Source organism: Quercus lobata, chromosome 10 (assembly GCF_001633185.2).
Source record: "Quercus lobata isolate SW786 chromosome 10, ValleyOak3.0 Primary Assembly, whole genome shotgun sequence".
NCBI classification, from domain to species: Eukaryota; Viridiplantae; Streptophyta; class Magnoliopsida; order Fagales; family Fagaceae; genus Quercus; species Quercus lobata.
In genome coordinates this window covers 6,088,621-6,160,709 of record NC_044913.1, presented here as the reverse complement: position 1 = coordinate 6,160,709, position 72,089 = coordinate 6,088,621, and the positions used below count along the sequence as shown (strand labels likewise).

The 72,089-nt window shown below is 34.9% G+C and overlaps 4 protein-coding genes, 1 long non-coding RNA gene and 1 pseudogene across 9 annotated transcripts in view; 5 read left to right on the top strand and 1 right to left on the bottom strand.

The window, feature by feature from the left end:
• The first annotated feature begins 1,169 nt into the window (after window positions 1-1,169).
• LOC115964158 (cytochrome P450 71A9-like) lies at window positions 1,170-3,699 on the top strand. Its single transcript, XM_031083506.1, is given in 3 exon segments — window positions 1,170-1,752; window positions 1,754-2,099; window positions 2,905-3,699. Coding segments are annotated over 3 exon segments (1,515 nt in total). The 5' UTR covers window positions 1,170-1,195; the 3' UTR covers window positions 3,517-3,699.
• A 15,332-nt stretch (window positions 3,700-19,031) lies between these two features.
• On the top strand, window positions 19,032-24,287 carry LOC115964157. 4 transcript variants are annotated; one of them, XR_004085995.1, is made up of 7 exons: window positions 19,032-19,289; window positions 19,884-20,221; window positions 21,039-21,194; window positions 21,639-21,692; window positions 21,814-22,490; window positions 23,209-23,278; window positions 23,913-24,287. It is a non-coding gene; the product is annotated as an uncharacterized LOC115964157 (long non-coding RNA). The 4 variants fall into 4 exon arrangements; XR_004085994.1 differs by having other exon boundaries at window positions 20,077-20,221; window positions 21,039-22,490; XR_004085992.1 differs by having other exon boundaries at window positions 21,039-22,490.
• Window positions 24,288-25,107: 820 nt separating this feature from the next.
• LOC115964261 lies at window positions 25,108-28,457 on the top strand (annotated as a pseudogene).
• Window positions 28,458-32,628: 4,171 nt separating this feature from the next.
• LOC115963978 lies at window positions 32,629-38,493 on the top strand. Of its 2 annotated transcripts, none has more exons than XM_031083252.1 (4): window positions 32,629-33,615; window positions 34,668-35,365; window positions 37,042-37,231; window positions 37,609-38,493. In XM_031083252.1, exons 2-4 carry the CDS (start codon window positions 34,683-34,685, stop codon window positions 37,825-37,827), a joined length of 1,092 nt encoding a protein of 363 aa, XP_030939112.1. In that variant the 5' UTR covers window positions 32,629-33,615; window positions 34,668-34,682; the 3' UTR covers window positions 37,828-38,493. The 2 variants fall into 2 exon arrangements, with proteins under 2 accessions (XP_030939112.1, XP_030939111.1); XM_031083251.1 differs by having other exon boundaries at window positions 34,610-35,365.
• An 8,198-nt stretch (window positions 38,494-46,691) lies between these two features.
• LOC115963984 (E3 ubiquitin-protein ligase RGLG2-like) lies at window positions 46,692-52,206 on the top strand. The gene is made up of 12 exons (XM_031083263.1): window positions 46,692-46,931; window positions 47,769-48,037; window positions 49,046-49,130; window positions 49,207-49,347; window positions 49,441-49,554; window positions 49,637-49,734; window positions 50,631-50,710; window positions 50,786-50,891; window positions 51,007-51,134; window positions 51,247-51,424; window positions 51,596-51,652; window positions 51,739-52,206. Exons 2-12 carry the CDS (start codon window positions 47,792-47,794, stop codon window positions 51,817-51,819), a joined length of 1,314 nt encoding a protein of 437 aa, XP_030939123.1. The 5' UTR covers window positions 46,692-46,931; window positions 47,769-47,791; the 3' UTR covers window positions 51,820-52,206.
• Window positions 52,207-62,772: 10,566 nt separating this feature from the next.
• LOC115964049 (proline transporter 2-like) overlaps window positions 62,773-72,089 on the bottom strand; it is a 15,824-nt gene continuing 6,507 nt past the window's right edge. Inside the window, exon 8 of the mRNA XM_031083340.1 lies at window positions 62,773-62,937. Coding sequence (XP_030939200.1) covers window positions 62,788-62,937 — 150 coding nt within the window. The 3' untranslated portion in view covers window positions 62,773-62,787. The remainder of the gene's footprint in view (window positions 62,938-72,089) is intronic.

The following is a 72,089-nucleotide window of genomic DNA, read 5'->3' as shown; positions in this document are numbered from 1 at the left end:
AACTCAATAACTTCTCCTCTCCTCATCTTCTTCTTTTTCCTCAGATGCACACAAACACACCCACACACAAACACATCCTCACAGACAAATCAACATAGAGATACATTTGCTCAAAAAAAAAAAAAAAAAAAAAAAAAAAACACATAGATACACAAACACACCCACACACAAACAAACCCAAACGAACAAATAACAAAGAGACAGATCGGTGCTTATCGGAACAATCAGTGTTTGACTGGAACGATCGGAGCTCGTGGGTCTTGCTTGATCGGAGCTCATGGGTCTTGCCTAATCGGAGCTCGTGGGTATGGGTCTTGCCTGATTGGAGCTAGGGAGATATACTAACTAATCAGTGCTTGTGGATCGGAGCTAAGGAGATCAGTGCTTGCCTAATCGGAGCTGTGGATCAGTGCTTGTGACTGAGATGGTGTGGATTAGACCGAGAGGGAGAGTTGATTCAAAAATGGGTATAGAGATGGGTAGAGAGATGAGTATAAAGAGAGAGCAATAAATCAGAAAAAATGGGTAGAGAGAGAGAGAGAGAGAGAGAGCGTGTATGTATAGGGGTTAGTTGAGGAAAATAATTAAAAAATTGAGAAAATTGATTATTCAAATAAAAAAGGTGATAAAATAAATAAATTGATGTTGATGTTTTGTAAAAATAGATGTGTAAAATAAAAAAAATAGGTTTTTAATGCAACCACACTAACTGATGTGGTTGCTTTATCAACCCATCCTGTTTTGTTAAAGTGATCAAGAGGGAGGCTGGGTGCCTTGTTGTTTTGTAAGTGCTTTCTTCTTGAATTAAATTATTCATTCATAAAAAATAAAAAAATCTCAACGACCTTTCAGTCACTCTCACTTTATTACAAAGAAACATCTCGAAGTGATTACCTTTCACTCCCATATTGTCAGAGTCACAAAAGAAAAGGAACTGGAGTTAGGATAAGATCTCTTTGAATCGAAAATACACATGGCTCCACATCCTTATAAAATACTAATGGACAAGATCTCTTTGAATTGGTTCCTAGGTAACTTGGTCAAACCGAACGGTTAGGTTTGTGACTAAAAAACTAGTCTTTGAATTGGTTCCTAGGTAACTTGGTCAAACCGAACGGTCAAGAAATTGCTATGTTGTTCTATATATGTAGTTTCAATGGGACTATGTAGTCTATATTGTTACATTCATGTGGACATGGGTGCCTCCTCTTCCTTGTTCCAAAGCTATTACATTTTCTTTGCTTTTTTTGCACCCATTTTGTTTTTGTTAATGAACAAACAGAGGAAGAAGCTTGTTCAATCGAAGAAGCTCCCTCCTGGTCCTAGTAAGTTGCCTCTAATTGGCAACCTCCACCAACTTCGTGGCTTACCACATCGATCACTTCAACACCTTTCTGATGAACATGGACCCCTCATGTTCATGAAACTAGGCTCAATCCCCACTTTAGTAGTCTCCTCAGCTGATATAGCAAGAGAGATTTTCAAAACCCACGATCTTGTTTTTTCAGGCAGGCCTGTACTATATGCTGCAAAGAAGCTCAGTTACAATCTCTCTGCTGTGTCATTTGCTCCCTATGGTGAGTACTGGAGGGAGGTCAGAAAAATTGTCATCTTGGAGCTACTTAGTGCAAAGAGGGTCCAAAGTTTCCAGGCTGTGAGGGATGAAGAGGTTGCACTTATGCTTGATTCCATAGCTGTTTCGTCGGGTCCGGTTAATTTAAGTGAATTAACACTTTTGCTAGCAAATAACATTGTGTCGAGTGGCTTTTGGTAAGAAGTATGATAACGGAGAAGATAAAAGCAAGAGTAGATTTCATGGGATTCTTAATGATACGCAGGACTTATTGGGAGGGCTTTGCATAGCAGACTTCTTTCCATGGATGGGATGGTGGCTCAGCAAGTTTAATGGCCTTGAAACTAGGCTGGAAAAGAATTTTAGAGAATTGGATGAGATTTATGACAAAGTCATTGAGGAGCACCTTGATCCCAGAAGGCCTGAACCTGAGCATGAAAATCTTGTTGATGTATTGCTTCGAGTTCAGAAAGATTCAAACCAAGCTATTGCCCTTAGTAGTGACCATATCAAGGGTGTTCTCACGGTATGCTCCTTTTACTTTGTTTATGCATCCTATTATTTTCCAAAAGTATGAAACATGCCAAGAGTTTGTCACTAAATTGACATCTTTTAATATTTTCAATCGAGATATCTAGAATTTAAATTCACCATCTTCATCTAAACCCTAAGGCTTGGAGAGGTATTATCCCAACTAATAGACGGGTGATATCTCATTTAATTATATTACTTTATAAACTTTTGCACCTTTGAAGCCATAAAGTGTAAATTTTGTTATTCATGGGCAGCAATACACATGTTATATTATAACATGCCTGTTACTTTATGAATTTTTGCCAGCCTTGGAACCCAAAAAGAAAGTTTGCAATTGTAGAGCAATATATGACATTTTATTGTACATGTTACTGTATAAACTATTGCCATCCTTAGTAGCCATAAAGAATATAAGAAATTTGTTCTCAAAAAAGAATATAAGAAATTTAGTATTTTTGGGCAACACGACATGTTACTTTATAAACTTCTATCCGCTTTTCTTCTCACAAAAAATAATAATAATAATAAAAAATAAAAAATAAAAAATAAAAAACCTTCTATTGGCTTTGGAAGTTATAAAGTAAGACCTTTCATACTCAAAAAAAAATCCAAAACACAATAAATTTTATAATCATTTTCACATATTAAAATGGTAGTTTGTGATTGATAATCTAGTAAAAAGATGTTAATGGTGGTAGTCTCAATAAAAGTAATATGGTACTTATCACAATTTATCACCTCAATAAATTATTGCACCTTTTAACAGTGTGGGTTTGTAATATTGTTAAACAATACAGGACATGTTCATTGCAGGCACTGACACATCTTCTACCATCCTTGTTTGGATAATGGCTGAGCTGATAAGGAATCCATCTGTAATGCAAAGAGCACAAACTGAGGTGAGAGAAGCTGTTAAGGGAAAAACAAAGGTTGAAGAAAACCACCTTTCTAAACTCATGTACCTAAAATCCATTGTAAAAGAGGGATTGAGACTCCATCCACCAGCCCCATTACTAGTTCCAAGGGAAACAACAGATGATTGCACCATTGAAGGTTACCATATTCCAGCCAAGACAAGGGTGTTTGTCAATGCAAAATCGATAGGAACAGACCCAAAGTATTGGAAGAATCAAAACGAATTCCTACCTGAGAGATTCTTGGATAGTTCAGTCGATTTTAGAGGACAACACTTTGAGTTGTTACCATTTGGAGCTGGTCGTAGAGGTTGTCCTGGAATGAACTTTGCAATCCTGATAATAGAGCTTGCACTAGCAAATCTCTTGCATCGTTTTGATTGGGAATTGCCTCATGGGATAAGAAGACAAGATTTGGATATGGAAGAAGCAATTGGTCTTTCAATGCACAAAAAAGTTCCTCTTTGCCTTGTAGCTAATCCTGTGGCTATATAGTACAAACAAAATGCAATCTTTTTGTAAAAAAATTAGGGCACAAAATAAAAGGCCACATGTTTTTTACTATTCAAAACCAGCAGAATTGTTTCTATTTGAGTTTAGGAAGACATTTAAAACCTCAAATCAATAATGGATTCAAATAACTTTGTCTTGGTTGGACTTTTATGATCCCTAGCAAAATTCAGCTCTTGAATTATTAGACTAGTCACATTTTGTATATCCAAGCCATGTTTTCATGCACCATTAGTAAAAGTTTACTTTTCCTAACGGATCACTTATATTTTCTTATCACTTCACGAATGAAAATCCTCTATCCTATATTTAGGGAACCATGTTAAACCGTGTGTGATTTTGTAAACCGGTTGATTCAATTGTGGTTCAAATGGTTCAAAGTAATATTGTGTAACAAGATCTGTGTGACTAAAAAACCAGCCTTTGAGTTGGTTCCTAAATTTACTTGGTCGAACAAGACCGTCAAGTCTATTTTAAACTATGGTAGTACCTCGAGTATGTTTTACAAGGTCTTCTCAATTTTCATTAGATAAAACTAAAATTATTTTTTTTTTTCTCAAAAAAAAAAAAAAAAAAAACTAAAATTATTTCAATATTAAATATTATACAATAAAACTTGTGACATACACATGGGAATGTGCTTTCTTTTTTTCTTTACATATCTTTTATTTTTCTCATTATATCATGCATATTATCTTTTTATCCTTTTATTTTACACACTTATAACTTTTTATCATGGACTAATTGAAAGAGTTATAGCCACAAACACTATATGAACATTAAAATTATTAACCCAATTTTACTCTAAATAAAAATTTATTACCAAAAAAACTCAGGGAATTTAAATTATTATTTTATTACTAAAAATTTAAAGGAAAATTCCATTAATTATTTCAAATTACTTTTATCATCTATCATAATTATTAGTTTTGGCTTCTACCATATAATTTAAGGTTTTTTTTTCCTCCAAAATTTTATGTTACGGTTGTGGCAAATTTTATGGTTGTGTGTATAGTTATTAAAACGTGAATCGTATCGTAAATCAATTTTTTATTTTTTTTGTATCGTTTATCGTATTGTATCATGTATCATAACATACATAAACACTTTATAAAATTTATAAAAAAATTATAAATATACATATATAAAAAGTATATTCAATATAAATTTTGAATATATTCAACTAAATTCATTCATCACTTATGTAATAATATTTAACAAGCTAACTAAGTAAATCAAACTAGCATGTGTTTATAACATACATATTCAAATTGATTAAACTCAAAAGCAATATACATTACAAATGACCCAAAATAATAATTATTTTTTCATTATATTCGTCATATTGCCTAATCAACTCAATCTAAGTTAATGTTATTGTAAGGGCGGGCTTTTAGTTCTTAGGTCCAAAGGATGAATGGATTAAGACCCAAAGAGCCTAACACAATAAATTTGTAGAGAGTGGGCTAAAAAGCTAGGCTTTAATGAAGTGGATAACGCCATCTAAGGGCTAAAGCTAATAAGAGAGCAAGTAAAAACGATGAATATACAAATGTGGTGCACAAAAATTCTTCCTTGGCAATGTCTGAGGAGGATAGTTCTTGAATATATTTTTCTTAGATTTGACTATAGTTGCTGTTCTTAATGCTACAATGTTTTCTCTACAGATTTTCTCCCTCCTCCTCTTCTTGGAGGGTCTCTCGCGTTATATAGCTCCCTTTAGACAATCTTAGCACTCCATTTGTTGATTGTCCAGTCCACCACTTAAGTGCTTGTCCCATCAGACACCTTCCCGAACTCTTTGTAAGTTGCAACGGCTAAGGCAGCATTGTTCAGAGGTCTTCTCCACATAAATGCAGCCAGGAGGTTAGGTGGGATGCATTAAATGTGGAGGCAGTCACCATCCCTTCAGTCATGTCAAGGCTAACCCCCCCTCTACAAAACTTTTTCTCAACAATAGGACTTCCTTTGGTAATGTGCCACTGACGTGGCCTTACTATCCGAGCGTGTGGCCTCCTTGGCATGACAATGGACTCCTCAGCCATTGATACAACATGTGGCACAGGTACCTTATTTGAAATCTCGTGCCCCACAATTATCATAATGTTCATCATTTTAAAAACTTATTTCTTTATTGAAATTTTCTTCATCACCGTCAACGTTATTACTATCTCTTCATGTTCTTTATTTTAATATTTTAAAAATATTTCATCTTGGCATTTTAGTTTCTTAGACTTATAACAATAATGAAAAAATATAAAAATAATTATATTATCAATTAATACCTTATTCATAGTATGAAAAAAAAAGTTGTAAATATGAAAATGAAGTGCAAGTGTGTAGTTCAAATTTTGTAGGAGAAAGAGAAAAAAAAATTATAGACATGTTATTTTGTTAGGCTAAATTAAGTAACTTAATAATTTTTATGTTAAAAACAAGCCTAACAACTTGTTTTTTGATACAAAATAGAAATTCTGCTCTAGCCTAATCTAAGTGTATATGTGTGTGAAGCTCCTTCCTGGAGACTTGAACCACGGCTCTTGCCCCCCACACCTCACAAGTATTTATACTTGTGGAGTGATCATCATACCAAGGGTGTGCGGTAGTAGTCTAACAACTTGTTAGATTCAAATAAAAGTACAAAATTTAATATATAAGAAAGAAAAAAAAAAAAACTTTAAAGTATTTGTCTATGTATCGTCCGATACGTACAATTTTACAATATAATACAATTTATATGATACGCACACTACATTGTTTGATTCATGAGCATTTACAATACGCTCTTACAATACGGAACTTTTTACACATGATACAATATGTATTGTACTCTACTAACAACTATGGTTGTGCATGTGTGTTTGTTTTCTCCTTATGCCACGTGAATCATGTAACTATGTGAGTACAAAACTCTTTTTTTTTCCTCCTTGTTTCAAGTGGTCTTTTGTCTCTTTATTTTTTACAAAATTTTTATCTCGACTCATAAAATAATCCTCTTCGCACTATAAGGGTTTGTTTGGATACCGCTTATTACTGAAAGCTGAAAACAGAAAACACTGTAATAAAATAATTTTTAAATGTGTGAATAATGTCGTAGGACCCTGTTTTAAAGTTGTTTTTGCTGAAAAAATTACTTGCAGGTCTCATAAATAGTGCACGGGACCCATTAAAAAAAACGCACCTGCTGGGAAACGCACAAAACGCGCTTCTCAAACTCACACTAAGTATATCATAATTATTGAGTTATTTTCGCTCATGATGAAATTTTAATATCAAATTTCAAAGAAATTCAAATTGCTATTTCAATTTAAACTCTGTTACAAAAATTTTGAAAAATTATATAATGAATTTTGTAAGGACGCGATTCGTGGCGGACCGTAACAGTGTCGGGTTCGCACGTAAAAAGGCCCCTAACAATATTATTTGTAGAGCGTGGGTTTGGAAGGCTAGGCCCTGGTTGACAGGCGGTGGGTTTTCGCGGTGTTCGTGCAAGTTTAAGTTTCCCTACACCCCTGAAGTCTTTCTCCTGGAGGTGGGCTGGGAGGCTCTGGTTTCTGGCCATTTTTCCCAACCCCCCTATTGGGGCACCTTCCTTTTTATTATATAGTCCGTCTTGGTTGATCCTGACCCTCCACTTGTAGGTCAGGCAGGAGCTTATTTCTGTATCCATCCCATCAACCATCCCGTCTAACTTTCTATTAGTTGCACGGATCGAAGTTTACACCGTCCAAACGTCTTTTCTCATTAATCAGCTCTGGGTATTGGCAGGTGCATTTACTGAAGAGGGGACGCATTTTCCTTGGTCCAATTTCACACCCTGCTTCCCTATGGGCCCCATTCCGTTCACATCCCCTTGAGGGGGTTGTTTGGGGATTACCTACACCATGGTGTTGGTCTTCCCATTGAAGCTCTGGAATGCCGAGGACAGGGTAAGTTCTCAGCCGTTCCCCTTGCTACCTCGGCCACTGATCATTCGTCTTCGGCAAGATGCCTCCTCGGCACGGGCCCTGGGCCCAGATAGAGTTTGGGCCGGATTGCAGAACTCTCGGACCCACAAATTTCATTAATTATTTTAATCATCTATAGACAAAAAAATTAGTACTACTAGATAATCTCCCAACTTATAACTTAAGGTAATTTCTTTCTTTTTTTTCAATAATTATTTTATTGTAATTTCGATGATTTTTTTTTTTTAAATAACTTCTTTACTTGATATTTTAATTTTAATTAATCTGTATGTAGCATAGACATGCCACATAGAAGAACTAGGATGCAAATGACAAAATGTTGTGTATAAAGGCTTCAAAACATCTAGGGCTGTTTTAGTTTGGTTTGTGTTTTTTAAAATTATTTTTAAAGGCGAAAATCACATTTTCGTTCCTATATTTTCAAGCAATTCACATTTTGATCCCTAGTTTTTTACTGATTTTAGTCCCTATCCTGAAAAAACACTTCCTATTTTCGTCACTGTTGTTACATCAGAGACAAAAAATACACATGTGACAAACGACAGAATTAAAAAATATTAAAAATATTTTATTTTATTTTATTTTAAAATAGAATAAAATTTTAATTATCATTTAATTATATAAACCATAATTGTTCTTCATGTTCTTCCCCAAGGACATGGTTGCCCAGAAAATAAGAAATTCAAGATTTTAATTATTTAATTTTTGTTTTCTTTGTTTGTCACAGCTGAGATCTCGGCCACAACCATAACCCTTTACAACAAGTGCACACATCCAGTTTGGCCAGGCATCCAACCAAACAGAAACACAGGGAGTTTACAATACAAATATTAGTCCTAAACCATATGAAAAGAAGAAAGAGACACGACTGAAGCAGAACCACCAGAGATCGCCGCATTCCTCCTTCGACGACGGGTTTATTTGTCCTGCTATTGATCTCTCCCCCACATTCAACCACATATTATTTGGATCTGCAATTTATACTTTATATATTGATTTTCATTTTGGATTGAGAAATAAAACACTTTATTATTTTGTCTCCCCCAGCTCACCCAACAAACACAGATCTTTCAAAACCACTACAAACAAAACCAAAAAATCCAATTAAAAAAAAAAAATATATATATATATATATATACATATATATATAAAACCAAACCCAAAAGCAAAGCAAGGTAAGCTCATGAAATTGCATAATCCTGATCGTCATCGGCTACGCAAACAAAAAGGTACAAAAATTATTCATAGTGGTTTGCTTTTGGTCATAGGTGCTAGAATATGAGTCTAATCTGGATGGTTGAACAACGTGGTGGGACCAACTTGGTAACCAAGGATAGCAAGATTGACAATGGGACAAAGAGCTCCAACGCCGAAGAGAACAATTATTAAATAAAACAAAAATTAAATAATTAAAATCTTGAATTTCTTATTTTCTAAACGACCATGTTCTTGAAGAAGAACACGAAGAATAATTATTATTTAAATAATTAAATGATAACTAAAATTTTATTTTATTTTAAAATAAAATAAAATAAAATATTTTTAATTATGTCATTTGTCATGTATGTATTTTTTGTCTCTGATGTAACGGCAGGAACCAAAACAGGAAGCGTTTTTCAAGATAGGGATTAAAATCAGTAAAAATATAGGGACTAAAGTGAAAATCGCCTGACAATGTAGGGATAAAAATGTGATTTCTGTCTTTTTAAAAACAACAAAAACCTGTGTTTTGAGAATTACAATTGTTTTTTATTGCTCTCTAGTCTCTTCCCCTAAACAAACTCATTTGGCATTTATGTTTCTATTCCTGATTTTCCCCCTCCCCCAACCCACGAATCAAAACTCAGCAAGTACATTGTGTGTTGTCTACATTGATTGAACCCATCAACCCAAACTTCACTTTCAACAAATTAACCCATCAAGACTCCAAATTGGGCATGAACCTACAAGTTAAGTGTGTGTGCACGCATGCGCGCACTGCTGACACTGAAGAGAAGGGAGAGAATCGACAATGGCAAATGAAGGAAGACAGTGTTGGCTAAAAATGAAGAAGGAAAGAAGGAAAGAAAAGAAAAAGAAATGGTATTAATGGGTTCCGGAGCAAAGATCCAATAATTACAAAGTTGTCATAGCATAAAGTTGAAGCTAAAAACACCAAAAAGGTGTTGTTAGAATTTGCATTTGCACGATAAATTTGAGATGTGTTTTTTATGATTCGTTTTTACAAAACAATTAGCCAAATGAGTTTTCTATCTAGGCCTCACCTCATTTGGTTTTTAAGTGAGAAATAGTTTTTAAAATTCAAACCAAATAATCTCTATTCTCTTATGTTTAGACATTTTAAAAGTCAATGACTAGATGAGATGGAGAACCCATAAATTGGTAAAAATTATATCAACTTAATTAATAGAAACTCACTAAGAGGTTAAATTGACAAAATAAATTAAATTAAATAGTTGACATTAATCTATATAGTATATAAAAGTTAAAGAATAGCATTTAATGTTGTCACGCTTTTATAGAGTCACATCATTGGTCATGTCACCATTTTTTTTACTAATTGTTCCTCTAATTATTTGATAATATTAAAAAGATTAAGAGTAATAAAGAAAAAGAAAAGTGTGGAAAGAGTTCTTTCTAAATTAAAGTAGATAAACTTATAAAAACAAGGTATATGTAAAGTTAAAACCATCCAAGATATTATTAGGGAAAAAAAAAATATTTCAAGATGAATGTATAAAGTCAAATCCATAAAACAAAGGTGATGTGGTCGATGATTCAGTCCATTTCGATACATTTTGGTCCATTTGTTCCATTTCGATCTATTTTGTCCAATTTGATCTAATTTGGTCCATTTTAATGTACTTACTTAAAAATGGAAAAAATAAAGTTTGGGTGAATTACACAATTTTACTGTTTTCTTATGATATAATTTGAATTTTAAGACCAATTGAGGATTTTTATTATTATTATAAAGGGATATATATATATATCGACACAAAAATTTGTAATATTTCCACACATTGCATAGGCTTGCTACTAGTACAATTAAAACTTTGGAGTTCAATTGAAATCTAATACCAAATTTTGGATTTTATTATGTAATTAGTTATGTGGGGCCAGAGAACTTATGACCCGGCCCACCTTCCATTAGGACCCAGGGCCCGTGCCGAGGAGAGTAGTTGCTGAGGACAAGTAATGAAAGACCAAATAGCCTAGAGATGCAGCCGAGGATGACCCTGTCCTCGGCATCCCAAGACTTAAAAGGGAAGAACGACATGTCATCAAAGGCAGCCTCCAAAGCGCCCCCAGAAGAAGAGGCGAGTAGAATGGGACTCATATGAGGGTACGGAGTGGGAGTGGTTCAAGGAAAAGACGTCACTTCCGCATTGAATGCGCCAACAAACGTCCTAGCCATATTGATGGGAAAAGACTCCTGAACAGTGTGACTTCGGTTATTGCAACTAACAGAAAGTAGAGGGAGGCGACTGATGGGACAGGTACTCGAGTAGGTACCTACCTGATCAACAGATGGAAGGTCAGGATCAATCGAGAAGGGTTATATAATGTAAAGACTTAGGCACCAAAAAAGGGGAGGGGGGGGGGGGCGGAAACTAGGGTACCTAGAAAAAGGGAAAGGAAGAATAAGAACATTAAACTTCATGGACAAGATCCACTGACAACCTTAGCTCACCTCTATGCGTCCACTATGAGTATCATGACTTCCCACCGTTCGGTGACTAAGGCCTAGCCTTTCAGCCCACGCTCTACAAATTATATTATTTGGGTCCTTAACGTGCAAACCCAATACCATTTTGGGGTCGTTACAAATTGAGTCCTTACAATTGGCGCCGTCTGTGAGAAAGGCTTGTGCGTTGGCACAGGCGGTGGTAGGATCGAGCTCCTGTCAAATAAGGGACTGAGAAAGCCCCTCCGTCATCTCCAGCAGCATGCTATTGTTGTCCTAATATAAAGTTCCACTAGGGGCTACGCTTTGAAGCACTAGTGGCATGGGCAATTCTAGGGGCTTTCAACATCAAGTCAATGCCCCACACTTGTGCCGAGGGGCTAATCCTCGAAACTTAAGGAAAATATAAGTTTTGGACAGAACCAAGGTATTGCATGGTCCTCGGACTCAAACCTATGGGGAAACCAACTACTTAAAGAAAACTCTAAGTTTTGGACAGAACTAAGGTATTGCATGGTCCTCGGACTCAAACCTATGGGGAAACCAACTACTTAAGGAAAATCTAAGTTTTGGACAGAACCAAGGTATTATATGGTCCTCAGACTCAAACCTATGGGGAAACCAACTACTTAAAGAAAATTCTAAGTTTTGGACAGAACCAAGGTATTGCATGGTCCTCGGACTCAAACCTATGGGGAAACCAACTACTTAAAGAAGATTATGAGTGTTGGATAGAACCAAGATATTGCATGGTCCTCGGACTCAAACCTATGGGGAAACCAACTACTTAAAGAAAACTCTAAGTTTTGGACAGAACCAAGGTATTGTATGGTCCCCGGACTCAAACCTATGGGAAACCAACTACTTAAAGAAGATTATGAGTGTTGGACAGAACTAAGTTATTGCATGGTCCTCGGACTCAAACCTATGGGGAAACCAACTACTTAAAGAAAACTCTAAGTTTTGGACAGAACCAAGGTATTGCATGGTCCTCGGACTCAAACCTATGGGGAAACCAACTACTTAAAGAAGATTATGAGTGTTGGACAGAACCAAGGTATTACATGGTCCTCGGATTCAAACCTATAGAGAAACCAACTACTTAAGGAAAATCTAAGTTTTGGACAGAACCAAGGTATTGCATGGTCCTCGGACTCAAACCTATGGGGAAACCAACTACTTAAAGAAAACTCTAAGTTTTGGACAGAACCAAGGTATTGCATGGTCTTCAGACTCAAATCTATGGGGAAACCAACTACTTAAGGAAAATCTAAGTTTTGGACAGAACCAAGGTATTACATGGTCCTCAGACTCAAACTTATGGGGAAACCAACTACTTAAAGAAAACTCTAAGTTTTGGACAGAACCAAGGTATTACATGGTCCTCGGACTCAAACCTATGGGGAAACCAACTACTTAAGGAAAATCTAAGTTTTGGACAGAACCAAGGTATTACATGGTCCTCAGACTCAAACCTATGGGGAAATCAACTACTTAAAGAAAACTCTAAGTTTTGGACAGAACCAAGGTATTGCATGGTTCTCGGACTCAAACCTATGGGGAAACCAACTACTTAAAGAAGATTATGAGTGTTGGATAGAACCAAGGTATTGCATGGTCATCGGACTCAAACCTATGGGGAAACCAATTACTTAAAGAAAACTCTAAGTTTTGGACAGAACCAAGGTATTGCATGGTCCTCGGACTCAAACCTATGGGGAAACCAACTACTTAAAGAAGATTATGAGTGTTGGACAGAACCAAGTTATTGCATGGTCCTCGGACTCAAACCTATGGGGAAACCAACTACTTAAAGAAAACTCTAAGTTTTGGACAGAACCAAGGTATTGCATGGTCCTCGGACTCAAACCTATGGGGAAACCAACTACTTAAAGAAGATTATGAGTGTTGGACAGAATCAAGGTATTACATGGTCCTCGGACTCAAACCTATAGAGAAACCAACTACTTAAGGAAAATCTAAGTTTTGGACAGAACCAAGGTATTGCATGGTCCTCGGACTCAAACCTTTGGGGAAACCAACTACTTAAAGAAAACTCTAAGTTTTGGACAGAACCAAGGTATTGCATGGTCTTCAGACTCAAATCTATGGGGAAACCAACTACTTAAGGAAAATCTAAGTTTTGGACAGAATCAAGGTATTGCATGGTCCTCGAGCTCAAACCTATGGGGAAACCAACTACTTAAAGAAAACTCTAAGTTTTGGATAGAACCAAGGTATTGCATGGTCCTCGGACTCAAACTTATGGGGAAACCAACTACTTAAAGAAGATTATGAGTGTTGGACAGAACCAAGGTATTGCATGGTCTTCGGACTCAAACCTATGGAGAAACCAATTACTTAAGGAAAATCTAAGTTTTGGACAGAACCAAGGTATTGCATGGTCCTCGGACTCAAACCTATGGGGAAACCAACTACTTAAAGAAAACTCTAAGTTTTGGATAGAACCAAGGTATTGCATGGTCTTCGGACTCAAACCTATGGGGAAACCAACTACTTAAAGAAGATTATGAGTGTTGGACAGAACCAAGTTATTGCATGGTCCTCGGACTCAAACCTATGGGGAAACCAACTACTTAAAGAAAACTCTAAGTTTTGGACAGAACTAAGGTATTGCATGGTCCTCGGACTCAAACCTATGGGGAAATCAACTACTTAAAGAAGATTATGAGTGTTGGACAGAACCAAGGTATTGCATGGTCCTCGGACTCAAACCTATGGGGAAACCAACTACTTAAGGAAAATCTAAATTTTGGACAGAACCAAGGTATTGTATGGTCCTCGGACTCAAACCTATGGGGAAACCAACTACTTAAGGAAAATCTAAGTTTTGGACAGAATCAAGGTATTGTATGGTTCTCGGACTCAAACCTATGGGGAAACCAACTACTTAAAGAAAGTCTAGATACCAGGCTCGGCCTAACAACACACATGGCATCTCGGATGATGCCTTTACCTCCCTAGAAATATGTTCAGACACAAGTTCAACGCCCCTTGGGCGCGGGTACGTTAGAATTCCGGGATGTGATCCCAAATATATCATATGCACAACCATTCATACATGTTAAGATAACTAGTTCAAAAATCATGAGATTCGCAACAATAGTAAATATCAGCAAGGGTAACTAACATGTAATTTAAAGGAAAAAGGAAGAAAAAAATTTCATATATGTGGTCAATGAGTTCAACTACAAGCAAACTCTAAAGTTTTCAAAACAAAAGAGAACCTAGTTAACAGTTAGACTAGAAACAAATACAAAAGTTGGCTAGGGCTTCTACTTCTTAGATTTCATTTTGGCCACGTCCTGGGAAGGCCGAGCAGGTATAGCCTTGGGGCCCTGGGAGACATCCCCTTCTTGGAAAGGCTGAGCAGGATTGGTGTCGGTGCTCTGGGGAACATCAGTAAGGGGAATGGCCTGTAAGGGCTTAACAAAGATGGCTGGCTCCTCGGCACCAGAGATCTGAGTGCTGACCGTAGGCTTGGCAACCTCTTTAGGCATCTCGAGATTCTAATCTCTAGGTGTTTCTGTCGCAGCATGCGGCTCTCCTCCTTTAGTCGACTCGCCAGGAGGGACGATGATCTGAGCAGCTTCTGACTAAGCAGCCCCTGCCTCATGTGGATCGCTCATATCCTCGAAGCTGGCGGAGGCGATCTCATGGATGGCTGGAGGATAAAATACGCTCTCCGCCTTCCACAAGTCGGACGAACCTTCCACCCCAGCTCGTTTGAGGGCCTCTTCCCAAACCTGGGAGCAGTATAGCCTGCATACTCCAAGGATTTGAGCTTTAAGGGAGGCCTGAGTTTCAGCCACCCCCGCCTCGTAACCCTTCTTCTCGGCCTTATCCCTAGCAACTTCGGCCTCAATTCTGGCAAACTCAGCCTCCTGCTTAGCCCTCACGGTTTCGTCCTTGGCAAATTCCGCCACGTCCTTAGCATTATTTGCCTCGATCAGTTGCTTCTTTAAATCGCTGATCTGCTCTTTAGCAATCTGCAATTGCTCCTCAGCAGCGAGTAGGCGCTTTGTCTGTTCCTCGACCTGTTTTTAGGCACCAGTCAAACCTGCCGCGACACTATCCCTGGCTCTGGCAGCCTCCTTTAAGTCCTCCCTAGCCTTCGCGAGGTCAGCCTCGGACTTCTTAAGGGTTCGCGCAGCATCAATGTGTTTTTCGCGCTCAAGCTCTGCGGTCTTACTCTGCCCTTTAACTTCTTCCTCCATACTATAGGTGGCCTGGATAGCTTGTCAATTGAGACAAATACATTATGAATGAAAATCTGGGAGTAAGAATTGATAGAGTCTTAGGTTTCAAGAGTCTTACCATACCCAAGTACCTCTTTGCGCTGAGGAAAACCTCCTGCATCCTTATATTCTTCAAATCTTCCACATCAGTAGGAAGCAGCATGGTTCTCCCTAACGTGTCGGCCACATAACCGCCATCACCGTCTCCAAGGTCCCTCATGGACACGTTTTCCAACAATGGCTCCCCGTGGAGCATTGGGGCAGGAAGCCAAGCACTCGGCGTGGATTGGGCTTCGATCCCTTTCCCCTTGCTTTGGGCAGATTGGGTTTCGATATCTTTCCCCGTGTTTTGGTGCCCAATCTTTAACTGTTTTTGAGCCCGCGGGGTTTCGTCCCTCTCCTGAGAGGATTGGGATTTTCCCCCATTCATGGGTTCCTTCCCCTTGGGACTTCTCTTTCTCTTTGAGTCAGCGGGCTCCGGCCGAGGAGGCAGAGCTGATTGAGGAGGAGTAGGAAGTTTGGGGCGGGGAGATTGTGGCTGCGACTTAGTAGACGAGGACCTAGTCTGGACAGGCTGGGGCTGAGACGGGGGAGTTGGAACACTGGATTGCGGTTTTCCCTGTGCACCCTTTCCCAGTTGACCTTCAATAAGGTCGAATAAGCTGGTCGAGGGCTTTCTCTTAAGATCCATCTCGGCTCGAGAAGATGTTCCCACTGACAACAGTTCCGCTTCGGACAAGTTTGGGTCACCTAGATCACCAGAAGGATCCTCGGATGGGTCGGCTTGGTCAAATGGCCCAAATCCCTCCTCGGACAGTCCCAACTCACCTTCGTCCTCCGCTACCTGATGAGATGGGGAGGAGTCCACCAATGGAATGCCCTCTGGGACAGGAGATCATTCGGAGATCAAAAACCCTTGTTCGACTATGGTAATTTTCGGAAGCCGAGGATGGTTAGTGCTGATCACGTGCTTTGGGTCGGCAAATGACTTCTGAATGGGATCGTACCCTAAGATCTTGTGAGCGGCTCTGACTTGACCATCCTCGTTATTTACAAAAACCGCCGCTTGAAGAACAGTCTCCAAATCAACCCGGTTAATCAGATGAAAGTGTCGGTGAAAGGCGTTTGGATCTGCAAAAAGAGACATGTACACGGTTAGTAGTCGAATCACCCTAAATTAAGACGGCACAAAGGAGTGACACCCTCCTACTCTCTATACCCCACCTGGTTCTCCCTCTACCATCAGGCAAGGAAGGCCATCATGCCATTCCTCAGATACGATAAGAAAGTCCTTGTTCAACCCTTTGTTGGAGTCGGGAAGGCATTGGATTAGCCGAACCCTATCGTCTCTCGTCTTCATGTAGTAGGATTTGCCCTTCAAATTTTGGAGATTGTAGCACCAGTTTACGTCATGATGGGTTAGTCTTAGCCCCATTTTTTCGTTTAAGGCATCCACACAACCCAGAATCCTAAACATGTTGGCAGCGCACTGGGTGGGAGCTAATCGAAAATGCCTAAGGTAACTCCTCATTACCTGCCCTATGGGGATTCTCATACCCCCCCTTTACGAAGGCGAGAATGTGAATTACCACTTCACCCATCCTTCTCTCAAGATGCCATTTCCCCACCTTGCAGTGCCTCAAACTTACGTTAGGAGGAATCCTATAGTCGGCGATGAACTTTTCCATCACCTTTTCAGTCTCAACCAATTTTCTCAATTTAACCATCTCTAAAAACTACTGAACCAACTTAGAGGATGACGGAAGAAGGAGAGGAACAAGAGAAAAATAAACCCAGAAAAGAAAAAGCACGAGTTAGTGAAAACAGAGAACTTACAGAAAAGAGGAAAGGTTCCTCGAACAGGCTTTTTGTGCTGGAAATAGACTTGAATTTGGATGAAAGTTTGGATGAACCCAGGATATATGCGCTAGAACTCTTAAGTGCAAAAGTGAAGAGACAAATCAGTTCCAAAAATCATTTATACCTCCCATCGAAAGTAACTGCACGAATTTTCCCGCCCATAAAGGCAAGGAAATCTCCACCGTTAGATCACCATCGCGCCGTTGAACGTGGGAAGCACAGAGCCGCCCGCATTTAATGAAGACACATTTCACCTTCCAAAGGCTCCAAGAACGTGTCTCGGGCAGACGAAGAGTCTCGGGAACCGATAGGTGACAAGGATTGACAGGTTTTGACAGAGGCCTGATGTCATCAAAACCCTCCTATCCATCTGAGGATCCGAACAGCAGGATTTTGAGGGGCTATTGTGGGGCCAGAGAACTTATGACCCGGCCCACCTTCCATTAGGACCCAGGGCCCGTGCCGAGGAGAGTAGTTGTCGAGGACAAATAATGAAAGACCAAATAGCCTAGAGATGCAGCCGAGGATGACCCTGTCCTCGACATCCCAAGACTTAAAAGGGAAGAACGACATGTCATCAAAGGCAGCCTCCAAAGCGCCCCCAGAAGAAGAGGCGAGTAAAATGGGACTCATATGGGGGTACGGAGTGGGAGTGGTTCAAGGAAAAGACGTCACCTCCGCATTGAATGCACCAATAAACGTCCTAGCCATATTAATGGGAAAAGACTCCTGAACAGTGTGACTTCGGTTATTGCAACTAACAGAAAGTAGGGGGAGGCGGCTGATGGGACAAGTACTCGAGTAGATACCTACCTGATCAACAGATGGAAGGTCAGGATCAACCGAGAAGGGCTATATAACGTAAAGGCTTAGGCGCCAAAAAAGGGGGGGCGGAAACCAGGGTACCCAGAAAAAGGGAAAGGAAGAATAAGAACATTAAGCTTCATGTACAAGATTCACGAACGACCTTAGCTCACCTCTATGCGTCCACTATGAGTACCATGACTTGCCACCGTCCGGTGACCAAAGTCTAGCCTTTCAGCCCACGCTCCACAAATTATATTGTTTAGGCCCTTAACGTACGAACTCAATACCATTTTGGGGTCGTTACTAATTAAGTCCTTACAAGTTATTTGCAAGATTAAATTGTCATCCCACTAGCCACTGCTTTAGAAGCGCATTTGGCAAGCCTTGAAAAGACAAATCAGTTTTTTTTTTTTTTTTTTTTTTTTTTTTTTGGCTTTTTGAGTTAATGTTGACAGTCGACGGTTCTCACAGTAAAAATGAAAGTTTCCTTTTTCCTACAGTATTTTTTATAATTTATAATTTTTAAACAATAAAAAAAAAAAAAAAAAAAAAAAAAAAAAAAAAAAAAAAACATGAATTCTTTGAGTTTAACATGCTACTCCGAGTGACCATTCTCAACCATAGATAAAAATGAAAAGAAAACAATGAACTTCTCTTTTCGATTCCGTCCACTTATTTTCTTGACAGTACACATGACTCCACATCCTTATCTATATATAAAATAATAGGTGAAGCAGAGAGAGTGTGAAATTGAATTCTAAATTAGAACTCTAATTTTGTGCCACGTGTCCAGATTGCAACTCCAATTTAGATTGCCACGTGTACACACCAATTTCAGTCAATTAACGCTGTGCTTTTTTTTTTGGGGTGAATAAAACATTCTCTCTTCACACCCGCGTATTTTTAGGTTCACCTCCCCTTCTCAAAACCCAAAATCCTTACTCTCCTTCAATATACAGCTCCCCTCTTCTTCAATGAATGCTATGGAATTTCAAAAGAATATCTCGGTATCAATGATGCATGCTTCTTGGTATTTCTCTATCTTATATAGAAGAGGTTCTGCATTTTGTACTTTTCTTCACAGTTTTAATGGTCCTGGTGGTTCTGCATCTATTCCAATTGTACTTTTCTTCACAATTTTAATGGTCCTGAGCAGCAAAACGAATTCTTCCTAAGGTTCGATTACTCTTTTCTTTCATCTGCATCTGCTTTCCTTCCTTTTTGTGAATAATTTTTATTCTTTAATTATATAAGTTTTTTTGTTTTCGCATGTTTATCTTCTGTTTCATTAGTTTCTCCTTTTGTCACACAAAAAACTTCCACCTTCATCATTGGCGCTCTCTCTCAAAGCCCAAAACCAAAGCCAGCAACGTACACACATATCATTCCAAGCAAACCCATTTAAAAGCAAAAAATTTCTCTCTTTTTTTGTATTTTTGATTCCCTTCTTCTTATTCGTCCGTACACAACGCAAAAAACCCTTTTTCCCAATCGTGCTTTCACAATTTTCTTTTCGGGGGTTTTGGATTTTAGCTCAGTAGTGAATTTTACTTTGATCGATGGTTAGTGGGCATGTCATTAAACGCGCCAAGTACAAGACCTCACCCAAAGGCGTTGGAACTCCTGGTGTTCAATCTGAAATTGGAGTCCAATTTCACCTCCCCTTCTAGAAATCTGTGTTCTACGTTTAAATGTTGTGCTCTTTTTTTTTTTTTTGGCTAAATAAAACCTTTTGCTCTTCTTTATATATCAAACACACCTGTTTTACAGGTTCACCTCCCTTTCTGCCAAAGCCAACAACGACAACAACACCGATCTCTTCACCTCCTTGATCTCAGACATCAAATCCTACTCTGGCAACGACCCTCTTCTCGCATGGCTCCAATATGCCTCTCTCTTTCTTTGTGGGTAGCTCTTTTAATGGTTTTAAAAAGTAAGATTGTTTGGCATTTTGTATATACAGAGGGATCAGAAAGATGAAGGATTCGCTGCCTTCGCAAGTACTGAACGAGAAGCTGCCACGGTTTTTGCAGAAGTGCGCGCAAACCTTCGATTCCGATCGCCGTTACAAAAACGACTTACGGTACCTCCGCGTTTGGTTACAGTTGGTATTTTACTAATCCATCGCTTTCTCTTTTTTTCTTTTTTTCGTTTTCTTCTTGATGATTTCGATTCTGGGTCGTTGGGTTTCTTAGAAGTTGTTTGGTTCCTGTGGAAATGAAGGGGAAAGATGTGAAAATCAAATTTGGATGCTCTTTAGATTTTTTTGGTTATCTAAATGTTGTGAATTTATTCATTTATTTTAGTGTGTAGATGGGTTTTTGTGTATGGTCTGAGAGCACTTTTTTTTTTATACATTTTCTTATTGTTGATTTTGATGCTGGGATATTCGGCTTTTGTTCAATTTCATAGCCTTTGTTTGGTTCCTGAGTGAAAATGAAGGAAAAGTTATGAACATCAAATTTGGAGTTTTAGTAAACAGAAGGGTTGTTTTGGGCTAAGTTCACTAGCTTTTTTTTTTGTTATTATGATTCTCTTTTGATTTATGACATATCATCTTCATAGAAGCGAGGGAGTTGATAGGAGTTAATCGTGAATTGAAAAATGCCAATTTCATTGTCCGCATCATAATTCATAAGTAATTATTTATTTATTTATTTTGTGAGTAGATGGAGTTTGCGGATGATCCAAGAGTGATTTTCATTATCTTATGGATGATTTTGATAATGGGTCATTCATTTTTTGTTCAATTTCATAACCCATTCCCTTTTTTTCAATGAATGCTATGAAATTTGAAAGGCATCTCTCAGGATCAATGATGAATGCTTTTCAGTTGTGACTATTCTTATTTAATATTTTCTGGTTATTTGGATTTTTTGATTTCAAGCATTTTGGATTTATATCTGTCAATTCCTTTCTCTACAGAGATGAGGTGGGTTCTTTCTAAAATCCTTGATAGCTCTTTCTCTCGCTGTCAATGGCAGACAAGAAATTAGGGTTCTTCACTATAAAAGAAGAGGATTATGGAGGCATAAAGAGAGGGGAGGCACGTACTACTACAGAAAGAAGGATCACCAAAGAGTAAGACCTTTCTTTTATTCTGCACTTTTATTTAGTTGCTTTTCTGAAATTTAATAATTTGTTAAGATAAAGAGAGGCTGGAACCACTACCAGTGAGTTTTTATCTTCAATTTAAGTTTGTTTATTAATTGTGATTAGGTTTTGATATTCACAACCAACCCAATATCAGATCGCTGGAACTGCTACAAGTAAAATCGTTTATGTTAATTTTGTGCGTTTAATAGGATTTAGGTTTTGCTATTTTGGTTGGTTGGTTTTGATTTAAGAAATTGGTTTAGATTTTGTATAGTCAAAACCTAATATAGATTCCTTTCAATATATAACCCTCTATATATTCCCATCAGTGGCCATAGAAGAGTGACCACTCTCTAACAAACTGATTTTATTTTGGTTTATTTGGAAATATCTCATGTCTCATTCTTTTAATGTGTTGTGGCTTATAAGAGAAGAGCCAGTTATGAGGAGAAGTTTGTTGATTCTATGTAGAAGAAAGCTAAGGTAACAATTCCTTGCTGATTGTTCTCTGCATAATCTGCCATCTAATTGGTTATCAATCATAGAGTTCAAATACTTTTCTAGGTTTTGTTTTATAGTTCTCAAGTTTCCTTTGTTGTGGCAGGAGGAAAAAGGTTGAATTTGCATCAAAGAGATTCTTGGTATTCTTTCGTGGACTTACAGATTGATTAATTTTGATAGCAACCAGATTCCAAGATCCTTCAAAGGCAATGATTTTTTAAGATATAATATTTGGTTCCGGAAAATTAGCCTGTTTTCTATTGAAACTAACAGAATTTGTATTGCTCTATTTATTTATTTGGTTGGTTGAGAAATTCTGTTAATGGGTTTTGTTGGTGAGAATTTCTACGCTGAATCTAAAATTTAATACTAAATATTAAATTTGATGTTCACTTCTTACTTTTTTTTTTCTTGTCCTAATTTCGCTGTCTCATTGACAGGCTTCAAGCGTAGGAATGGTGCACACAATCTTTCATTAATAACTATGCAAGTTTGTATTAATTTCATGTGATTTTTTTTATTTTTTATTATTTTTATGATAGTTAGATATCTATTTGCTTATGAATGATATCAGATCTGACCCTCACTTAAACAAAACATAAGGTATAACATTCACAAAACTTAACGTAAGGTATCCTATGCTTTCTTGCTTTCTGAGAAAATTTCATTTCCATTCCATGTGTTTGTCACAGGTTTTTGTTTTGTGTGTCTTTGGGTTAATAAGGCAACAAAACTAAAGTTTTTAAGGCTGTCTGAGACTGTCAACAACATCACATAATGGTAGCTTAAATTCTTCTTTCATTGCTGATTTTTTTCATTTGCTTTGATTTGTAAATAAGGACTGTGTTTTTGGAGAAGTGAATAATGACTCTAAGTTCGTTACATTTCATACTGATTGAACTGTTGATTGCCTGAATGGAAGTATATAAGTAAGATTTCCCTAATTTAAATGCCATTTGTGATTTTTTTGTTTTTTGTGATGCACTTGAAGCATAGAGTTTCTTTATTCAAAAATTGATAGTTGATACTAGCTTAATATTTCTTCTTATTATACTCCATGGGTTTTGTTTTCCCTTTACCACACAAACACAAACAAAATTCCAATATGTTATTTATTTATGTAGTTATCCCAGATTTTTTAAAATTTGGGTTGCCAAACATAGGTGTATATGATTTAGACTCAAACCTTAAATAACTACCATTTGTTGTGATAAGATTGTATAGAAATTATTCACCATAAATGTGTATTATCCATACTTCTAAGAGGATTGGCTCTGTTCCTTCTATGCCTACTTAGATAAAGTGGATGTGGTTTTGTAAGGTGCCACTAGGTGCCATCATCAGAGGTTCATTTGAGACCAATTGTGAGAATTTGTGGTATAACAAAATTTGAAAATAATTATATTGAAAGTTAACACAAATCTATCTTTTAGATTTATTGGTTGAAGAGCAATTTCTTCAAAATTGGTTGGCACTGATAAGCAAGAGTTCAATGCAGATGTTGGTCATTTTGGAGTAGGAATTTGTCATGATATATGCTTCTCTAAAGTTGCTACATTCCTGTCAAGGTAAGCAAAATACTAAAATTTTGAACTGTTGTAGAGATTATAAACAAAAGAGACATGCCAAATCTGCCTTCAATTAAAACGTCAGGTGTTTAGGAGTTATCTTGCAACTATACAAAGTATTTTCAACCTTTCATTAGGTTATCCCACTTGGAAGACCATTTTTTAGTTATTATTACATGTGTTTTGTGAAATTTCATTAGACATGTGATATGTAATATTTAGTCTCGATTCCCACTTTATCTCATCCTATTATAGATTTGCATCTCCTCTATAGGACTCAAATATCACATTGGATTCTTGCTTATCACAAGTGTAGACTATGTTGGTAAGGTATTGCTTGCGTTGCTGAGCTAAGTTCATTTTTTGGAGTTCATGTAATTGTATTTTTTTTTAAAACTTCGTCAGTCACAATTCTGCATTGTGTGCTATCCGAACATTTGAGTTAAATAGTCAATATTATCTTGGTTTGAGAAAAACCAAGACCTAATCAGGGTGGCCAAGAGCTTCCTTAGTCTCTGTATTATTAGGTGCACCAAGAGCTTTCATGTCCTTTTATTTCTATTTTTGTAGGGATCACTATTTTCATTCTTTAGATTGTATTATGAACTTTCATTATTGTTTTAATCATTTTCAGGTGTGGATTTTGAGATTAAGTTGCTCACAATTGGTGGGAGAAGATTGAAGCTTACAATTTGGGACATAGGCAACTGCTGGAATTATTTTGAATTATAGTTTCATTTTAATCTTTGATTAATGATGCTTTTGGAAGTGATAGTTTATGCTAACATGTAATCTTTCTCTTCTTTCAAGTTAGTCATTGCTTTTGGTGCATAAATAGATTGTAGAGCTATTAACAATAGCTGAAAGATATGTATATTTGATTTTTAGTTGGGTGAACTTTTGGATTTTAATAGAAACATTTAACCTTCGGATGTTGAAAAAACAAGAAGGTAAAATGTTCTGTAAATTTTAATTTTGTGAAACTGATCAATGGCAATTTGAAGTGTTAAAAGAGACAACAATATTGACTTCGGCTTGAAACGTACTCAAAATAAACTCAAGGACAGCATATTAGACATGTCTATAGGGGAAAAGTGCTATCTGATGACATCTCCACTAAAAACTGTGAATTGCAACACACTTCTGATTCCAATATGCTATTCATGTCCAATTTTATTAAAAACTTTTGAAGAAAGTTCCATTAATGTCCCTTTATATATTTTAAATAATAAAATGCAATATTCTCTTTTTTCTTCACTGTAGCATCACTTAAATAATAAAATGCAATATTCTCTTTTTTTATTCATTGTTTTATCTAATGCTATCCTATGTATGATAAACCAAAAAAAAAAAAAAAAAAGACCAATAGCATTACTTAGATAATAATATGCAATATATATTTGTTAGATAATAATATGCAATATATATTTGTTATTGTTTTATTTAATTCTATCATCCGTGTGATAATCCCAAAAAAACAAAAACAAAACAAAATTGGCCAATAGCATCATTACAATTAACCAGTCCCGTGCGGTAGCACGGGGTTACATACTAGTAAGGTACTAATGGACAAGCCTCATCTGAGTTCCGCCGAACATCTTAGCTGGAACGTGTGCTTCCCTCTGCTTTTAGGGATGGTCCTGCATGTAGGCTTGAAATCTATGTCCCCCTAATTGGATTAGGACCTCAACTGAACTTAGTAGAGAATTCCCTATCCAATACGACAGGTTGTATTGATTAGTGATTACATTTTATGAATTGTCCACATCTTGCTATTTTGTTCTATATATGTAGTTTCAGTGGGACTATATTATTACATTCATGTAGACATGGGTGCCTCCTCTTTCTTTTTACAAAGCAATTACATTTTCTTTGCTTTTCTTGCACCTATTTTGTTGTTGTTGTTGTTACTTATCAAACAAAGGAATAAGCTTGTTCAATCAAAGAAGCTCCCTCCTGGTCCTAGTAAGCTACCTCTAATTGGCAACCTCCACCAGCTTCGCGACTTACCACAACGATCAATTCAACGCCTTTTTGATGAACATGGACCCTTGATGTTCTTGCAACTAGGCTCAATTCCTACTTTAGTAATCTCCTCAGCTGATATGGCAAGAGAGATTTACAAAACCCATGGTTTTGTTTTTTCAGGCAGGCCAGCTCTATATGCTGCAAAGAAGCTTAGTTACAATCTCTCTGCTTTGACATTTGCTCCCTATGGTGAGTACTGGAGAGAGGTCAGGAAAATTGTAATCTTGGAGCTACTTAGTGCAAAAAGGGTCCAAAGTTTTTAGGCTGTGAGGGATGAAGAGGTTGCACTTATGCTTGATTCCATAGCTCGCTCTTCGGGTCCTCAAGTTAATCTTAGTGAATTGATACTTTTGCTAACAAGTAACATCGTGTGTCGTGTGACTTTTGGCAAGAAGCAAGATGGTGGAGAAGATAAAAGCAGGAGCAGATTTTTATGAGATTCTTCATGAAACACAAGACTTATTGGGAGGATTTTGCATAGCAGATTTCTTTCCATGGATGGGGTGGCTCAGCAAATTTAATGGTCTTGAAACTAGGCTGGAAAAGAATTTTGGAGAATTGGACGAGTTCATAGATAAAGTGATTGAGGAGCACCTTAATCCTAGAAGGCCTGAACCTGAGCATGAAGATCTTGTTGGTGTACTGCTTGGAGTTCAGAAGGATTCAAACCAGTCTATTGCTCTTAGTAATGACCAAATCAAGGGTGTTCTCACGGTATGATCCTTTTGCTCTGTGCATATTGTGATCAATGCAACGTCAATTTCATTAAAATCACCATTAATCATATCATTTTTATTTTACACTAATCACAAGTTTACAACACAATCACCTAAGTTGTTCAACTTATTGTGTCTTGGAAAATGTTAACTGATATCTTAACTCTTAAGTGCATTGGTTTAAAAAAAAAAAAACATTTTTAGAAACTTTTTATGAGTAATGAAAAAGAAATGATTTTTTTATAGTTTTTTTTTTTTTCATAAAAATGGTATCAAAACTTTCATAAAGTGATAAATTAAACAATGTTCTAAAGTCACCCATTAACTAGATTCCTGTGTTTTTAGCCTTATTGTTATGCATCCTATTGTTTTCCAAAAGCCAAAAGACACAACTTTTCTTGCAATTTTTTTTCCATAATTGCTGAGGTGGTAAGTCATTAATGATGCATAGAATGATTTAGTGTGTAGACCCATATGAGAATTAAAAATGTTATGTCTATGACATCATTCATTGCTCTCATTTAATCACGTTAAATTACAAACTTTTTCAAGCCTTTAAAGCTACTCCCTTCGTCCCACTTTTTTTTGTCCTCTATTCCATTTTGAAATGTCCCAAAATATTGTCATGTTTCTAAAAATAAAAGTCATTAATTTACTAATGTTCCTATTATACCCCTATTAATTTACTAATTTAATTTTTTAGTAAATTTTTTTAAGGGTAGTTTTGGAAACTTATACATTTTTAAAAGGTAGACAAGACAATAAATGATGTTTCCTTAAAAAGTTTGACTTTTTAAACAAGACAAAAAAAGTGGGACGGAGAGAGTATTTAGTAGAAAATTTTGATACTCTTAGTAACAACATTTAATTTTAATGGAAAATTATTATTTCACACTCACCCATGTAAAATAAGGATATCAAAATATCCACATTTTACGCTTGATCTAAATAGACTATAAAAGTTTTATATGTAAGACCATAACGGTCCATTTTATAACATGCATGCTACTTTTTAAACTTTTCCCAATCTTGCAAACCATAAAGAAATTTTGTTATTCTAGGGAAATACATGTCATTTTATAAACTTTTTGCGGCCTTGGAAGTCACTAAGTTTGTTAAAAGATTTTGTTTTTGTTTTTTTTTTTTGTGAGGGGGGTGGGGGGAGGTTATGAGTTAATTATGTGTAATAGCCCAAGAGACCCAACTATGTTGTAAGTTTGTACGTACCTAATCCTAACACTTATAGACTATATACACCGTATTAGGGTTCAATGTATAATACAATTGAGAATTCAGTAAAGATATAAGTATATAACCACAAGGACTTTATCTCATGAACATTGGCTGTCAAGTTGAAACATATGATTCTCTATTATCTATGTTCTATTCTCTCTTTTTTTTTTGGTAAAAAGGGGAATGTTCTATTCTCTCTTTCTCTCACTTCTACCCACTACAATTCTATCTATAGCATTTTCTCATTTAATTTTAAATAGTTATATAAGATTTTTTTTTTTTTTTTTTTTTTTTTTTTGCCTTAGGCTATACAGGACAAGTTAAATTCAGCAGTAAAAAAAAAATTTAAAAAAAAAAAAAAAACATGACTACTTTTCCACCCTTGGAAGCCATAAAGTAAGAAAATTTTCTTTTGGGCAAAACATGACCTTTTCATTGCAGGAACTGACACATCTTCAACCACAATAGTATGGATAATGACTGAGCTGATAAGGAATCCATCTGTGATGCAAAGAGCACAAACTGAGGTGAGAGAAGCTGTCAAGGGAAAAGAAAGGGTGGAAGAATGCCACCTTCCTAAACTCATATACCTAAAATCAGTTGTAAAGGAGGGACTAAGGCTTCATCCACCAGCCCCATTACTAGTTCCAAAGGAAACTTTAGAGAATTGCACTATTGAAGGGTACAATATTCCTGCCAAAACAAGGGTTTTTGTCAATGCAAAGTCAATAGGAACAGACTCAAAGTATTGGAAGAATCAAAATGAGTTCCAACCTGAGAGATTTTTGGATAGCTCAATTGGTTTTAGAGGACAACACTTCGAGTTGTTACCATTTGGAGCTGGTCGTAGAGGTTGTCCTGGAATAAACTTTGCAATCCTGGTAATAGAGCTTGCATTAGCAAATCTCTTTCATCGTTTTGATTGGGAACTGCCTCACGGGGTAAGAAGACAGGATTTGGATATGGAAGAAGCATTTGGCCTTACAATGCATAAAAAGGTTCCTCTTTGCCTAGTACCTAACCCTGTGGCTTTATAAAAAAAATTATGGTGCAAAATTAAAAGTCACCTATTTTTACTATTCAAACCCAGCATACATGTGAACAGAAATTGATGAATGATGAGGTTCCCTTGCAGCTTAAGAAAGCGTTGTTGTTGTTGCTATCGCATTTAATTTCATTGCAATATTGTTGTACATAAAACTTCATTACACCACTCATCTATTTATAGATGTGTAAGATCGGTCACATAGTTCTTAAATGATACAAGAGAGTTTCTAGTTATTGCTGGAATCCTTGAATGACACTCGGTCATGAGGTGTCTATTTGCATGTTTCTTCTCTTCATTTGCTACCACCTATAGTTTATGTTTGCTGAAATGCTGACAACTAACCTTTATCTTGGCTGCATGGTTGACAAATAACAAAGTTAATTACTAATTAGATTTCCATTTGTTTATTTGTTTAGACCCCTTAAAATAGATTGTTTAACCTAATATATTAGTCAAGTGATTACTTAGGTTAATTATGAGATCTAAGTTAAACAGTGAAAGATCATATCATGTATAGCAGCGGAAAAAATAAAGAACACAAAGATATGATCACTTAGAAAAACCAATGAAATGAACCGTTTCAAAGTCAAAACCTGGGGAAGATTTGACTTAACTATCCTTAAGGCGAACAAATCCACTAACAGAGAATTGAAATTTTTACAATAAGATTTAACTCTAAATCTATTAGTACCTTCAATAGTAACTTATTGACACGACCACGTACAAGCTCCGAATTCGCAGACTCTTCTCTCTTGGATTTGCAGCACACAAGCTCCCATGCTTATGACTTTGAGATCTCATTCAAAGATTTAAGATCACTAGTTGTTGATCTTGTAGTAGCAACTAGATTCCACAAACATTTGATTGTAGATCTTGTTTCGGTAGATACTTGTGGAGTTAGAAGGTACAAAACCTCTCAGATCTCACAAGAGTAACTCACAAGTCTTCCTAGAGTCTTCAAAACGTAGTTAGAGTTTTCCTTTTGTACTTAGGAATGTTGGACTAAAACCTTAAACATTTTCATGGGCTTGGGCCTGATTTAAAATTCTGCAGAAACTATTTTACTATGAGTACAAGCTCCTAATTCGCGGACTCTTCTCTCTTGGATTTGCAACACACAAGCTCCTATGCTTATGACTTTGAGATCTCATTCAAAGATTTAAGATCACTAGTTGTTGATCTTGTAGTAGCAACTAGATTCCACAAACATTTGATTGTAGATCTTGTTTCGGTAGATACTTGTGGAGTTAGAAGGTACAAAACCTCTCAGATCTCACAAGAGTAACTCACAAGTCTTCCTAGAGTCTTCAAAACGTAGTTAGAGTTTTCTTTTTGTATTTAGGAATGTTGGACTAAAACCCTAAACATTTTCGTGAGCTTGGGCCTGATTTAAAATTCTGCAGAAACTGTTTTACTATGATTTTCAATCGGTCGAGCCTATGCTTCGATTGGTTGAGCTTCACTGAATTTCAATTCTTTTTCCTGCAGCTTGAATGTTCTTGAGACTTGACTTGAATCACCTTGAGCAATGTCTAACACCTATTCTAGACATGTTTTTGTTCCCAGTTTGCCAACATAAACAAATTAGGACTCTAAACATTTAATCCTAAATCTTTAGAACCTAACACCATTCATCCAAAGAAAGAATATAGGAATTACCATTGGATTTGGACATCTCAAGTAAGTGAATTTATTAAAATAATTTCTTTACAAAGATGTTCTTTCCCTTGAAGGATTCAAGGTTTTGCAATTAAAAACATCTTTTACACTTAAAAGCGTCAATATTCAATTCATTCAAACTTTTAGGAAGTGGAAGTTTATAATAATTTGACTAAAACTAAATGTGATTGATAAATTAGTTGTTATATCATGATTAATGTTATTATGACACCAATGTATAGAATCTTTGTGAATCAGAAGCGTAGATTACGCAGTTGATACACATGCATGTAACATATAACATTCAATAGGAAGTTTCCACACGAAAATTACATTCAGAATTTGTAGGGTTAGCATAGGTTCATTACAATTGACAAACACTTTATCCTGTCTATGTCACACACTAGTATAGTCATTGATGCATGCCCAGAAAGGCAAAAACACTTTTATTAATTGTTTCTTATCAGTTGACGCACGTAGCTAGATACATTAACTGCATTAACTAGCTGCTATATATATAGATAGATAGTTAGTGTTTTTGCTGCCAAACCATGTATGGATCTCTACTTTGAAATGATATGTTTTGATTGTGTTTTTTGAGTTCCCTATCACAAGTCCTCTCTCTCCTCTTATATCTTTTGTAGGGATGAAGGGCCCAAAAATTTATATTGGGCCGTGGGCCTTGTCCGAGGACATTTAGCTGTCCGAAGATGGTTAGACCTTAATGAAGACGTACAAATAAGTAAGTTATGGAAGGATTTTTGTCATAAAGGTTTGGGAAAGTAGTTCGAGGAGAAATGCCTCCTCAGCAAAATGGAGTAGAGGTCAAAGGTTTGACTGGCCATCAAGAACAACCCACCGGACAATTTTATTGGTAAGGATAAGCATCAAGAGAGAATATGACAAAGGGAAGCTAAAAAATATCTAAAAGAAAGTTGTTACCACCGCATTAAATACTCTGCAGCTAACTCCCTGACTGTATTTATGTGGAGGTGATACTTGAATAATAGTATTCAGTTTTACAGCTATCCTCAAAGATTTTAGGAATGTGCTGATGGGATAAGGATCAAAGCTAACAGCTTGATCTACACATGGAAGGCTAAGATGAAGAAAAAGATGGTAATATAAAGAAGAAAGACCCCATTACAAGGGGGGCATCTGAGAATCTGTAGAAATAGAAAACACTATAGCAATAAGAACTGTAATCAAGTTCAAGAGAATTTTATACACGAACTACTCTCCTCGAACTTTGCCGAGGAAGATTTTCCTTGCACAAAATTTGTTCATCTTTGTTTTCTTGTCATCTTTAACCTACTATGATTGTTGTCCAACTCATTGAAGTCTAGTATCCAGCCCACTTTCTACAAATTCATTGTATTGAGCTCTTTGAGCCTTAGTCCTTTTACTTTTGGGACTTAGGAACCAAAACATGCCCTTACATCTTTGGTTTCATATATATATATATATTTAGTTAATCCTTAATTAGTTTGGAATTGAGAAATTGAGCTATATCAAAACATAATCTACATGGTTATGTATTTAGAAGTCTCTATTATGGGTCAATGGGTTAGTGGGTGTTTAACGGGTTGAAGAGTAAGTTACTTTGTTTGTTTGAGGCATAAAATATTTGTACTAAAAATACATGCATAAAATGACTTTATGCCAAAATGCCATAAAATGTATAAACAACCTGAAAATATTTTCAAATTGGCCAACATTTTTAGTTGCTTCAAACACTTAAAATTGGAGTTTTTTTTCCTTTTTTTTTGGGGTGTGGGGGGGGGGGGTGAAACAAAACATAGATAGATAATTTTTGTTCCTTGTAAATAGCAATGCTATGCAAGTTAAAGTCACAATTGTTTATCTTATAGAAATAATAACATTTTTCTCTTTTATTTCCCTTTTTTTTGGGGGGAGGGGGGGTGGGGGGGGGGGTGAAACAAACATAGATAGATATTTTTGTTTCCTCGTAAAATAGCAATACTATTGCAAAGTTAAAAGCACAATTGTTTATCTTAAGAAAATAATAACAAAACTTATATGAACTTGATATTCACATTGACAATATTTTTATAACTTAATTGGCTTTTATGTTTAAATTATGTATATAATACCTTAGATACAATACCTTAAGAACAATACTTTAGATATCCCTTTTAAAATTTAGACACATATCCACTTATTTAATACGTGAAACTGGTGTTAACACTCCGTCTATTTCTTTATCTTTTTTCCTTTTTCCTCTGTTTTAGACTTTGAACTCCCACGGAAAACCCCAAAACTTGCCCCCGACCCAAAAACAGGAAAAAAAGAAAAAGAAAAAGAAAGTTAAATTGGGTATTAATATCATGTTTAGGGCCTTTGGACCCTCCCTCCAAGAAAATATCAGCCCAGGCTCCAATTAGGGGAAGTAAAGTAAGTCCAAACTCATTTGTCCATCAAAATTCACCTACTTTAATTGAATTCAAACCCATCAAATTATTAGTTGGATTAAATAGGTATCAACCCAAATAGACTTAGTAATTATTGAATTTTAACTAAAAACTCATTGAATCTCATTTAACCCAAAAACAATATTCCTCAATTCAACCTAGCCCTATTCCTATTAAAAAAAAAAAAAAAAAAAAAAGCCCTCAACAAAATTACTCTAATTATCTTATTTCTGTTTCCCTCACTTTCTCGGAAACAAACGCATTCCAATTTTGTTAATCACAGACCGCCATTTTCACTCACACTTCTGCTTCTTCTTCTTCTTCTTCTCACTCTCTCTCTACCTCCACTACTTCACTCCGCCTCCGACTCAGAGCTCCGATCCTTACTCGAATTCAAGAAAGGGATCCACAGCGACCCCAACGGTGCCGTTTCGTCTTGGGACTCGGCTACCGTCGCATCGTTGAACACCAGTGACTGTCCCTCCGCCTGGCACGGCGTCTTCTGCGAAGGCGGCGACGGCGCAAACTCGGGCAATGTCACCGCTATCGTCCTCGAAGGTCTCGCACTCGCCGGCGAGTTGAAGTTTCATGCTCTCACCGAACTCAAAGCGCTCAGAAACCTCAGCCTCGCCGGAAACAACTTCACCGGCCGAGTTGGAATCCTATTTCAAAATTCACACTTGGTTTCATATTTTTCTAAATTTTCTCGGCAACCAAACGGTGTGCCACTTTGTTTCATATTTTATTCCTCTATTTTCCTGTAACTGAGCTGTTACCGTGTTTTGGAATCCTATTTCAAAATTCATTTCCTTATTTTTTAAAATTTTCTCGGTTTTTTAATATTTTCTCGGCAACCAAACGGTGTACCACTTGGTTTCATATTTTATTCCTCTATTTTCCTGTAACTGAGCTGTTACTGTATTTTTGGGCATTTTAATAATTTTGATAATTAGGTGGGTTGGGTTTTCCATTATAATTGGGTTGAATTTAGATCAAAAGCAATCAATTAAAATGGGTTTTAAAGGGTAAATAAGTTTTATATGTCCAACCCAATTATACCTAACCAACCCACCCATTTTACACACCTAGCCCAACAATGAAAGATAAGCCGTCTACCCAATTCATATACTGATACGAACTCTTCTCGGCTCGGTTTGGTCTTAACAAGTGAGAGCTCACAGTGACAGAGGCATTTCATTGAGATCCTAAGCTGAGAAACAGGTTCGTTAGTTTTAGCTTTGCACTGTGTTTCTATTGTTTGTTTCTGCTTGTTGATTTCTATTAGCTTTTGGAGGTTAGAAGTTTTGGGGGTTTTTTCTCTTCTTGATTTTTATATGGGGGTCTTGGTGGTTAGTTTTGGAGTTTGTTCTTATTGATTTCATCTGGGTTTTGTTTGATTTTGGACTTGTGGGTTTGATTCTGAGTTAGCTCTTGTCAGTTCTATAATGGGTTTTTATTGAATATCTTGTGCGCATTACGTGTTTGAATATATTGCTCTGAGAAATATTGTGAGCTGAAATGTCTTTCTGGTTGCTGAGAATATGCGATATTGGTGATGATGTGTTTGGTTGATGAGAAAAGGCGAGGGAAAAGAAACTAAATTAAGGTTTTCAATCAATGCTTGGCCATTTATTAATTTGTTCATTTTCTTCAGCTTTTTAAGCATTTTTTCACTTTTTAAACAGAACCCCCCCCCCCCCCCTCCCCCCTTTTTTTTAAATAAGTATTTAGATATGTATGTATAGCTAGTTGTGTTTGGTTGGTGGGAAGAGAAAAGAAAATGAGATTTAAACATTTGAACCTAATGAAAGGAATATTAAGAACAAGGAAAAAAAATTCTTACACAATGCGTTTAGAATAGTTGGGGTTAGGCTTTTCTTTACACTGGTCAGAGAATTTTTTTTGTTTTTTTGAACGTGAGATATAAAATTTCCTTTTCTTTTATCTGGGTTTCTTAGCTACCAAATAGATTTTTGGGCTTCTTAATCTTACATATCATAGTGCACTAATCTTTTCCTTTTTAAATTTGTTATTTAATTTAATTTTTTAATCTTATTATTGTCTGTGCGTATGCATATATACTGTTACACATGCACCTGTTGGGTCTTGACTGCATGGCACTTCTGACCCTCCACCTTGCTATGTTGCCATTTGAGCTAGAACTCATTGGCCTCTATATTTTGCTAGTTTTTAGTTTTTATATTTTTGGTTCCAGGATCTTTTGTGGTTGTGTTGCTGCATTATAGACGGGGATAACAATTCCACTTTTGCAGGAGATTGCTGAAACAATGCAAAATCTGCACCGTGTTATATCCCGATTGTCATCCACTTCACTAAGCTCAAGCACAACAACAGCCAGAGTTTTGACAGACAAAACAAAAACCAAGTTGAGAAATGATGCAATCAACTTGAGAGCCTTTTCAGCAAAATCTGGTGAAAATGACGGGAAAGATGAGTGGGAAAAGAGTGCGGCAGGATCATTTGGTAATACAACATCAGGTGATTTGGGGTGGGATTCTGTGTCCTCTTGGTCGACTGGGTTGACCAAGGAGCATTTTGATGGTGAGGCACCCCCACCTAGTGGAGGAGACACGTCACATTCTTTGGTAATCTCTGGATTGCAAGAAATTGATGATAGGTTGAAAGAATTGGAGGCGGAGAATCGAAAGAGTAAGGCATTTGTGGATGGGTGGGGTGAGAGGATGCGGGAGATGAGTGTGCTGTTGAAGCAAGTAAGAGAGCCTGGTGCTAGAGGGTCTTATCTGAAGGACTCGGAGAAGGCCGAGATGTATCGCTTGCACAAACAGAACCCCGAGGTGTACACAGTCGAGAGGCTAGCCAAGGATTATAGGATTATGAGGCAGAGAGTGCATGCCATTCTTTGGTTGAAGGAGCTTGAGGAGGAAGAGGAGAAAAAGCTTGGGCATCCTTTGGATGATTCTGTTGAGCTTTTGCTTGATACTTGTCCTGAGTAAGTTATTATTTCTAAGCATTACTTAGTTCAAACTGGAGTGGTACTTATTTCTATTATTATGATATTATTATGATTTTTTGACTGGTAAATGTAGATGTGTGGTTTACATTGATTGGAAATAGGTTCTATGACATGTTTGTTTGTAAGATATGTTGTTTAGAAGAATTAGTTGCCAATCTTTGAATGACTGCATTGTGCTTATTTGAAGTTGTAACTTGTAATTACTTTGAAAATGTTGAATTATTGGACTATTGATGGACCAAAGGCCATTCTTCTACAGCCATTCACACTGATAATGTAGGTAGTTACATGATTTAATGATTGTCCATGTTTTATGAAATTATAATTTTCGTCAAGCATCCCATATCTAGTCAGCCCATTGCTAATCTAGCCTGCTTATCCGGCAATGGCTAAACCCCAGATAAGCCCTCTAAAGTCCAGATAAAAGTTTCTACTTTCACCCTGCCACTTTCTCTCGCTGGTCTTGATGACAAATGACTACCTAAATTAATAAAGTTGAAATACAAGTTAGTGGGTATGCACATTGTAATGTGAATTGTCTGCTTGTCTATCTTAAAATTGCTTGCTTTGAAAATACAAGTTATTGGCTTGCTGGAAAGGACACTTTGGCAAAACATTGAAATTTGGGAGGTCGGTCCTATATTTTAATGTGGAGTAAGTCTAGATCAAGGAATGTGAGGACTTTTGAGTGGAGTGAGCCATCAGTAGTAAAATTGAAGTTTCAATTTTGAGATCGCTCTAAGATTGGACTACAACTTGTTATTCACTCTCTTCCTCATGCATTACAGAAATTGTTATTTTGATAAATAAAATAGTATGTTGCTAATTGTTTAGATTGTTATGAACTGACAAAATTACTAGATTCTATTTGCTAGAATTGAGTTCATTATTAAAACCGGAACTTTTACCTATGAAAAAAAAATACTAAAACTGGAATTTTTGGTGCATATTGGAGAAAGAGAGAGAGAGAGAGGGGGGGGGGGGTTGGACTGGTGTTTGGTCATGTTGGTTAGATGGGTAGATGTGGGGTGATGGTCAGTTGTAGTGGTGGCAGTGACTGGTGATTGAAATTGATAGAATAGAGCTAGTGGCTATGGTGGCAGCTGATTTTTAATCTGAAAAAAATGTATTGCCTTCTTTGTTGGTGGTGGTGCTGAGAACTCATTCTAGACATTGTTGGTTATGGAAATCTTGGCATCGTAATAAACAATCTTTGAGTGAGTGTAAGCGCGAGGATTGAGGTGACATTTGAAAATTACTTTAGGCCGTCTGATGCAGCTTAAGTTTATTGGCCTATTAAATAAGCTGTGAAAAATAAATTGTACCTAGAAAATTACGAGGTTTAGAGTCTATAGCATGCATGTGCATGTGCATGTGTAAATCCCATAATTGCTAGTACACATGCAAGCACATACATTACACGCACTCACATAAGAATTTTTTTTTTTTGATGTAAATATGAATGAGACAAAGTTTTGAGCTGGCAAATTGTTCATCATTATCACAATTAAGCTTTAGCTTATTGTTCTGAGATGGTGATTTGTTCATCTTCACCACAAATATACTTTAGCTTGCTGATGTATGCTGATTTTTCCTCTTTTGTATAGAACAAACTTTATTTCTTATTCTAATTATCTTCTTTCCTCTTGCAGATTTTTTAATTCTCATGACAGGGAATTCCATGTGGCTTCCCTTCCTTACAAACCTGACTTCAAAGTCATGCCAGAGGGTTGGGATGGTACCACCAGAGATCTTGATGAAGTCCACTATGAGATATCCCAGAAAGAAGATGAAATGCTTTATCAAGAATTTCTCCAGAAGATGAACTTCAACAAAAAGAAAGTAAGTTCTATTTGTTCCCTGCATTTGCCCTGGAACAAAGCAAGTGAAAAAATATATATATATATATATATATATATGTATATGCATCATTTGTTATTGTTGTTATAAGCTTTTGTGCTCTCTGTTATTGGATTTCAATTAGTTAAATGATTTCCTACAAGGGCAAACGAGCTCATCTATTTTTCCAGTCATGCTTCCTTAATCGTCACACACATTCAGATGAATGAGGTGAGGATTAAGGAAGCAGAACTTATTAGGTGTCTTGATTAGAGGAAGTTGGTTTGTACCCAATGGCTTATATATATATATATATAGTGGTTATATGATATTGCGTGTATCTTGAACCCTTCATATGATATGGTTTTGCTTGTGTACAGTTGGCAGGGGAGGTGAAATGCCACAAGTATAGCCGACGCCGTCCTTCAGAGGGGTGGAATTTCACAGTAGAGAAAATGGGGCCACGAGGGAAACGTGGAGGTGGTGGTGGCTGGAAATTTGTCAGCTTGCCTGATGGTTCCAGTCGACCTCTGAACGAAATGGAGAAAATGTATGTGAAGCGAGAGACCCCCCGCCGCCGACGGAAGATATTGCCGTGATGACCATGTCTATGTTTTTGAATCAATCTCAAAATCAAGGATTTTTGTAGCTTTTGGGTTTTCGACTGAGGTGTTGTTATCATCATTTTATTTGCCTCAATTTTTATTTAATATTTTTCTTCTGTTGCATTAGTATAAAGACTTTTTAGGAAGCTACTTTGTTTTGAACAAAGGTGCCCTGTGAGCAATACTTCCTCCTTGCCTCTTATTGAGTCTAAGCTTGAGGAAACTTTAGGTGAAAATTAATGCAGCTTCAAGCAATTAGAGATTTTAAAAGCCTGGGTTTCTCTTAATGATGCTGCAGTCTTCTCAAAGCTCGGACTAACCTAGTGGAGTGTTTGGAAACAGATTTTGCTGCAATCCTGAGCAGCAGAGTTGTCTGCTCTATCAATAGTGAAGCAATTATCACTTGGATGTTTAAACAGGACTGAAGTCCATCGGAATGGAAGTCCCATGCCACAAGTACAGCTAATGGAGTGGATCATGAACTTTCTTCTGTATGATTTAGATCCTTGCCATTTCCAAAATAATTTCCATTCTTGGCATTAGACATATTCTTTCTTCATCAGTTTTGTTCAAGTGTTTTTAACTTTATATCAAGTTTTGGCTTACTAATAATTTTAGTGCAATCTTGGAGAATGAATAGACATGGATCAATTTCTTGTTTGTTGAGAAAATTTTAAATTATAGCTGGATTATGGACTTGTCTAATTACTGTATGGGTCTGGTTAATGTGTGCCTTAGGGCATACATTAACAATCAATTTTAGGAAAATTTTAAGTTTTTTCCCCTCACATTATGACAAGTAACCATGGAAAGAATACAACATTTTTTTGTAATTTTTAAAAATAATTTAAATAATTGCTGACATGGTTTGGGCTACATGGCTCTACTGATGCAAGAAAGATGGTAATAGTAATTTTACCCGGCTTGGCCTGCCTACCAATGAGGCCACATTGCTCCTCAGCAAAAAATTTTAAAAAAAAATTAAAATTAAAATTTTAGGCTACATTGCTCTTGAATACAAACAATTAAATTGCATAATGTATTAAGTTTAATTAGATCCATATGAACTTAATTTCAAAACCTCAAACTAGTATATCTTAAGACAAGTATAAGGAATTTCTTCTTGTAATTATCCTGTAATTATGTGATGTGTGAAATGGAGAGATCGTACACACCTCCGGAGTATAATCAAGTGCTTGAAAATTTTTGGATACCCATGTTAACCGTATATCCTTTGAGTTTATGCCTGCCCCTCGAGCAGTGTCCAAAATTTGCTATTATGGCCTTTGAAAAAAAAAAAAAAACACAATTAAGTTAATCAATTTGTTGACTAGTAAATCAATCAATTGGAGCACGCCCCTAACGTAATTGCGGTGCAAAAAGTTTCCCATATCTGCATAGACTGCATTCATGACTATGCTAACTGTTGCCATGATATAGAAGTAGGGTATGAACCTAAAACTCAGTGGGCATGCTAGATGAATAAGGCTAAGCTAGCAGATTTATGATACATGTGAACATTTTTTACATACTCTTGGTTTCTGGAAAACTCAAAAAATTGTTTTAACATTTTTAGTGATGTGGCAGTTGAATTTTTATTTAATTTTTGTTAATACGTGCTAGGGCTACAAGACTGTCAACCTAAGAAGAATTTAGTGTTTGAGTTTTTTTTTTTTTTTTTTTTTTTTTTTTTTTTTTTTTTACTGTGAATTTTCACATTAAATTACCTTTTTTTTTTATACTCTGAAAATTTCTAGAAAGTCATAGATTAATCATAAATCAAAGTTTTAAATTTCAAAATTTTGTAGTCTAAAATTATGCATTTACATATGTATTAAGTACATAAAGAACATATAATCTTTTCAAAGTATGCAATCATGTTAATCTTTTGAAATTTTATTTATATTTGATTTAGATTGTTACTAATCAAGCTAGCACCCAAGTTCCTTCTATGAAGACAAATTATATTGTCGTGTTGTACCAACCATTTGTTAAGAGAATTAGCAACAAGCCTTGGACCAAGTCTCTATAATTACCCATTCTGATAAACTGCAATTACATTAAATTAAAGCTTGTGATTATGAGTGAGTAGAGGAGAGAATATGTATTTTTTGAAATGGAGGCTTTAAATTTTTTTTTTTTTTTTTGGTAGAAACGGGTGATCTTATTTACTAAACATATAGTTTATACAACAACAGCATTATCCGACCTCCAGGCACACAATCTACTACTCCCGAGGCCGGCCAAATCTAAACAGTGAGATACAAAATTGGAACAAGTAGTATAAACAGACAAAAGATGCTATTGGTGGGCTCCCCGTTTCGCTAGTGCATCCATGCATCCGTTTGCTTCACGATATATAGGACGCGCCTACACCTCCCACTCCTGCCCCATGAGGCTCCTTAACGAGTGCATGTATATTGTATTCACTATTAGTAAGAATCTCCACCTTGAGGGCATTGCTCTCATTCCAAAGCATCCATATACCTCCATAAAAACTAGTTGGATCTACTATCCTAGAATGGGTGTATAGAAGGGTGTCAATAACTGCTTGAGCCCGCTCTTCAACAATACGGGGCTCAACGATGATCAGGATCTGAGGACGATGCTTATGATGCAGCTCGTAAGCGGGGTTCCGAAAAGCTACATTGCCAGCGCCCTGGCAATTCCATACTATCATCTTCATAGAGGAAGTGTTGGGGTTTAGGTAGTCATTCGGAACCCCTTAGTTCCTCGGAGTCCTCACTATGGACTGAGTAGTGCATTAATGTCTCGCTGTCGTTGTCTTTATCCTGTACATTGGCTTTAGCTCTCCTAGCCTTGCCCAATGTGTGATGGACACGATGTATGGTAGGCTTGGGTTGGAGTACATGATGATGTGCAGTTTTGGAACCTCCTTCAGCAGCGCGATGTTGATTTCGCTTAGGTCGAGAAAGCAAAAAATGGCTTCGGGCAGACGTTCCGTTGACTTCACACTAGTTGAATTCTCTTGGGCATTCCATTGCTAGACTAGCTGTGCAACTAGATAAGAAGAAAAGGGTGTTGTTGTTTCTTTAGAGGGGTACACGGGTAAGAAGAAAAGGGTGTTGTTGTTGCTATTGCATTTAATTTCATTGCAATATTGTTGTACATAAAACTTCCTCACACCTACCACCGCACACCCTTGGTTGGTGTAGTAGTCATTTTACAAGTATAAGTGCTTGTGAAGTGTGAAGGGCCAATGTTCAAGTCTCCAAGAGAGAGCTTCACACACATATGCTAGGAGGTTTTGTGCAGAAGAGATTCACATGGTGATTCAAAATAGTAAGTTAGGAACGGTTTGAAAGAATTTAGAAAAGTAGCATCTCGAGTTTTTAAAACTCGAGATTCATATTAGAACTCGAGTGCTAAAGACTCGCGTTCTGAGTGGGAAAATGCCACATAGATCTCGAGTCTTTAAGACTCGAGTTTTATGCAAAAAATTTCACCTATAGTGGCGTTTTTAAGCCTTACAGTGACGTTTTAAAACCCTATAGCGGCGTTTTCCTGCAAAAAATTTTTGTAAGTACCAGGTTTAGGGTGCCCTATAGTGGCGTTTTTAATCCCTATAGTGACGTTTTAAAGTCATATAGCGGCGTTTTTTGCAATTTATCGAAATCGAGTCTGTAAAACTCGATTTTCAGCGCAATTTTTTTTCTCCAAATCGAGACTTAAAAACTCGAGTTCCAAATGGAACTCGAGTTTTAGATACTCGAGATGTTATTTTTCAAAATTGTTTTGAAATATGACAATTAACTAATTTTTTTAATATTTATTGTTATTTTAAAAAAAAAATTCCATATGCTAGAGTAAAATTTCTATCTTGTAAAAAATAAATAAACAAATAAAAAACTTCCTCACAGTCACACCTTATAACTATTTATTGATGTGTAAGGTGGGTTGCATGGTTCATAAATGATGCAAGAGAGTTTCTATTTATTGCTTGAATCCTTGAATGCTCTAGACTTTGTATGTTTCTTCTCTTCATAGGTGTCCATGAGCTAAATGCCACAGTCGCGTTCCCTATAGTCGCATTTCCAAAACCGAATAGACGCATTTCTAAAAATGCAGCCATAGGTCTTGGCCTATAGCTGCATTTGTAAAAACGCGGCTATAGACTTGTCAGACCTATAGTTACGGGTTTTAGGCCATGATTAAAAAAAAAAAACGCGGCTACAGGACTTTTTTTTGTAGTGGCAGTTGTCTAAATGGCCTAGTGGAAAAATCAGACCTTATACCTATAGTTGTCAAATGTGAATCTCATCATGAATCCTTTTGTTTTGTTTTGTTTTGTTTTTTTTTTTTTTTTTTTTTTTTTTTTTTTTTTAATCTATTAAGTGTCCATTTGGAAGACCTTAATTTTTTTTTTTTTTTTTAATTTTTTGTTGAAAGTTTGCTAAAGCATATTTGTACCTTGAAAAAATTTAAAAAAGTGAGAAAAAAGAGAAAAAAAGGTGAGGTTTTTAAAAAGTTATATATAAAAGCTAAAAGCTGAAGTTGATGCCAAATATACTCTAAGTCTACATGCGTGTCTTCTAAGAGCATGGTGCAAATTGTAAATTTTGTTAAATGAGAGAGAGAGAGAGAGAGAGAGAGAGAGAGAGAGAGAGAGAGAGAGAGAGAGAGAGAGAGAGAGAGAGAGAGTCAATGTTATATCACCTATCAACATTTAACAGGGTCAATCTCAAAGTTATGAGAATGTTCTATCTCTTCCATCTAAAGTCATCTCCAATCCTTAGTTAATGAATGTCTCTCCTCACCATCATCACCTCCCTCCCTTAGTGATATATGCATGTGTTGAGCTTGAATAATATAAATAGTGAGATTTTTTTGAAGGCAAAAGTGGATCATGCATTGATTATCATCGAAAAAGATGATACTAATTGCAATTTTTATTTTTATTTTTTGTGGGCATTCAATCTCTTTTTTATTTAAGGCAAATAGGTTTCATACAGATGATGTTCTACCTATTTTACAAACTAGTCGCTAACCCGTGTGATGCACGGGATAGTTAAATAAAATTATAATTAACCAACCTCACGTTAAAAAAAAAAAAAAAAAGTGAGAGATTGATTTGCCCACCAAGAATTTAAAAGAAAAAAAGATTGAGAAAGAAAAAGAATGTGTAATGTTACGTTAAAAGTGTAATGTTGGAAACTAAAGCAACATTAAAGACAATGTGGAAACTATTTGCAAAGAGGATTGCAACCTTTGTATGTTTACTTGGCTCAAGACCAAAATTCAAATTCAATTTTGCCAAAAAAAAAAAAAAAATTGAAAACACAAACGCCCAACGTGGACGTGCAAACCAAACGCACACTTAGTACATAGTCTGAAGTTTTCAAAAAAAACACGGTAAGACTTTAAACTTGACAGCCACAAGTTTTATTTTTATTTTTTTAATGAAATCAATAGATAGCCACACGTTTAGAAGTCAAGGAACTTAAATTGTTGAAGTAGAGCAATAAGTTTATATAGCACACAGTTTCTCAAATGTCAAAAGAAAGACAACAAAAGCAGTAAACCACTTAACAGTAACTAAACAAAGCGCGAGAGAGATATATACCAATGGTGTTGGCTTGGACTGGAGCTGGAGTTGAGAGGACGACATGTGGTGAGCAACTGGTGGTGCAAGTGCACAGCACAGACACAGTAATATAGTTTAATTTGTTTGTTTGTTTTTTTATTTTTTAAATAATGATCTAGGATGATTTAGAATGTATTATCTGGGGTTTTTTGTATGTTAGTATTTAGATTTAGAGGGCCATGGATTGAAGGATTTACCAAATATATTGGGGTTTTTCTAAAACTATCGGGTTGAAGTTAAACAGAGAGAGTGGCAAAGATACAAACTTGATGGCTATGATGGCTGATAGTGATGGCAACGAACAACAATGGCTATGTCATGGGTGGGAAAGAGAGAAGAAAATTGGGGAGGGTGTTTGGGGTTTTCAATATTTTTCTAGAAGAGATTTGTTTTCGTGTTTGACAAAAAACCTATAGGCCATAGTCGGGTTTGTCAAAGGTTTTGTGTAGAATTTGCTATTTAGTTTAAAAAATTAAAAAAATGCTAAGTTCACAACAAATTCTAGGTGGTAAGTTGTTTCTACTTTTAATCAACACTAATTTTTTTTTTTTGTCCACTAATAACTACTTGCTGACTAGATGTGTTGTAAACGTAATATTTTACTTATATTCTACTAAATAAGTTATATAAATTAATACATCACCAATCACAAAAAAAATATTTTAATTATTCATTTATTATTTTGTTTAAGAGGCACTAATTACTCAAATTATATTCTTTCTAACCATATTAGTTTCCAAGATTTTAATAATTTTAGCATTTTGGCTTTGAGAGGCAAGCTTTGCAATACTTAGTCAAGCATGGCATCATTACCAAAAGCTTGATACTCCTTAGGTCTACTCTTGAATGAATGTTTTTCCTAACCAAACAAGAGATGGGACCTGGCTATTGTTCTTATCCAGAAGGCTCCTTTTATGAAGTTTGGAGGAAAGGTTTATAGAGTGCTTTGGTTCTTTATAGGTGGACATGATTTATAATATATTGCACTAGAAGCAAATAATTGGGATCTCATTATTTACCAAAAAAATAGTAATAATTGGGAACTCATGAAAGACTTCACCAATTTTTGAAGACCTAAAAGTTCTATTAGGGATGTTCCAGAATCTACAATATTGAGTTGTGTCAGAAATACTATTTCAAGTATAGAAGGCAATTGAAGATCTATAGTATATACATGTTATTCCATTATGTCACTACATAGTTTAATAATTTTTCCCTTTCTTTTGGATCTAACCAAAAACATCCCCAACCAAAAAGAAGAGAAAAAAGGAGGTTAATAAAATAAAGGAACTTCATGGAAGACAAAAAGGTGAAATATAAGCAAAAGTGAGTTGATTATTGCTGTAATCCTAAGCAAAGTGACTTTTTTTCCCCACAAGAATCTCAAAAAGGTCAAACAGAACCAGTCATGAATCATGATTTACATATTTAATCACCACACTACCAAATAATTGATGTTTAAATATTGAATATTCATTATGGATTTGAGTTAGCTCAGAATCTCTAGCTAGCTAAAAGGAATATAAATAAATATAAATAAATATTGTAGAAGAATACATTATTTATTATATCTCTATATAGATTCTCAAAAAAAAAAAAATCTCTATCTACTCTTCAACCGCCATGCTATCTTCTTTTTATTTTTAACTCTTCAATTATTTAAAAAATGGGTGTTAAATTCTGTCTACTGCAAAAGGACAAGGGCATCTGAAACTGAAAGGATAAGAATGTATGGAAAACAATTATTGGACGGGGCTTACTTTTTTGCTACCCAATTCATTTTTAATTAGACCCACATAAAAATAAAAGTTCATAGAACTCTATTTTGTTTTTAGAGTTATAAATAATATTAAATTGTATTTTTTATAATTAATTTGAATTCATTCTCTTTTTAAATAAAACAATATAATTCTACATAAATCCTGATTTAATAGAGTTTGATATTTTTTTAAATAAATGAGGTTATATGTTTTTCTATAAATTCTTTAGTTTGAATTTTTACTTATTTTACATATATTATTATTATTATTATTATTATTATTATTATTATTATTATTATTACATACACAAACACATTGAATTGAACCGGTTAGTGTCGGTTGAGACTTGAAAGACAATTCCAAGGATATCCATTTTATACGTTAGATTGAATGGTAGTGGTACACTGGATTGTAAAAAATGTAAAGAAAACTATGATATATAGAATATTATTGGAATCAATGAGACTTTCTTTATTTTTTATTTTTATTTTTTTTTCCGAATTACTGTATTAATTAAGAGGAAGGAATCGTAAAATTCCTTAAGTTAACCCTTCTTTTCTGTTATAGAACATTATGTGAATATTTATCCTTTGGATATTATCCATTGGATTAGTGTCGTTCCAATCAATATAATCTATCTGTCCTGATAAAATATATATATATATATATATAAAAATAAAATCTATCTGTATAAATAATTTGAAATTTTGAATAGGATTAATTGGTGCCTATTTAGTATTTATATTTCATGTATTTCTATATTATACTGTTTTTAGAAATTTAGAAAAATTAATTTACGAAGATAGATTGATATATTGACTTTTTTAATAAACATGAGATACCGTTGCAATTAACATGAGTTTATACTTTCCAAGATAAACTCCAAGCTTAAAAAAAAAAAATTATTTGTTAAAAGTTAGAAAGATAAACTCCAAGTTAATTAAAAAAAATCCAAGTTTCTGATTGTTTCATATCAATTATCACCAAATTCACTAAGTTTAGAATAAGGAATATGACAAATTACACTCTTTAAATTTAACTAAAATTTATTTAAGTCCTTTAGTTTTACTTACATCCAATTGAGTACTCAAAATTTTCAAATTAAAAAAAATCCAATTAATTATTAAAAATTATTTTTCATAATTTTATTTTTTTAAAATATTTTAACTGAAGTTGAGGAAAAAATTTTAATTAAATAAACTTGAAAATTAAAAGACCTAATTGAACGAAAGTAAAGTTAAACAACTGAAATGAATTTTGGTCAAATTTAGAAAATACACTTTACGCTTTTGCCTTTAAAATAATAGCGTAAAACACTTCATTAATAATTAAAATAAAATAAAAAGTTGATAAAAATAGTATTAATATGAGTTTATCTAGACTCTATAAAATAATATTTATCTTAAAAAAACAAAAAAACAAAAAAACAAGGTGAAGCCAAAGTCACCGAATAATAAAGAGTGGCTGTCCCAATCGGCAAAAAAACAACAGCATTGTTTTTTGCTTGCAAACCAGCCTTTTTTCTGCAGAGGAAACTTCCTGGAACCACTTATATACACACGCAACACTACATTCTTAATAATTACCATTATGAAAAGCTTTAACTTTTAAGCCCATAGATTTCTTCGCTCACAGAGAGAGACCAACTTTGACACATCCTACGATTCTTCCTGGTACCCAGAAAAAAAAAAACCACTAATGTGACTGAAGTTGACTTGCTCTCTTAGTAAAAGGTAAAATAAAATGCCTGTGATGTTTACATAGAATCTTATTAGATTTATTATTAACAAAAAAGAAAAAGGTGCTTGTTTTTGTTTTTGTTCTGTTTTATAAATTTGTGATATTTGTTAGTTTTGATGGGAAATTTTGGTTTTTGGAAATGGGGTTTTGTTGTTCTATCTTTAGGCTATAAAAGGTTGTGTTGTTTTGTATGATATATGAGAACAATGTGTGTGAATTTGAGATTCGGCTTCAGGAATTTTGTCTATTTTTGGATTGTTTGGATTGTAAATTATGGGCTGGGACTAAGAAACTACGAATTAAGAAGATATGTAGGAGTATGCTTGTTGGGTTAGCATCTTTTGGAGTCCATTTCTTGCTTTAGGCGTGTAAAAAATTATTTAATTTTCAGTTCTGAGAGTAAGAAGAGTACTTTGTAAGATAGTTAATCTTTTTTGGAATCAAATATAATGCTAACCGGTGCCTCCAAATTAGAGGTCGGGCCTTGTTGTAATGGCAAGTGCCTTCCACCAAAAACAACAGTTCCCCTATTTGAGTGGAGGAATCAGCCTCTCAATATATATATATATATATATATATAATTGGGATAAGGTTGTCTACCAATCACCTTTCCCAAGCCTCTGCAAAAAGTGGAAGTTTTGTGCAATGGTAACAACCTTTTTCTTTTGTATGTGTTCAAAACTCCAAATTGTGAACTCCTAAATGCTTCATTTTTTTTTTTTGGTTAATTAGGGTTTTAGGTACTGAGTTTGACAAAAAAATGGTGTTGAGGTTGCATCAATGCTCTTATTTCGTCTGGCAATTGTGTTCTTATACTTTGGATATTGCAGAATTACTGTAGGATTTTGAGGTAATGGGTGGGATTACTTCAAAGCGGGCAAGTGCTAGACAGGCTTCATCAATAGGATCTAATTCATACTCATGGAGTCATCAGAATCATCCACAGTCACCATACGCACAACCAAGCCAAGAGTATTGGCAACAGCAGCAGTTTGCACCTCCACCTCCGACGTATGGGGGTGGTCAGGCCCCTGAGCCAAGAAGGCGGTTAGAGAGGAAGTATTCAAAGATAGATGATAATTATATTAGCCTGGAGCAGGTATATTGTATAATGTATGCACATTATTTCTAATGGATGAACTGGTGTAATTGGAGAATGTCAAGATATAGCTCATCTCTTTTGAGGATTTAGTGTGCTTTCACTAGGAATGTGTTCAAGGGTGTGCTTCATAGTGAAAAAATCTGGTTCTTACATCTTGAGTGTTTTTTTTTTTTTTTGATATTCTCAATTTCCATTTTAACTAAAGAGAAGATGTTTAATATTATCATTGTTGTGATTATGTTTGAGATGCTTAACATTATTATAGTAGGACTTTCACTTTGATGGCATAAACTGATGAATTGGAAGTGCATCAAGTGTGAAATGTTTACTCTTACCTCAGTGATGTTATTTACTAACACTAATTTAAAATTAAAAAAAAAAAAATATATTTTCTAATACTTCATGATATGATCACAATTTACACTAAAAGGCACATGGTGTTCTTATAAGAGTTGTATAGGAGTACCTTTTTTGCTTTAGGGGATGGTGCCTTGGTGAGGCATTGGACACTGCATGCTATGGTTATATTTTTAAAAATTTGCTTTGTACTATGAGTGAATCTCTAAAGGAGTTGTGATGGTGTTGGGCATGTCCTGCATGTGGTCAACCTCATGGCATGAACATGGGATAATGTCTCTTCGCTTCATATTTAGTTATGTACTCACTCAAATACATAATGTATTTGCTTTGTTCCTCATGTACATCAACCTGTTTTCATCTATTGGTGTACTCTTGGTGAAAATGCAACTGGTTGATTGCATTTGTTTATGGCTTGCTATATCTTGATATTTTCTGTCTTTGAACTAAATCTGAATTTTTAGATAATTGTACTTACTGGTTTCTATGTCTGGGTGTTATCATGATGTTGTTGAAGAAAATATAGATAATTTTTTGTAGAAAATATGAACTTTTAAAATAGTCATTCTTATGATTGGCATATACATAATGGTGATTTTTAACTGCTCAGTGGCATAATGACATTGTAAAATTCTTTACTTACCTCAGGTCACTGAGGCATTGAAACGTGCTGGTCTAGAGTCTTCCAATCTTATTGTTGGTATTGACTTCACAAAGAGCAATGAGTGGACAGGTTTGGCCTTGTAATGGTGCATATAAGCCCATCTTTCATTATTTAGTAAAGTATGTTTAACTTGCTATCATATCAGGTTCAAGGTCATTTAACAGGAGAAGCTTGCATCATGTTGGAGATGAACAAAATCCTTATGAGCAGGCAATATCTATTATTGGAAAAACATTGTCTTCCTTTGATGAGGATAACTTGATTCCCTGTTTTGGATTTGGAGATGGTATCTATTCTATAGAGGTGTTACATTGGTATTTTCTTTTTGAAATTCATTCTCTGAATAACTAAGATTATATATAATTCTACACATTGGCAGCATCAACACATGATCAAGAAGTTTTCAGTTTCTATCCAGACGAGAGATTTTGTGATGGATTTGAAGAAGTATTGGCACGATATAGAGAATTGGTCCCTGTTCTACGACTTGCAGGTTTGAATCTGACTTATTCTTTTCACCTTCTTTTTTTATTGGTCTTTACTCATGGTATTTTTGTCTCCCCTTCCTGCAACAGGGCCAACATCATTTGCTCCTGTCATTGAAATGGCCATCACTATTGTTGAGCAAAGTGGTGGTCAGTATCATGTGTTATTGATAATTGCTGATGGACAGGTACCTTGTCTCTGCTCTTTTCTTTGTTACAATTTATAGGAGACTCCTGATCAAGATGAACATACTTTAAAAACTGATATTATTCTGTAATTTCTAGTACCAAATATCAGAGGAAAAAGAAATTCTTTAGTGTTAAATGATGAAAGTGCTAGATTTCAAGAAATTATGAAGTGTTCGTTTAATTCCAGTAGAAACCTAAAATTCATCATTTTGAATTTAGCTATTAATGAAACTTGTGTGACTCTGTATATCTAGTGACCTTTCCTAGGAAACTTGGAATATACAAAGTTTATTTAAAGAGATTGTTATAATTCTCTGGTATTGTTAATAACAAGAGCAACTGAAATAATTACTATAATTATTTAAACTCAGGAGAAAACACATTATTATAGAGTATAAATGGCAGAGTTCCTAGGTCACCTAGAATTTGGACTTATTTGTGTGAAGGGCTTATCAAATAGATTCCCTGCCATACATATGGCTACAAATATCTAATAATATTAGTAGCCTGTCAGATTTTCCTCATTAATGAAAGGATTAACAATTGAAGCAGAATCTTAGAGCGAAGCTCAGGAAAGGCACAAAGCCAATCCCACGGAACAGTGAAGCTTCATAGGGTATTTCTGTCCAGGTGCAGGTAGTAACATCTCATTGGTTGATGGCTTTTTCTTAGAGGAAGCTGGACCTAACAAGTTTTAAGATTATAGCCATGTTCCAGTTTAACACCTAATGTCTATATTAGTATAGCAATACGTGCAACTGGGAAAACTTAAGTTTTTTATTGGAAAGTTTAATTGCAGTCAGGCATGCTACATTGGTGAGCTTGTCTGTGTTCGGTGTTTGTTATTTCAGATTGTTTATATTATATACCTTAAAAAAACCGTGGGTTCTTGCAGGTGACAAGAAGTGTTGATACCGAGCGTGGTGATCTAAGCCCACAAGAAAAGAAAACTGTTGATGCAATTGTGAAAGCAAGGTATTTCTTATAATTCTCTTTTTTGTAGTTAAATACTCTCTCAAAGAACTTTTTTAATATTCTTGCAATTTGCAGTGAGTACCCTTTGTCAATTGTTTTAGTTGGTGTTGGAGATGGGCCATGGGACATGATGAGAGAATTTGATGATAACATCCCTGCTCGTGCCTTTGATAACTTCCAGGCAAGTTTCCATAGCTATTTGGATATCATTTTGCTCTATTTTGGAGCTTGTATCTTTTGACTTATTATTGGTCAATGTTTGATTGAGAGCTAGAGTTTTCTTTTGGCTTTTGCAGTTTGTGAATTTTACAGAAATAATGTCAAAGAATATGGATCGTTCCAGAAAAGAAGCAGAATTTGCTCTAGCTGCACTGATGGAAATACCATCCCAGTACAAAGCAACACTAGAGCTTAATATATTGGGGTAACAATAAATGAATTTTCTAATGTACTCGATGGTTCTGCTGTACGAGCATATAACAAAATTCGTTTGCCATTTATTTATTTATTTATTTATTCCCCCATTGTTCAATCAGTGCCAGTAGGGGGAATACTATAGACAGGGTTCCTCTTCCCCCACCCATGTACGGTACAGCTCCCTTCAACACCAGAAAGCCTTCACAGTCGAGCAGTTTTCATTCAAGTGCACGTTCTTCTGGTGTAAATGAAACTGTTGGTGTCTCAGCTCCTCCAAGTTATGCTTCTGATAATCACGTAATGAATTCTTCCTACTTAAGGAATTGACTATGTGCCTTTGATAATCATGTCATGATGGCAGTCTTAAAATAGTGATGGCAATGTCACTAAAAGTAGACTGTTGTATCCATGTGGTCTCAAGTCAATTTGAGGAATTTTTGAACTCTTTTTTTTGGGTGGTCCTGACAGGTTTGTCCCATTTGCCTTATCAATCCAAAAGACATGGCCTTTGGTTGTGGACATCAGGTAATGCAGTTGGCAATTTTCTCAAATCTTTTCTTCAAGCCTAGATGAAAGAATGCATATGTGACTTAGATTTTACGAATTTTCAGACATGTTGTGACTGCGGAGAAGATCTTGAGTTATGCCCCATTTGCCGGAGCACCATCCAGACCAGAATAAGGCTCTATTAACTGGGAGCTAAAGTTGAGGTTGGCCTCAACTTTAGCTTCCAGACTTTTCTGGTCTCTTTGCTGTTTGAGAGTTGGTGCTGGATTTAATCGGATGCAATGTCAGATCTCGTAAAATTAGAGGCAAGGGGTTACTCATCAGATCTTGTGCCTTGTATATTTTGTGTTCTTATTAATTCATAAGAATATTTTGTGTCCTTTTAATTCCTAAGGTTCATTTCAAACATTTATAGGACCTGGTTATAGTTAATCAAAATTGCCGCTCTTAGGTGCTCTACCATGGTTTGAGTTTAATCTTGTTGTCATTGTAGTAAATTTTTTCATGAATACTATTATAATTTGTCACAGTTAATCTTTGAAATTTTGTAGTAAAACTAAATTCCAACTAAATATATTGGGGAAAAACTTTCTCTAATTCATGCAACTAGTAAATGTCATTAGACCATAGTTCACATTTATTGTTGTTTGGTTGACTAGAGATTAGCTAAGTGGATGAGCCGAAGCGAATGCGTAGAGTATCTTTGGAAGGAGGGAAATTGCAATGCTATATGGAGCGTATAGCACTGTTAATGTTGTACTAGCATTTACAATATTCTAGATCTCTTTTGTAAGAATCTCCAAATTTTTGAAGCATCATTATTCTGCATACGTACACAATTAAAGGGTCTCTTTTTTCTTTTTTCTTTTTATTTATTTTATTTTATTTTATTTGAAAATACCATTACATTATGTGCTGCCTGTTCCAACTCGTCACAATTTTTATCAATTCTCAGTTTCTTCAGTCTGCCAAAAATTATTTTTTATGAGAGGTTCATGAACATGTATCCACGGTGAGATTTTTCTTCCAGCATTCTTGAAATTACTCCAGCTTGTCCCAAGGAAAAGCACTCGCAGTTGTAGGTCTAGGCTATTTGAAGATGACCACATTTGCTCAAACCCTTTTTGTTCTGCTACTTCCTTTTTAAAACCAATGTATTCCCACTTACCAGTTGACTCTCTCTGTCTCTCTCTCTCTCATGTTAGGTACTCTTATCTTTGGCTAGTCCATAGGTTGGTTTCACATTGGCACTCGCCAAGGGTAGGTGCTATATTAGGCTGCCTTTCCTGGATTTTGACATAGCCTAAGCTTTGATTTTGAGCTTCATTATCTGCCAACCCTCATAAGAGCTGGATGCGATTAGTATTGAGACTGGAACCTAACTAGTTTGTTGAGATTTGGTAGAGCTGTTCCATCAGCCAAGGACTTGAAAATTCAGTGAATCTTTAAAGATGATCGAATTGACTTTTGCATGCAAATCTATAGAGGCTGAAGAGACTGAAATTTTAGCCAACTTATTTCTCCCCAAATGCGTTAATGCCTTGTGGGATTGAGTTAACTCGAAACAGTCACTTTTCTTGAATGCGTATTTAATTGGCTTGAACCAAAACACAGCCAAATATATAATCATCTTTACTCCACAGTATTCAACAGTCCATCACCCTCCTGACCATCGCATAGCTGACAAAAAACACTATTCTCTTGCTTGAAGTCATTTGATCATTGGAACCTTTTTGTATTTCCATTCTGTTTGATTTAGTGGTGCAGTTGGAGCTTGGAGGGTCCTCGGGAGGAAGCAAGCCAAGGGCAATGGCAGCTCCTTTAAAATGTCGGTGTATTGGCTATGCACATGGCATTGACCCACCATAACACATAATATTTGATCAAACAGAGGCAGGGTGGTCTGGTTAACAACTCTTGCAGCGTGACAATCGAAGAAGGTGCAATAGCTTTAGTAATGATTTAGAAGATTCTGTCATGTTATGTTCACTCTGTTGAGTACGACATTTCGAGTAACAAGATTATGCCTCTTAAGGCTTTATACTGATCCCTGGTGCTCCTCAGGTTCTTTCTTGAGCAATGGAACACTTATACAAACTGGTGGATATGGCAGTGGTTCTAGATGAATTCGATACTTGTGACTGGATGCTACAATCATACCTCTACAAACCAAATACTAAAAAACAAGGCAGAAGGTTCTCAGTCCTCTACCAAAATAGCTAGAATGTTATCATTTATCAGCCTCTCTCTTTACCTAATGGGAGGGCCTTAGTTGCTGGTGATAACTCTAACAATAGGTACAGTTTCAAAAACGTAGTCTACCCAACTGAAACTTAGGTTACAAGCATTTGTTCAACACTCACTGATTGGCAATACCATAATTGGAGTCTGGTTAAGGATAAAACTTAGGTACAATTCCATAAGTGTTATACTTTAAGTTTTCCAAATTAAATTCAACAATATGATTACACTAATTAATGAGTCACGGTTGAATTTAATTGTTTTTGGAGATGACAATACAATTTTTTCTACATTGATAAATGCAACCACATAATTGAATTTAACTAGGAATTAATATCACGTATAAAGAAGTGCACTTGAGTTTTGGGTTAATGCAGTTTTGGAACAACAACCCCCCCTGCCAAGTTCCTAGCATATCTCAGAGGGTGAGATGGTCTCATGCTTGAGAAATTTTAAAGGATACACAATGGAGTAAAATTTTTGTAGACAATACATTTGTAAGAGAAAGCAAGACTTTATTTTATTAATTAGACATGACATAAATTTGTAAGAGAAAACAAGACTTTATTATGTAGAATTATTAATTAGACATGACATAAATTCCCATGAGTGACTCAGCACAGTGCCACTTGCAGTAACTTGTAGCATTTATGGAATGAACCATTTGGGTTATATCAAATTAGCTGATATCCTGCGTGGTGCATTTAAATAAATTTTCTAAGAAATTATTTATGACCTATTCATGAATACTATTATAATTAGTCACAGTTAATCTTTGAAATTTTGTAGTAAAACTAAATTCAAACTAAATATATTGGGGAAAAACTTTCTCTAATTCATGCAACTATTAAATGTCATTAGACCATAGTTCACATTATCACCTACAAATCTGTTAGTTCCTAGGTGTCTTTCTTATATGATTTATGCTTTATATATAGATTCTATAGTGTTAATTTTTACATTTCTTATGTCACTAAAGTCTCTATATCAACATCTACAATTTTAATGTCAGTGAAAGTTGCTTTTCATTGATTTCAAAATTGATATGAGAGATAAGACTAAGGCACATTAACATTTTAATTGAAGAAAAGTTTGATTTTCAAAGATCATAATTATAATAGAGTGAAAATTGATAGTAGGATATTTTAATCATTCAGCTATAAAAACTGCTACATTTTTCATAATACAACAATAAAAAAATAATGTCATAGTAATACAATAATATCACAATTTAACGTCCAAATTTTAATTGAACTAAAAGCAACCAAAACACCTAAAATACTACAAATTCTTACCAAGTATATGCATCATATGAAAAACTAAAGGGTTGTTTGGATTCATTTTCTTGATCACTCAATTTCCATCACTTATCATTCATAACTCATCACTCAATTTTTCACACCCGTTTGACATCATCATTCAATTTCCATCACTCAATATTTTTCACACTATTTGTGGGCCCATACATGTTAACCGGTGCTGCTTTTTTTTTTTTTTTTTTTTTTTTTTTTTTTTTCAGTACCCAAACTCACCGAAGCTAAAAAAAAAAAAAAAGAAAAGACCGAACAAGTAAAAAAAAAAAAAACCAAAACTGAACTGAACCAGTGAAAAAAAAAAAAAAAAAAAAAAAAAAAAAAAAAAAAACCCAAACTGAAGACCAAACGAGTAAAAAAAAAAAAAAAAAAACCAAAACTGAAGACTGAACAAGTGAAAAAAAAAAAGTCAAAAGTTACGGCTGTAGGTCTCCTATGTGTATTTAATTACAATATTGTCATTGAGTTATGAGTTATGGAAACTGAAAACAGCCTTTGGTTATTTTCCGTTTCGATAACTCATAACTCAAAAATCAGAAAATTAAGTGATGGAAACAGAGTTATTGTTTGCCAAACAACCTTTTTGCTATAGGTCTCACCATTTTTGAGTTTTGAGTTATGAAAACTGAGAATTGTGTTATGAGAATTGGCAATCCAAACAGCCCCTAAAAATCTCAATTGGCACATAATATGAAAAAATAAGCCTAAACTCATTACAATTGGGACATAATATGAAAAATCAGCCTAAACACATTAGAATGCTACATCAGTAAAAATGCATACATAAATCTAAACAAAATATTTAAGATGAACACAATATTTTAGAAATTAACATACCTTTCAGAAAGGGAACCAAAGATATTGTGAGAGAAATTATAGAAGTTTAATTTTTAAGTCCAAAGGAAATGAGGAGTTATATTGGACAAATATGGAGGCAAATAATCATATTACACAATTCGTTGAATCTAACTCTTGCAATTTTGCATTGAAGTTAGCTTATGTAGAAAATTGAAAAGTTTTCTTAATTTGTACCTTTCCCATGACTTTATAGATCCATTCATATATTTCCAAAGCATTTAAAATTATAAATATATACAAATTCTTTGAATTATATTAATACATTGAAATAAATGTATCTGTCATTACTTAACATTTTGACATAAATGCTAAATTTGGATTAGGTGGAAGCCTAAATGAAAAAATGTCATACAATGCACCACTTAACAAAATATTATGCTCTCTTGCAAGAGGTCTCTACTTTTATATATATATATATATATATTTTGATGATTGATTGATGATTATAATTGATAACCGCCCTTTATCAATTACAGACCTTACAAAACCAAAGCCCGGCTAATACACTACCATTTATCAATTATAGACCCTACAAAACCAAAGCCCAGCTGTAATTGATAAAGAAAATTAGGGATGACAATTTTTGCCCGACCCGCGGATACCCAGCCCGGCCCAATCCTAATGGGTCGGGTTTTACCCGGTCCGATTAAAAATAGGGTCGGGTTCGAGTTTTTACAAAAACTCGACCCGTACCCGTTCTCGTACCCGACCCGACCCGCTTAAAAACTGAAATTACCAAAAAAAACCCTAGTATATATATATACACTTATAAACCCTAAATTATTTTCTCATTTCACTCAACCAACTACCCTAGCTGCCCCTCCCACTCTCGTTCACTCTCCTCTCCTCTCCTCTCCTCTCCCAATCGTAGGCGTCGTCCATGTCTACTTCAGGGAAAGCAGCAGCAGCTTTGGGCGGTCCTTCTTGTTGTCTCCAAACCTGAGCATTATCGTTTATAGTGTGGAGCATCGACGTTTGTTTGTTGGAGATTTCACGGATGGGGTTCTTGAAGTCGTCGAAGTTGTTGAAGAAGTGAAAGTCTTTGCTGGAGGGTACGCCGCGAGAGGAGGTGGAGAGCTTGGACAGTGAGGAGGCTAGGGTTTCGGCCTTGTCGGCTTCGGCTTCGTCACGGTGGTGGTGATGCTCATTCATCATCTTGAAATTTTGATTTTGATTCTTGGATGGCAGATTTAGATTTGATTGTTAAGATTTGATGTTCCTTGCATGTGCCTGTTTTAGATTTTGATTTCAAATGTATTTGGTTTCTGTGAATAGTTTGATTTTAGCTAGAATAGGTGTTGATCAAGAGGCAGGTTTCCTTTTGTTTTCCAGTCTGCCTATGGACTTGCTTAAGACCTTAGAGGATGACTGTAATGGAGTTTATTTCAACGGACTTTGTACTGATTTGGATGTAGTTGTTTAGTTTAATGATATTGTTGTTTTTAACCCAAAAAAAATAGTTTGATTTCAAATGTATTTGGTTTGTGAATAGGAAATTTGAATGGGTTTGGTGGATTTGATTTGAGATTTACTTTTGGATTTGTTGTTTGTGTTGCTGTGATTATTTTTTCTCAGAAAACAATAATTTTTTTTTTTTTTTTTTATTGAGCCACAGATTGGGCCACTGTGCCCTGGTTGGGCGGGGCCCGTGGAGCCCGCGGGGCCTGACGAGGCGGGTCTGGGCCCTGGGAAAAAAATCCGTTTAATAAACGGGCTGGGTCCGGGCCGCGGATCCTAACCCGTGGGTCGGGTCCGGATATGTAAAAACCCGGTCCAAACCCGACTCGTTGCCATTCCTAAAGAAAATACATTGGATTAGGAGTTGGCGTAGCTGGCGTAAAAGGTGTGTTTTACGCCAGCCAATCCTGACCTGCTATGTCATCTTTTTATTATTATTATAAAGTAGAAAAGATTAAGCCTTAAGACTCTCTTCTCTTCTCTCCTCTCCTGCCTGATCTCTCCATCTCTGAATCAAACCCATGACCTCCATGGCCGGAGCTTCAAAGCTCAACACAAACCACCAACACCACTGCCATGGTTCAACCAATAGCTGCCGCCGCGAGCCACCACTCCCGTTACCGCTTTTTGTGAATGCAAATGCAATACACATAGATGAAAAAAAAAAAAAAAAAAAAAAAAAAAAAAAAAAAAAAAAACCATAGCCACCAACATCCCAACGCAAAAGCATAGCCACACCCAAGCCAAAAATCCAACCTTTTGAACACCCAAAACTTGAAACAAAAATCCTTTCTTTCTTACACCCCCAAACCCAAATCAAAATCCCTTCTTTTTCCAAATCATTAAACCCCAAAAAGAAACCAAATCCCCAAACCCATAAACAGGCAGGCATTAAAAAGAGAAATTTTCGGCTATAAATCAAAGAATAACAATAGAAAAATATAAAGATAGAGAGAAATAGAGATAGAGAGAGAAGCCGAGGGAAAATGGGGCCACCCCAGTGGTGGTTAGATTGGGTTTGTCATCGTCGCCGCCGCCGCTAGTATGGGTTTGTGTGGTTGAGATCTCTGGGTTTGTTGGGTTGTGTGGTTATGGGTTTGTCGAAGTTGTGGCGCTGGTTGTGCATTGTGGGTCACAATGGTTGTGTGGATTCTAATGGGTTTGCGGTGGGTTTTTGATTTCAACGGTGGCTGGTGTTTTTCTTTTTCTTTTCTTGGCTGATGCAGTTGTGGGTTTGAGCTTTGAAGCTCCGGTCATGGAGGTCATGGGTTTGATTCAGAGATGGAGAGATCAGGCAGGGGAGGAGAGAAGGGAAGAGAGGCTTAAGGCTTAATCTTTTCTGCTGAAAAAAAAAAAAAAAAAGGTGACGTGGCAGGTCAGGATTGGCTGGCGTAAAACACACCTTTTACGCCAACTCCTGACCCAATGTTTTCTCATTGATAAATGGTGGCTATCAATTATAATTTTATATATATAAAGAGAGAAACAATAGAGATTCCTGACCTATCTTTAAGGGGTAAAAAAAACCTAAGAAAGAAGAAAGGAAATGGAGATGGAGATGGGCTAGTCCCAATTATAAGAGACAGTCTGACGAGCCACATTCTGCGACAAAAAAGTTGACATTCTTGGAGACAAAAATAAAATTCCAACAAGACAGAGAGCCTAAAACCCTTTTCAAGTAAGAGAATAAAGGAGCTAAAAACCACGGGGGAGGAATGTAGCTGCAAAAGAGCTTCAATAGCTCCTTTGGAATCTCCTTCAAAGTTAACAAATTGGAATTTGTGGTGGACAGCGAGTTTTATTACTTGAAAAGCTGCATAGGCTTCTCCTTGAATCGATTCTGTAGGGGGGTAGAGATTTGAGTGGACAAACACAACCCCATATTCAGCAGCAACATTAAATGAAGTGAAAGAAGCATGGGTTAGATGGCGACATCGAAATTTACCTTCACCAAACCTAATTGTGAAGGACACCAACATGTGTTTGAGGTTGAAACTTGAAACTAGTAAGAACCAGATTGAGTGGTCAAGATAGGCCTTTTTATTCTTTTCAGCATCATTTGTAGGATTTGGAATGTGCTTAGGAAAAATAGTTTGGTTAAAGAATCTCCAAATATTTTCAAACATGACTGTAGCAAAGAGAGTAAACTTGAGACCTTCAGTAGGAATCTTCAAAAATTGATGTGGAAAGATGACATATTTTACTAGATCACTTGGAGTCATTGGGAAAACTATCTCATTTTTCTATATTTTATGATAACCTCAAAATGAGATAAAGTCATTTTCAATAGTTGAGCCATCATCATTAGTCATTGATTGCAGCAACCTGATTTGAGGATGAAAAGTCAAAAGCTGATGCAACATGAAAACTATTAGGCCAATCCCCCATCATTAGCGAAAGATTCCAAAATTACTTAAAACAACTCTATTTCATTTTGAGGTCACTGTCAAATATAGGAAAATGAAATAGTTTTTCTAAATATATTTTTTGAAAAATATCTCATTTTTTAGAAAACATTAATATCGAAACAAATGGAGCAAATACTTTGTAACTCAATAGGTATTTTTTAGTGTTTCCAATAAAGACCTTGATTGCACTGCATCTAGTAAAAACATACACTTCCGTTTATCAAAATCATAACAAAGGTTCTTAAAATTCTTCTTTCTCTTGAGATTTTTTTTTTGTCAATTTTAATTGGTACAAATTAAATTTCTAACTTTTTACTTGAATTTTCTATTACTAGTCCTCGTGAATTGTTTGAACACAACCTTGTGCTAGAAAATTATGCAATCTTTTGTACTAAATCTATAAAACAAACATAATTTATGTGAAGGAAATCGTAGCCACATACTAATCCTCTACCAAAACATTCCTCTTTGAACTATTCTTTGATGAAAGGTGATTGATGTCTGATGATAGAAAATCACAAAGGGTTACCATCTTTGAGTCATTATTCTTAACCAGCATTACCAACAAATTCCGGCTACCATGGTTACATTAATTGCTCTCAGCTAAATTCTCCATTTGTGTCACTTTTTCTAAAACGTAAATATCACAAAAACACAAACTTAAGAGACCTGGTGAAATCCTATAAAAAGCAAACCCACCACACTTCTATTCAGAATCACTACAGTCCTGGCTCTTAATATTAATATAGTTCATAACCCCATTTGAGCTTTGACATGGCTTCAGAAAACTTTTCTTATTATAAACAGAAACAAGAAAGTTGGTTGACTGATGACGAATCAAAAGAAGAGGGATCACTCGGAAAGATAAGGAGATGGTCCAAGATTACAAGGTCACTAGGCAGGAGAAGCCCAAAGGTTCGAATTCCAGGCTTGAGGAAAAAGAAGAGGTTTTTCAATAGAGTCAAAGTTTCATGGAGAAAGGCTTTGAAGAGGTTGAAGAATGGACAGGTTCACATGAATGATCTATTCGGTGGAAATTATCTGTTTATGCAGTTTCATTATAGGACTCCTTTTCAGATGTGGTGAGAGACCTTGTATGGGTCATGGCCTTCATGGCATGCCTTCTAGGCAAGGAAGAATTTCCTGAATATCTATCCATAAAATTTGGTTATGTATATTGTAATTACTCGTATAGTATTGTATGATGCTTAATACTTTTGTGTTAAGTAAGTAATATGGCTCTCTTGTCTTTGAATTAATATGATTATCTTCTTCCTCTTTCTTCTTCTTATTTATTTATTATTTTTTTTTTCAAGATAATTCAATTGTTATAACTAGTGGCAGAAAGAAATTTGAATCCCAATTCTTCTCATAAAAAAGATCAAACAACGCCATTAAATTGCAAGGAAATTGTAAGAAATATACTAGAATTATTTTATTATAAATAGATAAATTAATAAAATAAAAGAGGCTAGCTAGTAATGGTAGTGTAGTCAAGAAATATATTTAATAAAATATTTCACTATCATACATTCTAGAAAATTCTCCATGAATCACTTCAGACATAGTGATGTAGCGGAAGTCTGAAGAAAGCACACACGGTGCTCTCTTTGATGGAACAGAAACTAAAACTGTTAGTTTCTATAAGCAAATTTCGAGTCCACAAGGGGTTTCTTTGAATCCACAAGGAGATAACTAGAATCCACCAGAGAAAAAAATTGACAAAAGTCTGTATTTTATTGATAATAATCTGATTTGCCTATGACGGTTATAAAACATATAAATACTGAGAAAAACGTCTAAAAACCCTAATTTGCACTAATTGCGTGATTATGTGACAAAATACTAAAATTTACCAAAAATGACAAAATTGAGTTAAATGCAGAATCATAAATTACTGATCTTAAGGGTCATCTCCAAACAGACGGAACCTTAGTTTGACTTTTAAACTAAAAGTTATTAAGGAAAAATAAATATTACTATAAATAGCAAAAACACTGTTTTTGGGGCCTTAATGAAGGAATTCGCCTAAATTTTGGTGACATTCATAAAATGAGTCTGGATCAGAACGTCGTTTCCCTTCAACCTGCCAAATTTCATACAATTTCGACACTGTCACCTTGATGGCCTCTATTGGCACCCTCCTTTGATCTTGCGTTGCGCCTTCCTGTGCCCCTGCTACTCCAACTACTCCAGAAAGACAAGTGTTGTCTATTCTACATCACATAGTTGTTGTGAAATCGACATATAACCAATAAAATACAAAACAACCTTTTTCTTTTCTTTGAAAGCTTCTTCTATATTCTATGAAAATGTATGCTATAAAGTTAAAACTTAGAGAAAACCTAATTAGATTTTAATTGAATTCTTAATTTTGCGCTACGTGTCTTATTTAATTTTTAATTTTGTGTCAAATGAATTATTGAGAGTAAAAATCAAAGAGTCCAAATTCAATTAGATTCTAAATTGGATTTCAATTGGGGTCCAATTTTTCGCCACATGTCCATTTAAGTTTTTAATTTTTAGGGCAAGTGAATTGTTAGGTGCAAAAACCGAACCGCCTAAAACTAATTAAATTCTAAATCATATATATATATATATATATATAAAATGAGAAACTATTACATATTTTAGAATTGTATGTCTTAAAAAAAGTGTATACTAATACCATGTATAATTTGAACCTCTTCTAAAAAAAAGTATAATTTTTTTTAAAAAAAAAAAAAAATTTGAACCGTGTAATTGTAATTATTATTAATAGTACTCGTGTATATGCACGAGGCTATAAACTAGTACACAATGATTGTAAGTAACAGAAGTCCTCACATCAGTCAATTTTGTCACGAATTACATACTTGTAACGAATTACATATATTCATGTATTTGCAAAGAAACTATACTGCTGAACATCGTTAACAATCAACCGAACTGCAGAAATTGTGGTTACAACAGCAAGTAGAGAAAAAAGAATAATGTTGGACCAATGCCACACCTTCTTTTCTAGTCTGGCTGTCTTTCCTTTGACCTGTAACAGGGATAGAGTAAATATATTTTAGTTTTACTTATTGCTTCTTTTATATCTTTCATAAGTAAAATCAAAGCAGTCCAGAAAAGGTTAGTTACCTTGAGAAAAATCATACTTGGGATCCCAAAGGTTATAGGTATGAGCATAAATGATCCAAACATGTTCACAAAGTCCCCCATGAAAGAAAAAGCTGCTGTCACGAATGTGTTAAATGAGAAGAGGAGTGCTCGCAGATAGAATCTACGTTTGATGTTTTCTTTGGAATCCATGCTCTCATCAAGCTTGAGGAACTTAGTATCAAGGGTCTCATGAATTGGTGCAAGAAACATCTATGTTCATTATCAACACAATGAATCAGACTTCAGTTGAGAGGTCCCCTGAGTCATTACAGCAATTTAATCGTAAGGACTGTTCATATAGTTTGCTATCTTTTAGCTTATTGGGGACTTTTGAATTTTTTGTACTGGAAAAAATTATAATTGTAACGTTTCAACACAGCATAAACTTCAAGTAGAAGCTTGGTAGTAATAATAATAGAAGTTTTGCAAAAGGCTTTATGGGAGTCCTTTGCCTTGAAGGTCAAGTTTTTTAGCAATTTTCCTATGACCTAAGGCTTACTAGAAAATAACTTAGAGGTGGCCTTTGCGCTTACTTCTTAAGTCTAGCTTTCCAATTTCCTATCCTGCTAAGGCGTATGGTTAAATCTGAGCTTAACCTTAAAATGAAAATCAAAATATATATCTTACATATGCTGGGAGACTATAGACTGTAGAAAGGCAGCTAAGTTGATGACAATCTTGACCCATTTGGGACCGCTTAGCTCTTCAGGAAGGTATGTGGATACCACTGAACCATAAGCCCAGTAACCTACGATGCTTACACCATAGTAAACTAAGAGCCCTGCAGTGTATTGAGTATATAAGGCTTTTCTCATGTTCTCGACTGCTGGCTTGCGCAAAGTTGACTGCATAGTGAATATAGAAAGATTAATGGTAAATTATAGATTTTGAGATGAACTTCCTATTCATAATCTGTCTATATTACTATTGTAACCTGTATTTCGAGTAGCAAGCCGGAGGTGTTACAAACAAAATTTTCTTTTTAAATCCTTAATGGTATTTAAAATAAGGGTAAAACTGAGTTATAATTCTTCAGCCTATCAAACAATACAATTTTTTCTATGTTCACTAATGCAACCACATGGTTGAATTTAATTGAGGAATAGTTGAATTTAAGTAGGAAATCTAATATTGCATCTAAAGAAGTGCACTTGAGTTTTTCATTAATGCAGTTTTGGAGCCCCCCGTCCCATGCTTGAGAAATTTTGAAGGATACACAACGGAGTAAAATTTTTGTAGACAATACGCATTTGTAAAAGAAAGCAAGACTTTATTACGTAGAATTATTAATTAAACATGACATAAATTCCCATGAGCGACTCAGCAGAGTGCCACTTTCAATAACTTGTAGCATTTATGGAATGGGCCATTTGGGTTATATCAAATTATAATTGATAACCACCATTTATCAATTATAGACCCTACAAAACCAAAGCCCAGCTAATACACTTTGTGTGTGTGAGATCAAAGATAATATGCGTTAAAGTTGAGCCATCTTTTATATAAGCTAATACACTTTGTGTGTGTGAGATCAAAGATAATATGCGTTAAAGTTGAGCCATCTTTTATATATATATATATATATATATATATAGATATATAGATATTAAAGAGAAACGGAAGAGATTCCTAACTCATCTTCAAGGGTAAAAAAACCTAAGAAAGAAGAAAAGAGATGGAGATGGACCCATCCCAATTATAAGAGACAGCCTAATGAGCCACATTATGAGACAAAAAGTTTACATTCTTCAAGACAAAAATAAAATCCCACCAAGACAGGGAGCCTAAAACCCTCTTCAAGTTAGAGAATAAAGGAGCTAAAAACCATGGGGTAAGAATGTAGCTCCAAAAGAGATTCAACAGCTCGAGTAATACTTGGGTACTCCTGAAGCACAGAGAATGGTGCTCCTTCCTTTCACATTTATGGTGAGATCCATTATGAATCTGAGAAAAGAAAATATTATTTATTCATGCTACGAAAGTACCTAAGAATGTTCCCTTTGAAATTTCCTTCAAAGATAACATATTTAAATTTATGGTGGACAATGAGTTTTATTACTTGAATGGGCAAACGCAACATCCCCATATTCATTTTGGCACATAGTAGCATGGTTTTTAGACCCGAATTGTTCAATGAACCATAAAAGAGAGAAGTTCAAAGTTTTTAAGGTCAGATTAAGGTCGAACTGAGGTCGAACTGTAATGATGTCATAATTATTTTAATAATTTATTAATATGAAAATAATAAAATACATATACAAAATTTAAAAATTTAATTAATTAAATTTTAATTAAAATCATATTATATATAATAAAAGTTGGACTTAGACGCTGTGATTGTGCCACGTGGCTTCACCAAATTGCAAAAATTTTATTAAATTTTTAGATTTTTAAATAACTAAAAAAGAATAGTATACTACTAGGAATCTAATTCATTCTTATCACTAAATAAAATTAGATTAACATTATTTTTTAATTTCTTAGGATATATTTCTTAAATTAAGGGATAATATTTAACATACAAAAATTTAATTTAGATAATATTTATTATCTAATTAACATTATTTTTTTATTTGTTATGATATATTTCTTAAATTAGGGGATAATATTTAACATACAAAAATTTAATTTAGATCATATTTATCATCTAAATTTTCAAAATTTTAATATTATTAAGTTAATATTATTTTATCAGAATATCAAGCTACAAAACTTGATTATTAAGGGATAAGCACAATCCAAATTTTTCAAGAGGTGATTAATATAAATCTATCCCAAGAAACAGTATATATCTCCAATAATTTAATAATCTCTATCTATTCTAAAAAACAGTATATATCTCTATTAATTTGATAATTTCTATGTTGATGACATTTAATATATATATGTATATATATATATATATATATATATCAAAATTTCTTATAGCTATTAACCATGTTCTCTTTCTCTCTCTTTTTTTTTTTAAATTATTTTTTATTTTTTATTTTTTATATGTTACGTTATGTTGAATCAACATTATGGGCCTTGGCTGAAAGGTTTTGCAAGAGGGATTGGGTACACTAATAGCACCTTGGCTGAACTGTGGGCACATAGAGATGGGTTGTTGCTAGCCAAGGAAATGAGAATTCAACATCTAATAATTGAACTTGATGCTTCGAGTGTTGTTATCTTAATGAACAATGAATTTGAAAACTTATTAATGGAACCTCTCCTAACTGATTGTAAGAACCTTTTGAAGGAGTTCCCAAACAAGCGTGTGATCCATACTTTTTGTGAAGCAAACCAATGCGCTGATGCATTGGCTAAACTAGGATTGTAGTCTTTGTGTAGTTTTGTTGTTTTTTGTAACCCACCACCTATGGTGGAGGCTATTTTGGCTTTTGATAAGGCTAATATGCATTGTAACAGACTTGTGATTTCTTAGTTTTAATGTTATATCATGGTTTACCCAAAAAAAAAAAATCTTTTTTTTTTTTTTTTTTCATATGACCTTTTTTTAATTCCAATTTTTATGGGATAAAAACAAACACTTTGATTATATATCTTTAATTTCAATAAGATTTAAATGAATTATATTTCAAACGGAACTCTACCAATATATATATATGTGGGGCCCAAATAATTTATGGGCCGGGCCCGTCTACCTGGGGAAAATCCGAAGGCCCAAGCCGAGGAGGGCTATGGCCCAAGCCCGACAAAATAGCCTGTGGATATCGCCGAGGACGGCTCAGTCCTCGGCAGACCCAAAGTTCCCCTCCCTGAAGGAAGGGTAAAAACGGTATAGGACCGAAATCAGGACGAAAGATCTAAAATATCCAGGGAAAGCTGCTCTCACTGCCATTCAATACTCTGAACCTGACAGAGCCGCAGTCTTTGGCTTTTACAACCACCCTCAACGACTTTGAATATGGGCTGATGGGACAAGTATCAATTTTGGAAAGGTTGACCCTATACGTGGACGACGGACAATGAACGCAGGCGAATATAAAAAGGAAAAAGAAGTAACCTAAAAGGGGGTTGGGAAAAATGGTCAGAAACCAGAGCTTCCCAGCCCACCTCCAGGAGAAAGACTCCAGAGGTGTAGGAAAACTTAAACTTGTTCGGACACCGCGAAAAACCCACCTCCTATCGATCAAGGCCTAGCCCTCCAAACCCACGCTCTACAAATGATATTGTTGGGGGCCTTTTCACGTGCGAACCCGACACTGTTACGGTCCGCCACGAATCGCGTCCTTACAATATATATATAACCTTATATATCCTTTTTGGAGTGAAGTTTATTTCATTATGTGAATGCCTAAATCTCATGATAATGCAGGTATGCATTCTTTCTTCTTTTATTATTATTATTTTCATTTTGTTTATTTTCTTTAGTGTTATTATTGGTTTTTTTTCTTCATGTGATTTTAATTAATGAATACAAAACATTCGAAAACATTGTCAAGTTTCTAAAGGCTCCTTCTTTGTTTTTATTAAATTGATTAAGTTTTGTGTATTGGTTGCCTTTTGTTTAAACTAATTTTCTTAGCTTTGATCTGATTTATAAGCTTATGGTTAGGGTCTTAGAATTAATGATTAAATATGGTTAGAATTAATAGATTAATTTTAACAATTTTCTTATTTGATTTTTATGTTACATCAAATTATTAAGATGTTCTACATGTGTATTATTGAATTATCAACTTTAATTTTAATTTATAATATTATCAAGATTATATTAATTTTAGATTTATCAACTGTTTAGTACTTTTTTTTTAAAAATAATTATCAATTTAAAATTCAATTTGGAATTATCAATTTTAATTTAGTTTTAGGAAGAAATCTTACCCCTTATTTTAGTGAAATAATTATTTACTTGATAAAAGTGAGATAATTATTTACACTTGATAATTTTTTATTTTATCTTTATTGAATCTATTAAAATATATAATTATTTTACATTTATTTTATAAATTTTTTCATAAAACCGTGTAACGGCCTATAGTTAATAATATATAAAAAGAGGTTAAAATATATTTTAATGAAAGAAAAGATGATATTTTTTAAAATTTATTACAAAAATGATAAAATATCTCTTTCTTTTATATATATATATATATATTTTTTTTTTTTTTGAGAATGATCTCTTATATTATTTAAAATATCTCAATTTTCATTCATTTTCTCTACCGGCCCCACTCCCCAATACTTTTTCTTCTCATTCTTAACTCCTTCATGTGTTCCCTTGTCTTTCCTTATTCTCCCTAGTTTTTATTTTATTATTATTTTTTTTAATAAACTATTCTCTCTAGTCTTATCAATTAACAAATCCCAATATTCTCACATTCAAAACTTCATCCTCACCGTCAATTCAAAATGATATCTTTAGCTTTCTATCTTCTCTCTTCCAGCCTTCCTAATAGTCTGATACTTTGTGTTGTTTTTTCTTCTCTTTGTTCCTTTTGGTTAGCTCCAAGAATACCTACAACACATCTCTTTGAAAATGCATGATTCAACTTCTATTCTAGAAAATCTAATGCCAGCGTAAGTTTGCTCTCCATTTTCCACTACTATATTACTTCATTCTCTCTAATCTCTATTCCTCTCGCCTTTTTCTCTCTCCATCCCCTCTCTTGGTCTCTCATTAAACGGTGAAATCCAATGATGTAGTTGACAAACAAGATGAAAGCCGGAGATTTTTAGCAAAATTATGTGGGGAAGAAAACCGAAAAACCCCTGCTCGGTTCCACAAACCAGACGGTTTGACCGAAGTTTGAATGGTTTGCTGCAAAATAGAGAGTTCCGGTTTTTTATGTTTAAAAACCCAGTTGATGGCCGGTTTTCAGTTAATTTGGTCCGACTGTACGGTCCAATCCGGGTTTATAATAGTAGTGAATAGGATGGCTTAGATGGCGACATCAAAATAATTAACCTTCACCCAACCTGATTGTGAAGGACACCGACATAAGTTTGAGGTTGAAACTTGAAACTAATGAGGTCCAGGTTGATAAGTGGTCAAGATAGGCCTTTATTCTTTTCAGCATCTTTTGTAGGATTTGGGATGTGCTCAGGAAAAATGGTTTGGTTACAGAATCTCCAATATTTTCAAACATGACAGTAGCAAAGAGAGTAAACTTGTGACCTTTTGTAGGAATCTTCAAAATTTGATGTGAAAAGATGACATATTTTACTAGATCACTTGAAGTCGTTGGAAAAATATCTTATTTTATTATGTCTAGTGATGACTTCAAAATGAAATAGAGTTGTTTTCAATACTTAGGCCTCGTTTGGTACGCGAGTTCAAACACATGTTTTCAGTTTTTAAACAATATTATACGTATTTTCACAAATTTTTTTTCACACGTATTTCTAAAAAATCTGAAAAATATTGTTTAAACATATGTACCAAACAGGCCTTTAGCCATCATTAGCCATTAATTGCAACAACTTGATTTGAGGATGAAAAGGCTACTTGATTTGAGAATGAAAAGGCTAAAGCTGATGCAATATGAAAACTATTAGGCCAATCCCCCATCATTAGCCAAAAGTTCCAAAATTACTTAAAACAATTCTATCTCATTTTAGGTCACTTTCAGACAGGAAAATGAGATAGTTTTTTCAAAAATATTTTTTTAAAAATAACTCATTTTTTAGAAAACATTAATATCGAAACAATCAGAACATATCTTTTGGTGTTTTCAATAAAGACCTTCATTGCTCTGCATCTAGTAAAAGCATGCACTTCCGTTTATCAAATTCATAACAAAGGTTCTTAAAATTCTTCTTTCTCTTGAAATTTTTGAAGTTGCCAATTTTAGTTGTTACAAAGTAAATTTTTAACTTTTATTTGAATTTTCTAATACTAGTCCTTGTGAATTGTTTGAACACAACCTTGTGCTAGAAAATTATGCAATATTTTGTACTAAATCTATAAAACAAAAATAATTTATGTGAAGGAAATCTTAGTCACGTACTAATCCTCTACCAAAACATTCCTCTTTGAACTGTTCTTTGATGAAAGGTGATTGGTGAAAGAAAATCACGCAGGGTTACCATCTTTGAGTCATTATTCCTAACCAGCATTACCAACAAATTCCGGCTACCATGGCTAGATTAATTGCTCTCAACTAAATTCTCCATTTGTGTCACTTTCTTTAAAACGTAACTATCACAAAAAACACAAACTTAAGAGACCACGTGAAATCCAATAAAAAGAAAACCCACCGCACTTCTCTTCACATGCACTACAGTCAGTCCTAGATCTTATTATTAATATAGTTCATAACCCCATTTGAGCTTTGACATGGCTTCAGCAAACTTTTCCTATTATAAACTGAAACAAGAAAGTTGGTTGATTGATGAAGAATCAAAAGAAGAGAGATCACTCAGAAAGATAAGGAGATGGTCCGAGATTACAAGGTCACTAGGCAGGAGAAGACCGAAGGTTCGAATTCCGGGCTTGAGGAGGTTCTTAAGGAAAAAGAAGAGGTTTTTCAATAGAGTTAAAGTTTCATGGAGAAAGGCTTTGAAGAGGTTGAAGAATGGACAGGTTCACATGAATGATCTATTTGGTGGAAGTTATCTGGTTGTGCAGTTTAATTATGGGACTCCTTTCAGATGTGGTGAGAGACCTTATATGGGTCATGGCCTTCATGGCATGCCCTCTAGGCAAGGAAGAATTGCCTGAATATATCTATCCATTAAATTTGGTAATGTATATTGTAATTCCTCGTATAGTATTGTATGATGCTTATTACTTTTGTGTTTAGTAAGTAATATGGCTCTCTTGTCTTTGAATTTATGTGATTATCTTCTTCTTCTTTTTACTTCTTCTTCTTCTTTTTTTTTTTTTTTTTTTTTTTTTTTTTTTTTTTTCCTTGAATAATTCAATTGTTATAACTAGTGGAAGAAAGAAATTTGAATCCTAATTCTTCTCATAAAAAAGATCAAATAACGTCATTGAATTGCAAGGGGATTGTAAGAAATATACTAGAATTTTTGGATTATAATTTATAAATTAATTAATTAATTAATAAAATAAAAGAGGCTAGCTAGTAATGGTAGTGTTGACAAGAAATATATTTAATAAAATATTTCATTATCATACATTCTAGAAAATTCTCCAAGAAATGAAAATTCTCCATGAATCACTTCAGAATTTGTTGTTACGAAATCGACATATAACCAATACAATACAAAACAACCTTTTTCTTTTCTTTGAAAGCTTCTTCTATATTCTATGAAAATGTATGCTATAAAGTAAAGTATAGATGAATATACAATAATTGTAAGGAACAGAAGTCTTACTTTGTTTGCAATAAATGGAACAGAAGTGGTGCTTTGTTTTTGTTTATGCAAGAAACAATGAACAATGCTATTGATAATTTTTTTTTTTTTTTTTTTTACAATAGTTGACAAGTTTTTACTTATTATTATCTAGAGTCACTGTTGATATCAATTTTTTACCTACTACTAATAAATAATAATCTTCTACATTGGTTTTTTTTTTGTTTTTTGTTTTTAAAGAAAGTGCTACATTAATAGGAATAGGAATAGGACGTGAAAGTTTTTGTCAAATATTTTTTGTACCTATAGACTTTCCCATAAAATATCGTTCTTTTGTATCTATCTCAAGTTATTGCTACCAACTTTAATCCAACATTAATTTAGATTTTAAGTCTAGATTTTGAAATCCAATCTGGTCCAAATAGTTTTTAAGTTTGAAGATCTTCAATAAAGTACGAAAATTCTTATTAGGTAGCAGTTCTCTCTTTTTTCCCTGTAAAGTTCCCATGTATTTGTAAAATTTATGAGGATGAGAATATGGAGGTCAATTTTTTATTTAATTTTTGGATTTTCAAGTTTTAGATTTTATTTCCCTATTTTTAATTCCTTTTTTTTTAGCCTAAATAATTTACTATGGTTTGGAATATTTTTCTGGGACATTGGAATTAATTTTTATAGAACGTATGCATTAGTTCTTATATGCTATATGTGTTCTTGATGTGACATAAGGTGTTTGGCTCATTTTATTTTTTCTAACATTATCAT

What these genes read in the sequence shown, in the direction of transcription:
- LOC115963978 (XM_031083252.1), top strand. Translation starts at nt 34,683, where the DNA reads ATGCAAAATCTGCACCGTGTTATATCCCGATTGTCATCCACTTCACTA. An exon ending in TTGCTTGATACTTGTCCTGA is followed by an intron (nt 35,366 to 37,041) that starts GTAAGTTATTAT and finishes TTCCTCTTGCAG; the next exon opens with ATTTTTTAATTCTCATGACA. An exon ending in TGAACTTCAACAAAAAGAAA is followed by an intron (nt 37,232 to 37,608) that starts GTAAGTTCTATT and finishes GCTTGTGTACAG; the next exon opens with TTGGCAGGGGAGGTGAAATG.
- LOC115963984 (XM_031083263.1), top strand. Translation starts at nt 47,792, where the DNA reads ATGGGTGGGATTACTTCAAAGCGGGCAAGTGCTAGACAGGCTTCATCA. An exon ending in CTAGAGCTTAATATATTGGG is followed by an intron (nt 51,135 to 51,246) that starts GTAACAATAAAT and finishes TTGTTCAATCAG; the next exon opens with TGCCAGTAGGGGGAATACTA. An exon ending in GTTATGCTTCTGATAATCAC is followed by an intron (nt 51,425 to 51,595) that starts GTAATGAATTCT and finishes TGGTCCTGACAG; the next exon opens with GTTTGTCCCATTTGCCTTAT.